At 40.6% G+C, this 72,089-nt stretch overlaps 3 protein-coding genes across 11 annotated transcripts in view; 1 reads left to right on the top strand and 2 right to left on the bottom strand.

Moving 5' to 3' along the window:
• Window positions 1-25,129: 25,129 nt before the first annotated feature.
• Window positions 25,130-57,634, top strand: tcof1 (Treacher Collins-Franceschetti syndrome 1). 9 transcript variants are annotated; one of them, XM_031898716.1, is made up of 26 exons: window positions 25,131-25,390; window positions 28,945-28,997; window positions 29,470-29,677; window positions 29,916-30,087; window positions 30,382-30,455; window positions 30,754-30,942; window positions 31,708-31,878; window positions 39,197-39,379; window positions 39,493-39,684; window positions 39,823-40,032; window positions 40,130-40,324; window positions 40,473-40,682; window positions 40,780-40,974; window positions 41,121-41,315; window positions 41,418-41,618; window positions 41,746-41,943; window positions 42,643-42,813; window positions 42,897-43,067; window positions 44,395-44,583; window positions 44,969-45,175; window positions 45,925-46,113; window positions 47,070-47,232; window positions 48,480-48,917; window positions 54,433-54,530; window positions 55,405-55,451; window positions 56,632-57,634. In XM_031898716.1, exons 1-25 carry the CDS (start codon window positions 25,289-25,291, stop codon window positions 55,432-55,434), a joined length of 4,404 nt encoding a protein of 1,467 aa, XP_031754576.1. In that variant the 5' UTR covers window positions 25,131-25,288; the 3' UTR covers window positions 55,435-55,451; window positions 56,632-57,634. The 9 variants fall into 9 exon arrangements, with proteins under 9 accessions (XP_031754583.1, XP_031754576.1, XP_012814128.2 ...); XM_012958674.3 differs by having other exon boundaries at window positions 42,894-43,067; XM_031898718.1 differs by lacking the exon at window positions 30,754-30,942 and having other exon boundaries at window positions 42,894-43,067.
• LOC116409702 (RING-H2 finger protein ATL72-like) lies at window positions 33,855-50,467 on the bottom strand. The gene is made up of 2 exons (XM_031898724.1): window positions 50,236-50,467; window positions 33,855-34,373 (listed from the first exon to the last, which is right to left on the bottom strand). Coding segments are annotated over exons 1-2 (471 nt in total). The 5' UTR covers window positions 50,238-50,467; the 3' UTR covers window positions 33,855-33,904.
• A 5,869-nt stretch (window positions 57,635-63,503) lies between the features above and the next one.
• Window positions 63,504-72,089, bottom strand: part of cd74 (CD74 molecule) — a 23,970-nt gene continuing 15,384 nt past the window's right edge. The window contains exons 5-9 of the mRNA NM_001197110.1: window positions 71,880-71,975; window positions 70,874-70,976; window positions 67,119-67,316; window positions 66,174-66,239; window positions 63,504-64,965 (exon numbers count right to left, since the gene is read on the bottom strand). Coding sequence (NP_001184039.1) covers window positions 64,961-64,965; window positions 66,174-66,239; window positions 67,119-67,316; window positions 70,874-70,976; window positions 71,880-71,975 — 468 coding nt within the window. The 3' untranslated portion in view covers window positions 63,504-64,960. The remainder of the gene's footprint in view (window positions 64,966-66,173; window positions 66,240-67,118; window positions 67,317-70,873; window positions 70,977-71,879; window positions 71,976-72,089) is intronic.

Here is a 72,089-nt window from a genome sequence, read left to right as displayed (position 1 = left end):
GTCATTTAATACATACCTGTTTTGAAAGGGATTTCCAAAAGAAATAAGAGGATTAAACCCTAAAACATTACCAGTTAACACCTTAATGAGCATTTTCTTGGAAAACATGTGCTGGTTATTAGGTGTGGTGGTGGCAGGCACACAGGGGTCCTTTGACCAATGCAGTTCTCTGGAGGGCAATGGTGGTCAAAACAGTTGCAGGGATAGACAGCACTATACATACTGTAGAACTGTCTGGAGAAACCTGAACAGTTCCAAATCTGCTCTGACCCATTGCAGCCTGTTATCAGCAGAACTGACTTAACCCTGTACGTATCATTTCTAAATATCATGTAGCCTGCAGGGGCAATGGGTAAGAGGATTACTGCTGGGACCAGAACTTATTAAGGCTCATTTACATTCACAAGTGCACTGAGCAAAGTACAATTTTGAACTCAATCATCATGGGTTTTTTTCCCACAATTCAGCATTTTTTCATTAGGATTCAGGCATAATGGCGGACGCAAACTGACAATTCTCTTGACACAGTTGCTCTGCTCCTACCTCCTACATCAAAATGTGTCAAAGTCAATGCAACTGTGCATGCACTTCATTGCTAATTTGATGCAGTTGCATGGAATGCTTTCTAAGTCTGCCTAACTTCATTTTAGGTGTTCAATGGCGTCAGTACTAGAGTTCAGCATGCGAGTGGCATGGCAAAACTGTGCTTTCACAATAGAAGCAGGTGCAAAGATTCGCGAAACGACGAAAATGTCGCGCGTCAAAAAAAATTGTCGCCCGGGCTATTCTTTCGTGGCGCAGCTATTCTTTTATCGTGCTGCTATTCTTTTGTCGCGGGCGACAATGGCGAAACACGGAAATTCCCCGCGAATCCATGCCTGGCGAAACATTTAATAATTAGTTCATGCCTGCCAAAGGTTCCAGTCCTGAATAGTAGACCCCAAAAGGGAGTAGTGATGTGTCTGAACATATCTGGGAGGGAACAGGTAACAACTGTACCCCATATTATATGCTATTTTGTTTTAATGCTTTCATGGTGCATATTACCCTGCCCAGGCCAGCAATATATAGTGCAGTCCACGGTGTGTGTATATTAATAATAGATACGCAAGTAATACAGAGTCCATATACAGTACATAAGCAGGGGCTTTCACCTCTCAGTTAGTTTGGATAATAACATGCAGAAGATCATTTACAAAGTCAGGATCAACATTAAAAATTGAAGTTAATAGCAGTATTGTGGCCAAAGAGGTTACTGCTTCCCTGTTAATATGAGAGACCACAAAGAAAAAAGACATAAGAAGAAACTAAATAGAAGCAAAATGTACTATCCATTAAAGCACTATATATATTTGCTGTACTTGATCCAGTGTAAGATCTATAAAGCATTACAATTTCCACAACCCCCCCCCCCCCCCACAATTTAAGGGCGCTTTTGTTATAAACAAATGTCTAATGTCCCTGTGACACAGATAGAAAAGAATCTCTAAAACTCACTCATTACTTTGGGCTTCTCACCCTCTGCAGATTTTCCCTCTAATCCCCAACACCAGAGACTTATACAAATGTTTGTACTGTTGAAATATGTAATGCCTCATAACTCACAGCTCGTGACAGCACAGTTGTATTACATGGCGGAGATTTTATACGCTGTGTTAAGTGATGAAGACGCCAACAGATTTTTTTTTTTTTTTTCAGTTTCTGTAACTCTAGGCATAATAGCTGGCGGCACATTTAGGCACCATGGGTGGCAGATATAGCAATAGGTTTTTAGGAGGACAATGTGCTCTATTTAAGAGTCAGTCAAATTCTACTTTAATGAACAAAGGAATAGCTTATTGTCTGCACAGAATAATCATTGTCTGTGTATTTACATATAAATAAACAGGGTGTATATGATTACTATGTACAGCGGCAGATTTATATATGGCACTACCCCAGGCACAGCTCCACAAGTCTTTTTTACCCTCAATTACTATTCATCTCTCTATGTAATATATTATTAGAGGGCATTGGTAAAGAGGCCACACAGAAAGCATGTTCTCCAATCACACCTTAGGAGGCAATATATGGGCAGATAATAGCTGGCGAGTTGGCAGGTTATCGGTCCATGTACGGGACCCTCAGATGGGCCTATCTGACTGATATGTGGCTGAAAAACAGGTAGATGTCTATTGGGCAGCTTTTAAAATCCCATCAGGGCGAGAAGCACATTGGCTCATTCATGCAGTCTGTGTCCTGCCAATGTGATCCATTCTTTTGTCAATGATTGGATCAATCCAATATTGATGGGAAGGCCATGATTTAGCCCCATGAACAGGCCAATATTCACTACTAAGTTGCAGCCAGCAATATTCACTACTACGTTGCAGCCAGCAATATTCACTACTAAGTTGCAGCCAGCAATATTCACTACTACGTTGCAGCCAGCAATATTCACTACTAAGTTGCAGCCAGCAATATTCACTACTACGTTGCAGCCAGCAATATTCACTACTAAGTTGCAGCCAGCAATATTCACTACTAAGTTGCAACACTGGGAGTAGGACAGCTGGAGAAAGCATTTTTTTTAAAAAATACCTATTTCTGCATCAGAAATTATTTGAGGGCATTTCCCAGCAGCCGTAACTTGGTTATGCCAGGGCCCCCCTGCAAAAATTTTTTTAAAAGGAGCCTGTCGCGAACAATCCCTCCTCCCCCACCCCCACTGTGCCTCTATTTTAAAGGTAGGAGAGGGGTTGGAGAGTGGCGACTACGGTAAAGTAGACCCTGCAGTTTGGACCCCTCAAAACCGTGGGGTCTGCTGTATAGATACGCCACGGGCATTTCCTCTTGCTGCCTACCCTCCTCAGATTCCAGCCACTGAAAAGCCTTAAGTAATGTAACTAGTGAATCCAGAATGCTGATAGTGGTGGTTTAACTAAACTAAACTAAAACCTCTCAAGGTATCAAGTCCAGCCCCTGCCACAGGGCACATTTATAGGTTTCTATAAAGCAGTGATCCCCAACCAGTGGCTCACCAACCCCATGGATGTTGCTCCCAGTGGACTTTTTGAATGCTTGTGTTGCTCCCCAACTCTTTTTACATTTAAATGTGGCTCACGGGTCAGAAAGGTTGGGGATCCCTACTATAAATTTACACTGACATAGGGAATCAGCTACCTGTCCCTTAATTACACATCAAACTGATTTCATTTGGCCTTGTCTGTTGAAAATTGCTGCCTATGTATAACATAGAGACAGTCCCAGAAATTGGGTTGAAAATGTGCAGCCTTGGGTTCATGTAAAGCCATGGGCTTCTGTAACTTCTGTAACTGTGGGGAAACTATGTATGTCGCTATAGCTATGGATGCAGAACCAGGGGGATGTCTGCATAAATAAATAAAGAGCCATGTATAGTATATCTAGCATGCAGCAGACCTTGTGACTGCAGGGGGGCCCAGGGGATTGGGGGACCTAGAGAGTTCCAGGGTGTGCTGTTCGCTACTGCTCGCTGTAGTAAGTAAGAAAATGAGCAAGCAGTTCACATGTGCAAACACATGGTAGTAGGGGGTAAAGCAAATGTTGGGCCTGGGGTTTCAAGCCGCTGCCGCCTCAATCTATGTGTGGGCTGGGAAAACTTTCTTGTAGGGGCCTGGGCCTCCAACATTATGACTAGGGTTGCCACATTTTTTTAGAAACTATACTGCCCAGACAGGGAGTGCGTTGTGATATAAATGGGCAGGGCAAAGACATCACAGGGGCGGAGTTTAATCATCTAGGGAACGGAACCATGTCCTGAGGCATGGAACTAAGTGGATTAGGTGAGTATGGAGGGGAGAAAGGGGAGGGCTGGGGTGGATCAGAGGCAGGCTAAGACTAGATAATACAAATCTTTACAAGTATATTGCTGGTAAGTTTGTAATATCGGCCCCAGACTTGGCTGGTATTTTACTGGCCAGGCCTGTGAAATTCTGGCCAGGTGGCAACCCTAATTATGCCACTAATAAAACCCAACATTACAACATACTGTTTCCATCTCGTTAGCTCTCAAGAACGTACTGTATATTGAACAATACTGAACTGGGATGCAAGGGGTCCACCACAAAACCTTAGTTCGGAAATTGGCCCTACTGTCTACGTTCCTTCTCTCTTTACTCACTCTTAATCACTTTTCCTTACATATTATCATCTGTTCTTTCCCGCATTTCTTACCTTTCTTCTCCTTAAGTTCAGTTTATTTACAAAAAAAAAATAAATTCTCACCTTGGGCACTTTCTGGTAAAAGTAATGTTTCAGATTGCCCAGTAAGAAAAGAAATCTAACACATTTTGGGTTTGTGCCTAAAGTCTCCAGTAAGTCTCTGTCTGACCTGCCCCACCCCATTCCTTATTTCCTGTAAATGTAATAAATGTGAGAGTAGGTCATTCCTTCAAACTTAATACTCCATCTCACTTCATTCTCACGCTCTGGTTCCTCTTACTCGCCTCTCAACACGATTCATAAGAAATCCGAGTTTAATCCAAGGATGCAATACACCGTAAGACAAACACCGCTGTTGCCCCAGAGTTGTAGGACTCCATAAATCTGCGCCTGCTGAAACCAGTGAACAATTTTACAAGCTTGTGCAACTGTTGCTGTTGGCCCAGTGTATCAAACAGCACAGCCAAGTGTTTTAGAAAGGAAAATGCTTACATAGCCAGCTCAGAATGAGCGGGCACACTGATTTTTCTCTAGAATCATATTAATATTTTGCCTGGCAAATTCATCTGCCAAAACGAAGGCAAGACCTGAAAAATAATTTTGTGAAAGAAATAATGTACCAAATGAAAGGGCAAGGTCATCTTAGAAGCAACTCATTTATTCCCAGCATTATAGATCTTCTTTCTGACCAGAAATGTACAATTGTATCTGGTTGCCAGGGTCAGTAATACCCAACAACCGGAAAGTCAATTCAATAGGCTGAACCTATGTTGTTATTATTTTTTATCATCTATTCATTCAGCCTGTCACCGAAACCAGTCCCTGGTTGATAAGGTAGGTGGGAGCCTTGCATCACAGCATCAGTTACATGGGTCTTCAGAATTTACAGCCTAAAATAATATAGTTATGTTTAGCTAACTAAATTAGTTTTGGAAATGCTTGAATTATATATATATATATATATATATATATATATATATATATATATATTTATTTATTTATTTTTTAAAAGCTTTAGACATATTTTTCTTGTTGCCTAATGGAATATATTTTATTCTTCTCATTTTTATGTGCCAATTGATTAGCAGAAGAGTAACCCACTCTGCCTAGGGTTGCCATCTGGGTGGTACTTCACAGGCATAGCTGGCAAAATAGCAGCCAAGGCCATGGCCAATATTACAAATTTACTGCCACCTCAATGGCTGGTAAAATCTTACCTTTTGCCTACCAGTTCCCTTTCAATGCACCTTGCAGTCTCCTCATTGATGTCATTGTTCAGCCCAAACTGTCATTTCCCAGCCCGTTGACATCACTACCCTGAACTTCTTGTATCATCAGCCTGTCCCCATCAAACCCCATCCAGTATTTTGTCATTAAAAAGGTGGCAACCCTAACTCCACTTCAGCTTTGCCGCTGGATTTTTCCCCTATTTTTTTAAACTTTGTGCCCTGCCCCGCACTTAGTACCCTGCCCTGCATATATAGGCAAAAGTGGGTGCTAACATTTTGGGGGTTTCCTGTGTTTAGACTTGAGAACAAGGTTTGGCACTTAAGAAAGGGGAAAAACCAAAAACATTCTGCACCCACCTTAACATGGCACTTCCAGTGTGCCTACTAGCTTTCTAGAGACACTATTATGGCATGCTATCTTTTCCATCTGTTTACTCATATGATATAGCATGTTTAATTAAATTGTTACACATAGAGCTTTCTTTTTCAATTATTTGTCTTGGCTTTCATATAACTAACATTTCATAAAAGAAGATAAAAATCATTACTGATGTACAAACAAATGGGTCATATCTCTTAAAGGGGAACTCCAGCCAAACACAGTTTAATAATAAACATAATTTCAAGGAACATTGCAATATACATCAATTGAAAAAATATGCAGCCTTTTTTATGATTTTTAATGCAATAATATGGTTTGGAACAGTTCCCTAAGCCCCACCCCCTGTTCCCCTGCTGATCTGGCTGACTACTTTGAGATTTAAATACATTAATCAGTAGTCGACTGTCCTCATTCTGCCTTCAGCCTTTATCCTCCCAATCCCATAATTCTCTGCACAGGTGATGTTAATACGGAAAGAAACATAATAAAAGTTAAAAAAGAAACAGAATTTCAGTAGTTACTCCCTTTACAAAGAAAAATTATACCGGATAAAACAAAATGAGATAAAGTGAAATGTCAAAAAGCCTTAACTTAATTTTCTACTACACACCAATAATAATTTGTAAGGTGAACATTTGATTATACACAGCACAAATCATGCAGATTCATTCCAGCAGGCATGTGTGCAATATTTTCCCAAAATAATATCAGAGAACTGTTTAAAGTCATTTTTTTCTGTTTTTGGTCAGTGTTGATTTCAGTGCATTCCTCCATCAGAGAGGCCTCCCACTTCAAAACATCAAGCGGCCGAAGACTGAGGAGTCGGACCTGTTATTTTAAGGTAACAGCTTTGAAGTTCTCTTTTTTTTTCTAAATAAACAAGTGCCCGATCTAAGAAAGTCTGACTTTCATCAATCGTTACAGGAAAACCCACACGGCTGTTTATACAGGCATCTTCTTGCCAGGTGGGTGTTGCAGGTTTGCATAGAAACCATTCAGGAGCTTTGATTTCTGTTTATTTAATTATTTAAACCCACATTGTGCCTATGAACTACCTACCAATTTACCCACTGGACACACTGGGTAGCATAGTACACAGTGGTAAGCAAAGAGCAGCAGTCTGCACCTTATTCAAAGGGCCTCTATGAAGGATTATTGCTTACTAAGCTGTTACACAAGGTACAGTGCTGCTGCTTGTAGTGGCTCTTTCCTGTCCTGTTTATGTACAGTAAAAGAAAATGTCATGTTAAGCAACTTTTAGTAGATATTTATTAAAAATGTCAATGGTTTTAAAGTTATTTGTTAATGTAATTTCTACTTCAAACAGTATCTCTCTGGCTGGTAACATTATGTGCACTCCTGGCTCTGAATACCAGGGCCAGAACTAAAGGTAGGCAGAATGTGCTTCATGCACTCAGTGATAATCCAAGCCCCCACTTGCCCCCTACAATGAGTTCTCTGCCTTATGCAGTTATCCTCTGATATTGTCCTGATGTGCTCATCCATCCCTCTTTGTAAGCGTAGCCATTCAGGATTGGTTGCCCTTTTGGATGTGCGGTACTGGTATTGGGTTCCAATGAGAATGCAAAGAGGACGGAGAGCTCCCCACTTTTCAGTGCAGAAGTGATGTCACCACACATCCAGAAGTGGATCTCACGAAGGGGCAGTGTACTTTGATAGTAATAGTCGGTAACACTGGCATGTAGGGATGCCACCTGCCTGGTATTTTACCAGCCTAACCATACCCACCAAGGCCAGGGCCCAAATGATACATTTACCATCAATGTAGTTGCCAGTAAATTTGTAATATCCTGGCCTAAGCCCTCGACTGTCCCAATCTTACTTTTCCCTTCCCCAATCTCCCCTCAATCCACTCTCTAGCTTCCTGGCATGATGTAGTTTTGCCGCTTTATGAAATCATCATCTATTGATGTTATCACCAGCCTCTTTTTGTCCCCCAGACTGCTGGTAAAAAATAATTCTAAAGGTGGCATCATAGGGCAGAGGAGCATATACGGAGAATGTATCAGGAAAAGGAGATATCGGCACATGAGGAACTAAGGAGAATGAGAGAATGACACAAGGGGAGCAGCCACATAATTAGAAAGGCCACAAAGTAAAGAACAGCAAGTAGGGATGGGGGAAAGAAGGAAACAAGGCAAAAAGGGAAATTCAGGAATGGTTAATGAGGAGAAAAGGGAATGGATGAACTGATCAAATGAGAAATGAGGATAATGCATACATGTAAAGATGAAGAGAAGGAACACTGGGAAATAAAAAAAAAATAGCGATAAGGGAAGCAAGGTGACAGACATAGGAAGTGAAGAGAGAGACAGAGGGAGACACTGAGAGGTTGAGAGATAAAAGAGTTGAGAAGAAGAAACAAAAATACAAATGAAGTAAAAAAAAATACAAGTGAATAGTGATGAGCAAATTTTTTTGCCAGGCATGGGTTCACAGCAAAATCCCCACTGGCAAATTTGTTCATGAATTGGATGCAAAATTTCACCTCAGTAAATTCATGGTTGCATCCAAAAATGTCATTGCTTTCAACTGCAAATACATTCACAAGTAACTTAACTAAACTACTAAAACATTTTTAATTCATGTACACAGTTACATTTTGTAGAACATTTTCTCTGAGAGTATCATAGAAAACTCTGTATATTTAATATATAAAAACACTAGGTCATGTTTAGTAGTGTACTCTTGGTGAAACATTATTAATTTATACATTTTTAAGGCTTCTGGTCATGTTTTGCTCATGTAGAGGATTGTAATCATTCATTTATCTCACACAAAGTACATACTGGCTGCCTCTTTATAATGGAACAGGCCTATCCCATTTTGGGGAATCTTATTTAAACGTGATTTTCAGTGCCAGAGCCAGTGCTTGTGTTGCCTGGCAATATCAGTGCAAGTTATACACTAAATGGTAGTGTGTTGGGGGGATCATTAATGGAGAAGAATTTGGGGATTTTTGTAGATAATAAGTTGTCTAATTCCAGGCAATGTCATTATTTGCTTTAGTAGCCACAGAAAGTGCTGTCTTGTATAAAAAGGGCTGAAAACATAATTTTGCCTCTTAATGGTAAGGCCTCACCGTGAGTATGCAGTGCAGTTTTGGGCTCCAGTCCTTAAGAAGGATATTAATGAGCTGGAGAGAGTGCAGAGACGTGCAACTAAACTGGTAAAGGAGATGGAAGATTTAAGCTATGAGGTGAGACTGTCGAGGTTGGGGTTGTTTTCTCTGGAACATGATTACGCTGTACAAGTACATTAGAGGGGATTATAGACAATAAGGTGAAGTTCTTTATTCCCATTAAAATGGTCAGAGCACCAGAGGCCACCGGGAACGGAACGTTTATTTGCAGCAGCGTAGGTGGTTTTTCATGGTGAGGGCAGTGAGTTTGGGGAATGCCCTTCCTAGAGATGTTGTGGTGGCAGATTCTGTTAATGCCTATAAGAGGGGTTTGGATGCAGGCACGGATTTGTGGCAAGGCCATAATGGCTTGGGCCTAGGGCAGCATGCCACCGAGCCGCACCTAAATTTGCTTGCATACGGACCACTGGCAGAAGGACACGCAGAAAACTTGCATAGTATCCAAGGCTATTGTGATACTAAAACCTACAATTAGAGGCACATTTTTGAACGTAAGAACGCTTCAAATGCGTCTTTTTCATACTGAGTGTGTTTTCTGTGACAATTACGTACCTTTTTTGAACCTTTGCGTGACTTTTTCGTACTTTGCGTCAAAATTTGTGCGACAAAATCGTTTTGTCGCACAGAGTACGAAAGTTTCGGATTAATTCAAGCTTCGGTATGGTGACTTTCCTTGGGCCAGGTTGGAGCTGCAGAGTGCCATTGAGCCCTATGGGAGACTTTCCTTGGGCCGGGTTGGAGCTGCAGAGTGCCATTGAGCCCTATGGGAGGCTTTCCTTGGGCCGGGTTGGAGCTGCAGAGTGCCATTGAGCCCTATGGGAGACTTTCCTTGGGCCGGGTTGGAGCTGCAGAGTGCCATTGAGCCCTATGGGAGACTTTCCTTGGGCCGGGTTGGAGCTGCAGAGTGCCATTGAGCCCTATGGGAGACTTTCCTTGGGCTGGGTTGGAGCTGCAGAGTGCCATTGAGCCCTATGGGAGGCTTTCCTTGGGCCGGGTTGGAGCTGCACAGTGGCCATTGAGTCCTATCAAAATCATGCACAGAAGGATCAAAGTTGGAAAGATTTTCCCGCCGTTTACGATCGGTCAATATGAAAATTTTGGATCGCCAATACGATATTAGCGTGACTAATACAATTTTTTCGTAAGCATTTTCGTGATATTTGCGATCTTCAGAAATTATTGTATTGTATCCAATCTGAATTTTTCCCAGTTCGGCATTCGAACTTGTGATTTGATGAATGTGCCCCTTAGTATACATATTGGTATATATAGTTTATATATGTGACTGTATAGATAGGTCAGTATAAGTCTATTATTGAACTTGATTGACTTTGGGTTTTTTCAACTCAACTTAACTATGTAACTATGTAACCTACTCTGCCTGAAGCCTAATTTAGTAAGATTATACTTTGACCCAGCCTGTAAAAATGAATTCCATAATTACACAGTAGTTAAGGGGAAGGTTCACTTTTAAGTTAACAAATGTGTTATAGAATAACCTGTTGCAACTTTTCAATTGTTTTTTTAATTATTGGCCTTTCTCTTCTTCCACCTTCCAACTATTAGTCTGACAGAGCAATAGTTATTTGGCTGCTGCAGTCACTGTAATTTATTTATATTGCTACTTTTTATTACCTATCCTTCTGTTCAGTTCTCTCTACTATTTATATTTCAGTATCTCAATGAACCCATTGCCTGGTTGCTGGGTTATATTGGACTATAGCAACCACATGGTTGCTAAAACTCCAAAATGGAGAGAAGCTAAAAAATATCTAAATAATTCAGAAACCACCAAAACAAATAAAGACTAAATGCAAATTGTCCAGTTTAACCTCAAATAAATCCAAACTGCAGGTGGGTATGGGATCTGTTATCTGGAAATCCATGATCCAGAAAGGTATTGTTTTTTTCCCATAGTGTTTTTTTAATTTTTCACTATAATAATAATCTTTTGATGCCAATAAGGAAAGGAACATCACAGTGCAGTCCATTGTGGGTTATGTAGTTCATCAATGTTGTCTCTAAGCTGTGGGGAATTTGTTACAATTAGTAACATCAATGTTTTAGTCCCTCCTCCCCTACCAGGATTTCAAATGATGCAGAAAGAGAACTGTTTTGCAGCTTGATTTCAGCATATAAAAATGGTATTTAAGAATCTTGGAAATAGGGACTTGTTTAAGAAAAGTGCTCAGTTTAAATAATTTAATAGCAAACATGCATTGAAGGTGTATTGCTTCCCCCCTCCAATATGGCCAGAAAGAGAGAGGGCAGTGTGAGCTCAGTCTCTTCCATAGGTGGTGTATAATAAAGATTAAGGGAAGGTTAGCCTCACCAAAAAAAGAGATCGACATATAAATATACCAACATATACTGTATAATTATAAGTTTACTAACGGTACAATTTGTGTAGTATCCTACATAAATAAAAAAAAATCACCAATCTTCCCTAGTCTCTGCTGTACCCATTTCCATGGTATAAATGATTTTGGCAGGCAATACAATTCGTGATAACAATTATGTGCAGTACTTGTGATGCCCTGGCTCTTCCTAGCTCTGCACCTTCTATTTCTGTGCATCCACTGCAGCAACCTGGGATGAACTACAGGTATGGGACCCGGAATGCTTGGGACCTGGGGTTTTCCGAATAAGGGGTCTTTCCGTAATTCGGATCTCCTAAGCCTACTAAAAAAAAATCTTTAAACAGTAATTAAACCCAATAGGATTGTTTTGGCTTAAATAAGGATTCATTATATATTAGTTATGATCAAGTACAAGGTACTGTTTTATTATTACAGAGAAAAGGAAATCATTTAACCATTAAATAAACCCAATAGGACTGTTCTGCCCCCAATAAGGGGTAATTATATCTTAGTTGGGATCAAGTACAGGTACTGTTTTATTATTACAGAGAAAAGGAAATCATTTAACCATTAAATAAACCCAATAGGACTGTTCTGCCCCCAATAAGGGGTAATTATATCTTAGTTGGGATCAAGTACAGGTACTGTTTTATTATTACAGAGAAAAGGGAATCATTTAACCATTAAATAAACCCAATAGGGCTGTTCTGCCCCAATAAGGGGTAATTATATCTTAGTTGGGATCAAGTACAGGTACTGTTTTATTATTACAGAGAAAAGGAAATCATTTAACCATTAAATAAACCCAATAGGACTGTTCTGCCCCCAATAAGGGGTAATTATATCTTAGTTGGGATCAAGTACAGGTACTGTTTTATTATTACAGAGAAAAGGAAATCATTTAACCATTAAATAAACCCAATAGGGCTGTTCTGCCCCAATAAGGGGTAATTATATCTTAGTTGGGATCAAGTACAGGTGCTGCTTTATTATTACAGAGAAAAGGAAATCATTTAACCATTAAATAAACCCAATAGGGCTGTTCTGCCCCAATAAGGGGTAATTATATCTTAGTTGGGATCAAGTACAGGTACTGTTTTATTATTACAGAGAAAAGGGAATCATTTAACCATTAAATAAACCCAATAGGGCTGTTCTGCCCCAATAAGGGGTAATTATATCTTAGTTGGGATCAAGTACAGGTGCTGCTTTATTATTACAGAGAAAAAGGAAATCATGATTTGCTTGCTTTAGCCAATTTCCTGTCTATTTTAGTGAATTTGATTGCCATTTTGCAATCTCTGTTGGTTTCCTTGTACTTATAAAAAAATATTGCTGTCCCTTCTGACTTGTAAAGCTTAAAATAATTTTTTGGAGCTTATAAATAAATAATAACAAACATGGTATTATTATTCTCTTTTTTTTCAATTCATGGCTTGTTAAACACTAATTGTGCCCTCTAGTGATCAAAACGTATATATTCTCTTTTAAAAGATGATATCTCACCGTAATGATAAATATACTTGCTTTATAGTTTTCGTCTGCCTTGGCTTTTTGTCAGCCCTGGTGAATTTTGGGATACTGCCGCCGCCTTATTGTAGCAGCACCCCGACACATGTGTGCTATTGTTCAGCCAATATGTGCAAAAGACCTCTACTTTGAAGCATGGCAGCTAGACTGAAATTCAGAGTAGCCCCTGGCATTTCAAGTACACAGAGGCCCAAACAGCCCCCCACCAACCCAATAAATAGTGACTGTCTATGGAATCTCACAGCAGCCCCCCTGGCATTTGCCAGAATCCACAGATTGCCAGTCCTGGCCTGTACAGCACCGATATTCCCTATATTTAATTGTAAATGCAGCTAGGCCCTATTAGAACCCAAGTCTGTGTACCAGAAACAAAAAAATGTAAAGAATCACCTGCATCCCAGATACATGACTCCTGACACAATGGGCAACTGAACTTACAATTTAGTGCATGGGCCTTGCAGCAACTCTGGTTTTATCTCTTTATTGATTTTACTTGTTTTGCAAGTAATCACACAGCACAACATGGGTCAAAGAGCGACCAGAACCCATAGCACCATAGTTAATAATGCTAGCGCTGTAGATTCTTCATCAGGGGCAGTAAAAGGATTAATACAAATACGACAAAGCCATAGGGGCTGATTTACTAACCCACGAATCCGACCCGAATTGGAAAAGTTCCGACTTGAAAACGAACATTTTGCGACTTTTTCGTATGTTTTGCGATTTTTTCGGATTCTTTACGAATTTTTCGGATCCAATACGATTTTTGCGTAAAAACGCGAGTTTTTCGTATCCATTACGAAAGTTGCGTAAAAAGTTGCGCATTTTTCGTAGCGTTAAAACTTAAGCGAAAAGTTGCGCATTTTTCGTAGCGTTAAAACTTAAAAAAACGCAATCGGACTCCATTCGACCCGTTCGTGGGTAAGTAAATTAGCCCCATAGAGTTTGACTGCGCGGCAGATAATTGCAGATGTACCTAAAAATGTTTATTTATAATAAACGCAGTAATAACCTAATTACTAATCCCCAGTACAGCATATGTATTTTACAGGTGCCCAGTTTAAAGAGATGAGATGACGACTAACAACGCTGAGAGAAACCATCTGCTCTGCATAGATTTCACTTAGAAAAAGCACAGAAGTGAAGAAAAGACACATTAATCTATTGCTTCTGCATGGCTAATGTGCACTTAATGTAGATGAATTCTGCATGGCTGCATATGATTTAGTACAGATTGTGGCTTGCATGTAAATTTATAACACTATACTAAACTACTAGATGGGAAAAAGGGCTCATTTACAAGCTCTGGGGCGCCACAACTCATTAAGTGTTCATTAAATGGAATTTACGCCCCTTGACTTTTTGCTCTCTACGTGTGTCAGGAGTGGTGTGTCAAAAAATGCAGCACAGCCTTGTCCTTAGGGTTGGACTGGGGTGTCTGGGTCCTACCAACCGTGCAACTTTAAGGGTCCTGAATGGCTCTCCTCCCAGTGCCCAAGCTTGCACCGCCCCCCCATGCATGCGTGTGTGCTGACAACGTCTCTCCTCCTTAATTTGGCAATGTGATTGGGTCTGGATGGGTAAGAGGGGGCAGTCCAGGTGGCAGACCTGGGTCTGCAGAGCCCACTGGGTTTTTTCCAGTCCAACACTGCCTATCCTTATTACCTGCCTTTGGGGCCCCAATGCAGGCTGTGCCTCCCTCCTATCCTCTCACACACACCAAGGCAACATTACCTGTGAAACAACTATATTGATAGATTTTTGCAATTTCAGCTGTGTCATAAAAAGAAAGTTGTTTATTCTAAAAATAATTTGCTGCTATTTAAAAATGCATAGCTTTGGGCTAGTAAGTCAAATAGTGAGGTCTATGTGGCTTCTAACTATAACCCTTAGACTGTTTATGTACCATACAAGTATCCACTCATGGTGAAGAAGGAGATGACTTATTTTGGCAAGTACTCTACATGCACATGCAGAAAATATTAAAGGCAAATGATTCCTAAAATATATATCAATGCGATTTGATTTATTTAAGTCTCATTATTCCAGATTTAATCACTGGCCCATTTAATGTCACAGCCTTGAATTAACCATGTTTTATCTGCTATGCTCATTTGCCCATATACACTTCATATGCTAAAATGCTTCCAACTTTCATGCAAACCATTCCCTTTTAGGTCCATAAGTCAAATAAAAGCTTCCAAAAAATAGAAGATATTGGGAACCATTGAGCATTGTATAATGCGTTTATAAATAGATGCAGCAAACAATTTTAATAGCAACAAGTTTGCCATTTTTTTAATGCTGCTTTTGAGGTTGTATTTTTGTTATTTAGAGCCAGACCCTGACAAAGGGGTAAGGCTTACCTCCCCCCCCCCCTTAAGCAGACAACAGTTGGTGGAGGATAAAGGAACCCCAGTTGGAGGTAAACATTTGGGGCCAGGAAGTGCTGTTTATTTACATACCACCCACCACCCAAGTAGCCAGACAATGGGTTTTAGCTCCTGACCACACAGTGCTACTCCATGCCCCGATATTTCTATTACCCTAACCAAACTAAAGGACACTTGTAACTGTTTATAAATATTCCCCCCTAATATAAAGGCAACTAAATGGCTTATAAAGCTTTTCAGCCTTCGCTCAGCTAGAAGCATCATCCTTGTCAGCCATCTGGAACCAGTGATAAGGAAATGTAAAGTTTATAATATATAAAATACACAGTAAAATATCAACAGGAAGGGTTTCTATATGGTTCTGTTAGACACAAAGCTAACTACATTATACTTGCACAGCATATGTCAGGTGTTGTTGTGCATCTCAGAAACAACAAATGGAAGTTTTTGTGCACTGGAAATACGACTAATTCTCAGTAATCCCTGTTGATGAATTTAATCGATGCCAGGATCCTGCCACATTTCTCCCATGCTGCAGCCAGAGATCAATGCTTCGCTCTTAACAATGTCTTAATCATGAAATCCAAATACATTTCCTCAAGAAAAGCTTTCCCCCTGGTGTCTCCCAGATGCTTCTAATCCATAAAATCCATACCCTAGCCCTGCTTTCTGCATTTGCCTTTGCCAACGCTTGGGGGAAATAACTCTTTTAATTCTTTTATGAGTTACAATTACTGATGAGCACCGGCATGGTTAAAAGGTTAGCTGGACCTCTCACTGCTTTTACTGCCTGCCTATAAATAAATACTGTCCAAAACAGGGTACAGCTTACAGGCTGCCAACCACGTAGTCTTCTAATCCTTCTCTGCGGCGCATTGGTATGGTGACTAAGCAGGTTTGTCGCTAACTATTCAGATTACACAAGTTCAGAGAAGCAGGGCCGTAGGCACCCAAGATACCCTGAGCGCAGGTCTTCAAGAATAAGGCAGTTTTGGGCATCAGTAGACAAATGCCCAAATCCACACTTGATTAAAAGACACTGCCAGACTCAGCAAGGTAGTATATCACCATGAACATACTCTTAATACACTTTTTGGACCAACATATTCTGCATTCTGCTTTTACAGAGATCATCTACTTTCCCAGTGGAGCTTACAATCAGCCCCAGGCCAAGCCAGCTAGGTGTCCTAGCGCAATCTTATTGGTTCATATACTACAGGCGATTACTACAGCAGACACGTACACACACGTTTTTGTGCATATGTGTGTGTTTGCTATGAGTATTATTAACAAGCTGGCAGTGAGGGGACAAGGGCATGGACTAGGGGTAGGCAACAGAAGAGGTATGTGCCCAGCGCCCAACACCATTGGGTCCATTCACGTGCCTCTTCTGCTCTGCTTACAATCTAAGGTTCCTATCACATTAACACCCTATGATCAGTTTTTATCAAAACACACCTATTAACACACCTGTTTCTAGAATGTAGGAGGAAACTAAAGCACATGAATGTATAGAGAGAAAAGACAAACCCCTTGCAGATAGTACCCTTGCTGGAATCGAGCGTAGCACCAATCGAACGTAGCCCAATGCTGCTCAACTTTAACACCCACTCTTCAATTTATATTGAAAATGAAATGCTGTCAGCTGGCACCTTACAGGGGATTTGTCATGGGATGATTATCCATAACTATTCTCCTATGAATATATTCCCATTCTGCAGTTATTTAATGCAAATGTATCACAGGCTGGAGTCCCCATGATACCTGGAGGAACTGGTTTAGTGTAAAGCTGGCCATAATCTTCAAACAAGCAGATTTCTGTCCAATTTGGCCACCCATGTGCTGGTCTATATCATGTAAGCCGATGGAGACCTGTATCATCGCCCAAATGCATTTTCAAACTTGCCAGATACTCGGAGGACATTCAAGTGCATGAATAATGCCATATGTAATAAGCATGCATTTGAAAAATACATTTTAATACATGTTAAAATACATTTAAATAGCTATAAACATTGATGTGGGAATAAACTCAGCACAGACTTGACTTCAGAGAATTCCTCCCCAATGTGCCAATACATACAGGCTATATTCATGTTTTGATGCATCCGGCTCTTAAAACCCAGTTTTCTCTTAGCTGAGCCTGAATGACGTCCTGAATCAACAAGAAAACATCTATTTAATTCACAGCTTGGATTTTAGAGTAAAGTGCTGCTTGTGCCCCTGGCAACAAATAAAATATGTGCTTTTTCTGAAATCCGTGAGGCTTGTTTATAGGTTGTATAAGTGTTGATCAACTGCAGCAGTTCTCCATGGAAAATATTTATGAAAATGTAAAAAAGAAAAAAAGAAAAACAAATGTTTTATATTCCAGTTCTCAGTTTACTTTGATACCTTTCCAATCAGATGGGCTGCAATAAAGAGCCTGCTAGCTATGGTAAGTAAGGATCCCAGTTTCAGATATAGGGTTTGCTTTAGTATTAGGAGGCAGTGTTATTGTGTGCAAAAAGAGGTCTTATCTGTTTACATTTAACATATTAACTAATTTAGACAGTACAAAGCTGCTGAAATTTAATTTAAAGGTAAACAACCTCTGTCAGGCCGAGGAATAGGTGTCAAGCCGAAGGACAGGTCGTAGCGAGCAAGCCCACAAGCGTCTCACACTAACCGGAGGCTTGCCTGAGGATGGGAACAGGAAGCACAGAAGTGGAGAGAGGCCGGAGAGCCCAAACGAAGTAACAACAGGATCAAGCAAGAGAATGGTCAATGGGTGATCAGCCCCACCCTCTTTGTTAGGGTTTAGCCACTGACAAAGTTTACTGAGGTCCATGGAGATTTCCTTAGTGATAACAAGCAGTATGCCAGCCCCCATTATTAGGTATAAACACATATATGTAGAGGAGGAAAGCTCTATGGCTTAACAGTAAGCTATATCATGACAGTACATTTTGCCTTTTTTGTTGTAGATTCTCTAGTGTCCCCAAAGAAAAGAGAATAAATGCTTATAGAGTCATGCTTTGAGCTGCATTGCTCCCATTAGTTGGTAGCTGTTGAATGAAGGTAGGCTCTGTATAATGAGAAATGGGTATGGGCATGTGGTCCTCTAGTCTATCACATAAGATTTTGGCATGATATGAAGCTACTAACAGTGTTAACAAAATGGTGCCTGCCTGCTTGCGGTGATTGTATAATTCCAAGACTAAAGGAAACAAGATTTATGTTATTTATACAGTGTAAATAAAGTTTATTTTGCTTAACTAACATAACTTGGAGTTATATCTTAGGGTGGCAGGTCCCCTTTAAGGGCTCTTTGCACATAAGTAACCTTTTTTTTCTTTTGTTACTGGGCTTTAGGTTGGGGGCTGGGCAGTGACATCACTTGGGTGCGGAGAAATAGGTGGGCTAGGGGGCTAGGCAGAGGAATGGGTAGGAGTGGGAATATGGCGCGGGGCAGAAGCTGACCTCTATATAAAAGCAAGTGATCTGCTGCAGAGAGAGTTAGGAAAGGGCAGGGTTATAGGTTGGGTTGCCGCCATTACAAATTTACCGGCAGCTATATTGCTATATTTTCAGTAAATTTGTAATACCGGCCCTAGCTGGCAATTTGCTGTACATGCCAGTCAAATACTAGTTGGGTGGCAACCCTACCTGTGGTGGCATTTTTATGATTAATGCCACAAGTGAACACATGGATTAACAGAGCCCATTTCTTTCTAAAGTGTGCCACATGGAACTGCTGAATATACTGTATAGGTTGGACTTTCCACCTGTATTCGCTGGTTTCATTTGGTTCAGTGAGTACAGACTCTACTGAGAAGTATGGGCTCTATTAACTGCATTCCCTTGCAAAGGAACGTGTAGAAAAAACCCCCACATGGTAACACATGAGCGAATGCGTGTAAGATCCATAAATGTTGAAAATGTAAATAGAAAATGTATATATTTCTACTTTATGATAATAAACCTTAGCAAAGCAGATGAAGTAATTCCACAGCAATTTTAGAATATGTAATTCTGTCTCTATTAAACATACCTCCCAACTGTCCCGCTTTCCGCGGGACAGTCCCGGTTTTTAGAGCGCATCCCGCTGTCCCGGATAGTTCCATGAATGTCCCGCATTTCCGTAATAAATTACGGAAATGCGGAACATTCATTGACTTACCCGGGACAGCGCGATGCGTTGGCGCTCCTTCTTCCCCAGTGGCTCCTCGGTGTATGCGGCTCCTTCTGCGGCGGTCCCAGGCCCTTTTATAAGGTTGCGCCCTTACGCACGGGGGGACGTCATTACGCACAGGCGCAACCTTATAAAAGGGCCTGGGACCGCCGGAGAAGGAGCCGCATACACTGAGGAGCCGCTGGGGACGAAGAAGCTGTGTATGGGGGGGGCTGTCTCTATTGGGTCTCTATTGGGGGCACTGTGTATGGGGGGGTACTGTCTCTATTGGGGGAACTGTGTATGGGGGGGTACTGTCTCTATTGGGGGCACTGTGTATTACACAGTGCCCCCATGTATGGGGGGGGGGCTGTCTCTATTGGGGGCACTATATATGGGGGGGTACTGTCTCTATTGGGGGCACTGTGTATGGGGGGTACTGTCTCTATTGGGGGCACTGTGTATGGGGGGTAGTGTCTCTATTGGGGGCACTATGTATGGGGGGTACTGTCTCTATTGGGGGCACTGTGTATGGGGGGGTACTGTCTCTATTGGGGGCACTGTGTATGGGGGGTACTGTCTCTATTGGGGGCACTGTGTATGGGGGGGTACTGTCTCTATTGGGGCACTGTGTATGGGGGGCTGTCTCTATTGGGGGCACTGTGTATGGGGGGTACTGTCTCTATTGGGGGCACTGTGTATGGGGGGGCTGTCTCTATTGGGGGCACTGTGTATGGGGGGTACTGTCTCTATTGGGGGCACTGTGTATGGGGTGGGACTGTCTCAATTGGGGGCACTGTGTATGGGGGGACTGTCTCAATTGGGGGCACTGTGTATGGGGGGACTGTCTCAATTGGGGCACTGTGTATGGGGGGACTGTCTCAATTGGGGGCACTGTGTATGGGGGGGACTGTCTCAATTGGGGGCACTGTGTATGGGGGGGGACTGTCTCAATTGGGGGCACTGTGTATGGGGGGGGACTGTCTCAATTGGGGGCACTGTGTATGGGGGGGACTGTCTCAATTGGGGGCACTGTGTATGGGGGGCATTGTGTATGGGTGCACTGTGTATGGATATTACTGTCTTTTAGGCTATTGGGAGCACTGTGTATGGGGGGGCAAAACTGGTACATAGTTATAACTCACTTATAACTCACTGCCTTCTCTCTATATTTGTATTTTATATGTAGGAGTTGCTATATTGTTTCCCTTAGGCAGTACAGTATGAGGGTATAGCACATTTGCGCCTGATCCTGCCATTTCTACTATATAAAAGGAGAATTTTTTGAAAAAAAAATGGAATGGGGTGTGGTAATTGGGGCGTGGCCACAAAAGTGGGCGTGGTCAAAAAAAATTGCCGCGCTGCACGCACCGAATCTTTTTGTCCCTCTTTTCATTTTTAAAATGTTGGGAGGTATGCTATTAACTATAGATCCCAGATACCGTGCATTAGCCTGGCACCCCACCCTCCCCCCAAAAAATTGCACTGTGCTTTGCCACACCCTTTAGTAATAAATTACCCAAGGTCAAAAAAATGCATTATAAGCACATTAACTGCTTCCAGACATGGCAGTAAGATTGCTGCAAAAAATTGGACAATAAACTCATTAGCCCCAAATATACCAGGGAGATCACTGCAGAAAATAGATAGACTGAAAGCATTACTAGTGCTCCCATGTTGCTTGCCTGGCTCGGCATCCTGCATAGCTTACACAGCGTAATGTACAGCCATCATTACATATGGGTAACATATCTGAACCTCTGGTGCCCTACACAGTTTAGCTGCTCAGAGTGTTGGACCCTCAGTGGGTGGTTGGGTGAGATTTATGCAAAAATAATCACACAGTACTTGTCAGAAATAATAAAACATTACTATTATTGATAGGAACTCATTATATAGGATGCAGTTGGGCTTTGAAAATACATGCATTGACTCCATTTGTGCCGATTGGAGCCAAATGTGCTAATATACATGCTTTTATTATGCTTTGGGAAACAGTAACCCTTGTGTTCCGTAAAGTTGATCTGCAAATTCATTTCTTCATATATTTATATAAGATGTTTTTTTTTATTGGCATCAATAAAATAAGAATTAGATACAGTCTGTCCTTTGAGATATAAAGTAAATGTAAAATGGAAGGAAAAAAAAAGAAAAAAAAAGAAAGTAGGGTCATGCAAATTAATTAATAACACGATGAATGTCACATAAGATGAATGCAGTATATACTTCAGCACATAGGATACACAGTATTTCCACCGTTTTATTGTAGGACCTAATGGATCTTACATAGAAAGCAGCAACCCAGGTATCCCATGATTCCCTGTTTAAAATACTGTTATGGCACAGCACCTGGTACAGTCATTTTGGGCATGCCTATAGTATCGCCAAAGATGGCCCATGTTGGTGTATATGGAAGTGATAATTGGAAGGAAGTAGTGCAGTAGAATGCAATCTGTCTCCAAAATGTTTGTATTGTGGATCAGGCCCAATGGCAATGGTATATATATTGGCCTTAGTTGTTGAGCATTATAGACACTTACCAGTGTTTGACCAATACATTTTGGATCTTAAATCTGGAGTATAATATGCTCTTTATAAAATTTTAAATGACATCTGAAATCATCTGCAATTAAGAATTGAGAAACTGTGTGCAAGGCAAGTATTTTTTACTTAGCTAGCGTTGGTATTTGGAGGAGCCATTTTCTTATTCTAGTCTTGAACTCTTTATTTAACAAAGGGGATTTTCAGCAATTGGTATAGGAGGGAGACAGAGATTTAGATGGTTTGGGAGCTAAAGAGTCTGTTAATGGTATGCTCCTGGTATTGTGGTGAGAGGTGAGAAAGGTTAATTCTGCTCTCATTTGTGAGTGTTCAAATGTACATGGTTCCCTCACTTGCTAAAAAGCCATTCAACCCCTTCTGAATCTAATGTATCTGCCAGTACGACCGATTCAGGGAAAGAATTTCACAACTTCACAGTTCTCACTGTATATATATATATATATATATACAGTGTCGGACTGGGGGGTGCAGGGCCCACCGCCGGCTGTGTCCCCCGCTGAGCCTCCCTAACTCCCTGGCAGGGTCCCCCACCCGACGTCCTCCCCTGAGCGCACAGAAATGTAACACATCAGGGGAGGAACGGTTGGCTGGGGAAGTTCCGGAAAGAGTCGGGTCTAGGCCACGGGGGCCCATCAGGTTTTTTCCCGGTGTCCCGGCGGCCCAGTTCCGACCCTGTATATATATATAATAAATGCACCCCATTCTTTCTTATGGGACTGTATTAATACAGGCTCATGTAATGCAGCATATTGCATTCAACCTACACTTACATGTACCTAAATTTCTTCCTGCGCTCCCCTGCGGTGGAATGCACAGGGATGCGCAGGAAAAAACGCTCGTCAGTACAAGAACACTACAAAGACATGATTTAGTTGCAAACAGAAACGTCTGTGGCATGAATAAGCCAACTTGTATTTGAGTTCTGGGTGCATCAAAGAAAAAAAATACTCTTAAAATTTTCAGTAAAATTGTCACACTGCCTAGTGATGCCTAAATGGAAGCGTTTGTGTGAGAGTGCCTAATGGCACGCAGTAAATAGAAGCTTTAACATAATGGGCACCTAATTATAGCTAATTGCAGCCACTATAGAATCTCTGAATAAAAGCAGAGTTGGCAATTAGAGCAGCATTATGGAGCCTTGCACTGCCTGGGAATAAATCACCAAGTGTACAATATTTCTTTATTCTCAAATATACTTTCATTTAGTGTATTAAATAACTAACAGATGCACAGATTTATATAATTGGCAGGTACATCATTAGATTTAGGCTGTGTGCTGTATAATATGCACACAGTTCACTTATCCAACACCTTTCCAGGCGTCATCTTATTACTTACAAGTTTTGTATCACCCCAAAATCTTAAGTATGTGCCAGAATGGGGGACCTAATACCATGACTGTGCTACATGCTGAATGGAAAGAAAATGAAAGTAATTGACTGCCCTGCCTCTATTCCTGAGGCAGGGCAGACAATATATGATTGACAGCTCAGATTTTTAAATGCATTCAGAACAGGTACTGAGGTTTTAATAAAGAAAAGAATTTAGGTCTCATGTTGAATTTGCAAAGGACTTTTTTATTCAACTTTTTATGTGTAGGTGATATTGATACATTACACATTGATGTATGTATATGATAACTTGTGTAACCTGGGGCACATTAAAGGAGAAAGAAGGGTTCAATCACTGGGGCTGCCAAATCTTAGACAGGTGAGGGTGATATCCCTACAGTGAGCACCAACCATTTGGGGTTTTGCTGCGCTATCACCATTAATGTGGGTATAGTCTTAAACGCTCTTGTGATAACATGGGTGTGGTTTTAAGTGGGTGTGGTTTTAAAAGGGGGAGTGGTCAAACTGGCTTCCATTATCGGCCGTCTACCGCATTGGCCAGAAAAATTTCGGCCCTCGGTACCACAGAAGTTGGACAGCGCTGCCGTAGACCCATTCGGCAGCTTATCGGCCTGTGTAGGGGCAGGAACGACAGGCATGCCCGACCAAAATCTGGCCTGAAATCGGGCAGATATCGATTGGGCAGGTTTAAAAATTTAATTTGATCGGGGCTGCATCGGCTCGTTGATTTGGTCCCCGAACCAACTGTGCCTATTACCTTCGTTCTAATTCGACTTTTTGCCTCGGGGCCAAACCCATAGGTGGGGGATATCGGGAAAAGATCAGCTCGCTTGGCAACCTCGCCAAGGGAGCGGATCTTAGCATGTATGGCCACCGTAAGACAGCTGGGGAGACTTCTTAGACCTTAAGAGGAAGCAGACCCTGCAGTCTGGACCCCCTGTCCCCCATGCCCCACTGCGACCAAGGGGCCTGCTTCCTTATAGTTACACACATTATTGTAGTTAATAGGCCAGAACTGAATGCAAGAGAACAGAGGATGATGGGAAATGGAGTCACTGTGTACCTAAACTTACATAATGGAATGTTAGAAAACAGAGGAAGATATGAAATTGAGACATATTGTAATTAAACTAACAGAATCAGAGAACAGGGGTTGATGGGAAATGTAGTCATTTTGTAGTTAATAGGCCACGACTGGAAGTCAGAGAACAGAGGATGATGGGAAATTGAGTCATTGTATGCTTGAACTAACAGAATTAGATAGAGAGGAAAGGATGATGGGAAATGTAATTATTTGTAGTTAATAGGCCACAACTGGAAGTCAGAGAACAGGGGATGATGGGAAATTGAGTCATTGTATGCTTGAACTAACAGAAACAGGAAATGTAGTCATTGGTAGTTAATAGGACAGAATCGAATGTCAAAGATTAGAGGATAATGGGAAATGTATTCATCTTGTAGTTAATAGGTCAAAATCAGATATCAAAGAACAGAGGATGGTGGGACATGAAGTGCAGAGTACAAGATGCTGAATACAGAGCTGCTATTACAGTGAGCGGAAAGACACTCGCAAGGCTTTACACAAACGCACACAATGCACTGACGGGCGCTATTCACACAGCGCAAGGGATGGAGTTAGAGAATCCCACAGAGGGACAACTTGCCCATAAGTCTCTCACTATACCCTAACAGTGGTTTATTCCATGAATTGCTTTCAGTGCAAGTCACAAAGTCATTACTCCCGGCAGTGCTCTCTGGGGCAGAATCAATACAAGGCGTTTGCTATCAATAAAGATATAAAATTCAACCAAATAACAAACAGGAAGTGACGCTATTTCCCACATGCTCAGTCCCAAGCAGATGCGGAAGTGCTGCTACAGGAAGCACATGTGGGGAATAGCAGTGATCAAGTTGCAGGGCAGGCACTGGTTTGACTGATCTGCCCGGTCCCAGGCTTGACTGGAAGGGAACAAGCCTGCAACATGAAGGAAGTGGAGGGATCGCTGCTGGCTCTGATTCACCAGCATCTCTTGCAGGCTGGATATAGTAAGGCAGCCAGAGAGCTGCAGATGCAGAGTGGCAAGGTAAGCTTCATGATCACACCTACATAAACTGTGTCACATATAGTCTAATAAATAAGTGCATCTAGCTGGGATACACAGCTTGCAAACTGGGCTCATTTAACAAATATATCATTCTAAGCAACTTTGTTTATTTATTAATTAAAATGATTCAGTCATATTTAAATGTAATTGTTTCAGAAAAAGCCCTATATGTCTTCCTTTGCCCTGCACTGCTGGTTCTTTCTTATAAAACCGTGTAGCAGAAACAGATGATTAATAGGTCTGTCCTGAGCAGAGGAGACCTGTCTTCTGCTACATTATTTCAGGAGTCAGAACTGGGAATACAGAAATGGACAGACAAATACTGTTTTCACTTGCAGTCACAAATTACTTTAAAGCCACTGAACTTTTGAAACTACTGCATATACTTTATATCATTAGACACATTTTGAAGATTATATTCAATTTTTCCAGTTTATTATAAGGCTTTGTAACCTTTGTTTTAAAATCATTATCATTTTACCTATACTGGCTAAAGCAGAAAGGCATCATTTGAGACTATGTATATGTTCCTGTGCTATCTTAAAGAGGTATGTTAGTGTATGCAGATTATTCTCATAGTTTTACATGCTTAAATGGCATTTTCTTACATAGAATACTTCCCATGTCTATGTTATATAAGATGTACCCTACTACTGGCATTGCCACCTCTAATAATGGTCACATATTGAATTCAGTAATTCAGATGCATTCTGCAGACTGAACTAAGTTATGTGCAGCCATGCAGCATGCATCTAAATAAATGGCTAATTAGCCATGCAGTATGTGGATTCAATATGTGGCCAGTATTAAAGGGGTGAGGTGGCACACTAACATGCTCCCCAGACTTTCCAGATAATAGGCACACAGCAAACCTGTTCTGAGATCTTTGCAGCCCCTCAGGTGTGTTTGTCAACATTCCTTTCAACATTTTGTCGGCACTAATTCTGTATGCCTCCTCCGGCGCTGCTTTCATACTTTCACTTTAGCAAAGCTATGCACAGTTTCGGGAAATGAAACTGTGTACAAATGTTACATAGTTAAATTGTTAAGTTGGGTTGAAAAAAAGACCAAAGTTGCAGCTGGAATTGCTGGTTGGTGGATACACCATGCAGAACCAACCACTTCTAGGACTTTTGCGTAATGACAGGAACAGCACTCGCATGCAATTATTCAATTTTATCAAGCCACAAACCCTTCCTTATTACATTATTCTCCCTAAACTTTGTATTTCATCACAAACCGGTGTGTGACATAATACAATTGCCTAATGTGAGTGCAGTTACTTTTGTTGCTCATAACAGCGTTACATGGTGATGTCTAGCTAGAAATCCAGGACCACTAACATTTTGGATAAACAAAGTGCACATGATTTTATACTATAGCCCATTCTGTGTGCACTATAGTGAGTATTCCTTGTGACTATAGAAGTGGCCTTTTTATTGAGGCATTTACATGAATACATAATGTGTGTTCTATAAGCAGCATGTTTCTTGTTCGGCAAAACGGAAATGAGCTGCCAGCACTGCAGTGATCAAAATAGCTATTGCCTTAAAAGTAAATGCTTAAATGCAGTAAAACAAAATAAAATAAATAAGTATAAACAATAGTGCATAATTATAATTTATTTTTTATGTAAGTCTAAAAATACTGCCTTATAAAGCTGATATTAACTACCGTTTAGGGTGCTTTCTCTGACTGTTTTGAAGTTGAATGTTTTGGGGTGCTTGCGAGGACATGATAACTCTGTACAAGTAAATTAGAGGGGATTTTAGGCACATTGGGGATGTTCATTTTACCCATAAAAATGATCAGCACATCAGAGATCCCCCTTTAGATTAGAGGAACGGAACTTCCATTTGAAGCAGCGTAGGTGGTTTTTCACGGTGAGGGCAGTGATGTTGGGGAATGCCCTTCCTAGTGATGTTGTAATGGCAGATTCTGTTAATGCCTATAAAAGGGGTTTGGATGAGTTCTTGAACAAGCATAGTATCCAAGGCTATTGTGGTACTAATATCTACAGTTAGTATTGATGTTGGTATATATAGTTTATGTATGTGAGTGTATAGATAGGTCAGTGTGGGTCTGCATGCGAGTGGATAGATAGGTCAGTGTGGGTCTGTATGTGAGTGGATAGATAGGTCAGTATGGGTCTGTATGTGAGTGTATAGATAGGTCAGTGTGGGTCTGCATGCGAGTGGATAGATAGGTCAGTGTGGGTCTGTATGTGAGTGGATAGATAGGTCAGTATGGGTCTGTGTGTGAGTGGATAGATTGGTCAGTATGGGTCTGTATGTGAGTGGATAGATTGGTCAGTATGGCTTTATGTATGTGAGGGGATAGATTGGTCAGTATGGCTTTATGTATGTGAGGGGATAGATTGGTCAGTATGGCTTTATGTATGTGAGGGGATAGATTGGTCAGTATGGCTTTATGTATGTGAGGGGATAGATTGGTCAGTATGGCTTTATGTATGTGAGGGGATAGATTGGTCAGTATGGCTTTATGTATGTGAGGGGATAGACAGGCCAGTATGGCTTTATGTATGTGAGTGGATAGACAGGCCAGTATGGCTTTATGTATGTGAGTGGATAGATAGGCCAGTATGGCTTTATGTATGTGAGTGGATAGATAGGCCAGTATGGCTTTATGTATGTGAGTGGATAGATAGGCCAGTATGGCTTTATGTATGTGGGTGGATAGATAGGCCAGTATGGCTTTATGTATGTGGGTGGATAGATAGGCCAGTATGGGTCTGTATGTGAGTGGATAGATAGGCCAGTATGGGTCTGTATGTGAGTGTATAGATAGGTCAGTATGGGTCTGTATGTGAGTGGATAGATAGGCCAGTATGGCTTTATGTATGTGAGTGGATAGATAGGCCAGTATTGCTTTATGTATGTGAGTATATAAGTCAGTATGGGTTTGTGGGTGCTGGGTTTACTTGGTAGGGTTGAACTTGATGGACTCTGATTTTTTTTCAACCCAATGTAACTATGTAAGTGTAAATGATAGAATGTGAATACCATTTTTTTACTGCCTTTATTGTCCCTTGGGATAAAAGATGGGTGTATTTACTATTTATAGGTGCAAAAAAGCACCTGCGTCAAAGGTGTAACATTGAATGGAAGAGTCTGCTGGAAAACAGCAAGCACATATTTAAATATCTTTGGTTCTGCCAAAGTATTTTTTTATTATGTGTATCTCATATTCTTTTATGAGATTTATAATAGTGCAACTCTTTTTGAAGCTGCTACAGGTTATACAATTTTAATGCTGCCCCATGCTATTGGCTTTGCCCTGAAGCACTGCAAATGCAGATCTGAAAAGAATACCCAATGCATTATGTTTTACTATATGTTTATAGAAACATAAAATTGATTAAAATTAGTTACATCTAATATATGCATTATTACTACTTACTGGCTCATTCTTTATCGGCTCTTAAATAAATATTTATTAAAAAGATATTCAGCCTGTGACATCAATAGGGTGCTACATAAATTTAAATAACATTGTTGCTTTTTCCCATGCAGAAATTCTCTACCCCGGAAGTGTCGCTCCAAGATATTTACAAAGACTGGATTAAGTAAGTGCATCTATAGGAAGCTGAAATGAAAGTGAAACCTGCAGAACTATACCTACCAGTGTTCAAGCCAGAAACATGCTCAGATGGATGAAAACCAGAAAAGTAGATGTTATCTTATTAAATGGCAGTGTTTATATTACTTGTTCCATTAGAATCAAGTTTCAGAATATTTAATAGATTCTGCAACAGCCCTGTAAAGGTTATAGAGGGATATAACTTGTGTGTAGATAATTAAGCCATGGAAGCAGCATGACTGCTCCCAGTGATTTTTATTGCAGAAGATTTGATTAGTTATTTGTTCTGAATTTGCTGTTGGTACCAAATTAAATAATACTGCGGTCATAGTGAGATCAGAGTCACTCCATCTGTAAAGGGATTGAAAAGTAAATCTGTTGCAGCTGACAAAAGAAGATAACTATTTCTCACTGTGTTAAAACCTTGCATTTACATTTCTTTGTACTTTTATGTCTAGACACCCAGAAAAAGACAAGACAAAGAAAACAGTCCAAGTAAATAATCAGGGGGTGAAGGTACGAGTGCCAGATCCAGAGAGCAGCACGGAGAGTTCTGAGGATGAATTGGTGTTCTATTCCCCAGCTGGTAGTAGAACTCTCTCAAATGCAACCCCTCAAGTGCAACAGACTAAAGAAAAAAACAATAAAAAGAAACCAACTGCTAAGGTGAGTGCTTCCTCGATTCCACAGGCATGTTTGTGTACACAGGCAAACTTTCAGGCTGGATTGGTTGAGGGGCATGAAGGGGCTGGTGTTTGTCAGGGAAGAGGCAGCAACCTTGAGATAGTTTAAAATAGTGGTAATTATAAGAATAGGGGAACTTGAACCTCAGTAATATTTTCTTCTGAGCCAAATATACTGGCAAATTTAAATTGTTTTCATGATTATATATTTTGTGTCACAGGAGAAGGCAGCCACCACTATTTCAAAGATGTCATCAGGAGTTAATGCCACCAGTGGGCAGAACAAAAAGGCTGTTTCAGCCATACCACAAGCACCAAAGGTCGTGATGGAGAGTAGCAGTTCTTCTGACAGTGAAGAGGATCAGGCACCTCAAAAAGCTGCTCCAGTGAAAAGTGAGAAAAATAGCTGAAAAAAGGCTAATTGTTGCTTTAATTTGGATGAAAGAAATATGTGATCATAATTAAGCAATAAAGGCGCCAGGGAGCTGCTATAGAGAGTGCTTTTTTTTTTTGTCCTTGTGTGGTAAAAGGTAGTTGGCTTGAAGAGAGCTGTTCCCCCATCTTGTAGTTGGCTTTGGAAGGGTTGAATTGTGACTTACTTATGAATAGACTTTTAGACATACTTTATTGTTGTATGCTTTAAAGTTATTGAATTTTGATATTATTTTTTTTGTCTGTTACTCATAGTATCCACAAAGCCAGTGGCTGAGAGCACTGAAAGCTCATCTGGTTCTGAATCGGACATGGAGACTACCGGACAGGTGAGTGATGGGTTTATGGAACAGGTTTTTTTTGGGGGGGGGGGGGGGGTTGAGAGAATAGCGCTAATTGTATGGGATTTAAAGATTAGTATTAAGACGGTATTAAGATTAGTATTAAGACAAATGGATGGACTGCTGAAGTCATGGGCTACATTAGTAGTACCTACTATTGAGGAGATAATTTTATTGTCCTTTCTGTATGAAAAGGGAAACCCAGTGAGACCATTTATCTAAATGTAGAAAGAATATTATTTTGAATAGGATTGTGATTTTCCTTAAAGATGGCTCTCCCCTTAAGAATGTTGTAGGGAAGAAGCTCACAGCAAATAATTTGCCAGCAACACCAGGCTCTGTCAAGAAACCTCTGCCTAATGCAGCACCTAATGGGAAAGTAGCAAGTCAAGCCAAGGCCATTGTTAAACCAGATTTAAAGAACATTTCTGAGAGCAGTGATTCTTCAGACTCAGAAGAAGAGAATGAAAGTCAGGTGAGACTATAGCACACTGTAGATGTCATTGTAGGATATTACAGCGCTAACACTAGGAAAAGCACTTGCTCCATGAAATGACTTTTCTTGGCATATAGCAATCAGTGCAGTGTGAAACCCCCTTCAACTCTTTCAATCCCACCTCCTGCTTTATAATAAGAGAGGGCACACCAGGAAATACACAGAATTGGAGCTATGTGTGTTAGTACTGGGGAGAGAGATTGGATTCAGTTTCCAAGGAGAGGGTCCTTGAGGGGGGCCTGGGGCTAATAAAAATTGATGTATGTATACATAACCTTTAAGTATACTGGTATACAAGCAGATTAGGTAGGCATCCATAATAAATCTTCGCTACCACAGGCAAATGCTTTCCCACTGGCAATAATGTAAAAATGCCCAGTGGGAAAATGTGAAGTGCTTAGTTTTTTCGAAGTTGCCCAAAGATTCCATGCAAGGCAACTTCAGGCATCTTCTGAAAAACAAAGCACTGCATACATTTTCCCACTGACAATTTACATGATTGCAGGTAGTAAAGCATTTGCAGGAGATTAGTTGCCCATGGTAGCAAGGATGTATCTAATCGCCTCTTGTGCCAGTACCCTTAATGTCATTGTTTGACCCTCTATACTTGTTATTTCATATCAGTAGTAACAGCACAAGGCAAACTATACACAAAGTACCAAACATGCATTCTCTTCTGTGTAAGCAGTTGTTTTGTTTTTTAATTTATCTTTATTATCATTCCTTTTTTTTTTTTTTTTTTAGACACATACAGTTTTGGCTCATGTTCATGCACCACCAAGGACACCTCTGCTATCTCCTTCCAAAACTGCAAGGGCTGCTGTGCCAGCAAAAGCTGCTGTTGTCACTAAACCAGTAGATATCGATGAGTCGGAGAGCAGTGATTCATCGGACAGTGAAATCATAGTTACCCAGGTATGTGTGAGCACAGAAGAAAGTAGCAAAACCCCAGTGCAAACAACACTTATTTTGTACTAATTTAATTGCAGATTATGAGGTGTTTGTTACTTTGTTTTAATTACTTCATTTCTGTTTTTATGATTTGGCTATAATAAACAGCTAAAAAGTGTAAGGTTTAAAAGCAAACTGAGACGTCACACAGTTTTGGGTTGAATAGGTGGCAAATGAGCTGAGAATGGAACAGGGAGATATTCCTGTGGTACTAAGATCTTTTACATTGCATTTTAGCATTATATAAATAAGTATCCTTGCTATGTCAGTTGTATTTTGTGTTATTGCCCCTAATGTTCTGTAAAATGTTTTCTAGTGACTCATCTTATTAGTAATGGATAAGCGTGTAGTTCCGTTGGAGAACAGTAGTGGATAAAACGCCACACTGTTCGTTTAATATGGCTCTTTTCATTCAGCACTATCAGAAGTATATGGCGGACGGGGGTTACTGTTATCCTCCAAAAGGCAGCAACAGTCAACACACCCAAGCGACATAGTTCTTATCTGTTTTCATTATATCCGGGTGGCCATCCACATTAGTTATACCCAATTATCCAACAAGGTGAATGGCAGTGATTTTCAGTTCTGCAGCTGATAACTGTTGCAAGATCATATTATTTGGAATGACTGTAAAAAGCCAAAATCTGCTTGAATAAGAACTGGGATGTTCTGAAAGCTTTCTTATCATCATAGTTACAGGAAGGCCATCTTCTTATAGACTCAAATATAGAATCAAATAATGCTGTTTTTTAAATTGATTTTATTTTTTTACTGTAATAATAAAACAGTACTTGATCCCGACTAAGATATGATTAATCCTTTAATGGAGGCAAAACAATCCTATTGGATTTAAATAATGTTTAAAGGAGGAGGGGGGGTGCCTAACATTTGGCACTGATGATTTAGCCTTTCCTACTCCTTTAAACAATTATTAAGTAGACTTAAGGTATGGAGATCCAAATTACAGATAGATCCCTTATCCAGAAAGCCCCAGATCCCAAGCATTTTAGGTAAGTAGGTAAGAGATCTTATACCTGTACTATGTTTTTAGCTGGTTTATATGCTAACTGGAGCAAGATAATGGATTTATTTATTGTCCTTTTGTAGCTTGCTGATTCTGAGAGTATTGTGTAGGAAGGGGCCTGAATGTGTTATCTACTTATGAAGGTCATTTCAGATTTATAAAACACAGTACCCTCCCAGCCACACTTTTATAAACAGTCCTTAAACCATATACATGAAACACAAGGTGATTTAAGCTGAATACGAGTCACAATGGCGCCTCCTTGTTGCTGTGCCACCTGATATATAGGAGAAAAGTGCCTATAAAGGGACAGATTTGTTTTTAAAAAATTGCTTATTTTGGGCGACAAAACCAAAGGAAAAGTCTGTTTCACGTAAACATGTTTGATGCTTTTAACTTCAAGCATCTTTACTAGAAAATATGTATTCTTAAAGAAAAGTGGCTATTCTACAGCTAGTGGTCCCAGGGGCACAAATGATCCAATGAGGCATCAGTAATTTGAATATGTTTAAGCTCAAAGAAGAAGATGGATAGTTAATACTTTCCTCATATTATTCCCTCTGTAGTTCTCCATGTATGTTATTTGCAGTGTTCTGTCGGGTACATTCCTGTGTTACATCCCTGAATATTTTCCCTTTACGACAATGTTTTTTGGATTTTAAGTTCCTTTTTATGTCCCCTTTTAGTAACAGCACAAAGTTTCAGATCTAGGAAAACATCAGAGTATCATTGAGCTCTAGTTCAAAGAATGTCTAGGCTACCTCTCCAGCGCCCTAACCAACTGCATTAAATAAAAGGGACCCTATCTAAACACTTGGCTCATCATGTCACTTAAGTAATGATTATTATTACCCTTTTCTTGCTTGGAATCAATGCTATGACCTGCTGTGCCGTTACACAAAGCTTCTACACAGTATTTGGTCTCAGTGATTGCATTTATTGGTCACCATTCGATGCTCCATTTAACTAGTTAGCAAAAAATGGCTCCCTACACAAAGGGCACACAGGCCGCTCTATTAGCCACTCCGTTAGACACCTGGCATGGAAATGATGGTTGCATGGCAAACTGTAGGCTTCCTCCCCACTCTTATAATCTGACAAGCAAATGATACAAAAGTCTTCGTCTTCCTCGCCTACTACGCGTAGTGGAAGGCTTGCAATCTTTTGCTTCAGCCTTAGGATCTGCCCCCGTGTTCGTGCCCTTGTGTTGGCTTCAGTGATCCTGTTGGCTTGGCTTGTCTGTGTATGACTGACATCTTCTAATGTTTCTGTGCATGTTCTCGCTGCTGCTTCTTCATGGACTCCATTGGATAGAGAGTCCTGTGCCAGGTTATTGTTTTCAGGAATCTCACAAAGATGACTATGTGGAGATTGGCTACGCCTTCCATTCATGTTATCCTGTCTTTTAGATTCAGTGATCATTCGCTGGCAAGGCCTTGAATAGACAAAGGGAGTAGTTTTATAGCAATGGGCACTGCAAAGCAATCTTTCCTCAAAGGTATCAACCAAAGTGTCAGTGCTGTCCAACTAGTGGGCCAATTATATCTCCTATAACAGGGTCAAGGGCCCAATTTAATTAAAGTAATTATGTCATATAGTGAAGTCTATGGAGCCTCTGAGCTGACCGAGGACCAGCTGGTTGTTTCATATTACTGTCTCACACTGGTATTTTGTTTTGAACCTGGCAAATCAATAACCAATATCATTTCTCCTAAACATTAAATAAACCCAATAGGAGTGTTTTGCTTCCAATAAGGGGCAATTATATCTTAGTTGGGATCAAGTACAAAGTACTGTTTTATTACTACAGAGAAAAAGTAAAATCATTTTTTAAAATGAGAATTATTTTCTTATAATGGAGTCTATGGGAGATGGACTTCCTGTAATTCAGAACTTTCTGGATAACGTGTTTTCAGATAATGTATCCCCCATGCCTGTACATCCAATGTACCCCCTACATAATAAAAAGTGTTAGACTAGAACAGCTCACTATTCAAACAATAAATATTGTATAGCAGTTTGTTAAAGGGTCGATTCACCTTTACATTAACTCATGTTATAGAATGCTCTTTTAGCAAATTTTCAGTTGGTCTTCATTTTTAATTTTTTATATACGTTTTTTTTTTTATACATTATTTGCCTTCCTCTTTTTCCAAATGCCAGCTTTCAAATAGGGGTACCTGACATCGGCAGCCAAAAACTATTCCAGGCTACCATTTCATTGTTATTGCTACCTTTTTTTACATATCCTTCTGTTCAGTCCCCTACTATTTAGATTTCAGTATTTCATTTAAGCCTTACCAGTTTCTAGGATATATTGGACCCTAGCAAGTAGATAGCTGCTGAAACTCCACTCTGGGGAGCTGTTGAACAAAAAACACACAAAATAAAAAATGCAAACTGTTTCAGAATATCACTGCTTAAGGTGAACTACCCCCTTATGTATTCAAAATTCAGTTTAATTATTAAAGCAAGTCAAGGCATGATAACATTGTGACAGATCTGTAATGTAGCGAGGTGTAAAATAGGGGTGTCTGTCCTATGGTTCTGATAAAAAGTGCCTTGCAAAGTGCTCAGACTCCTCAAATTCTATCGTTTTATTGGTATTTTAATTTCACAGCAATGAAATAGAAAATGGGTTAGAAAAATTATTATTAGTAAAAAAAAAAACATTATAATTATTCAACAGGCCCCTCACACAAAACTCTTTAGCATAATGAAGGAAAATCTAATTCTAATTAACTTTTCATTATAAATGACTTTACAGTTTTTAGTGGGTTTTAAAGTTAATTGTAACAGTAATTGCAATGGAAAGCCGTTTCTGTTTGCCGGTTCTGACTCTGGAAACAATGGAGCAAAAGTACGTTTTTGTTTTTTTTGTTTTTTTGTTTTTTTTTACAGCTAGCCTCTGCTACATTGTTTCAGGAGTCGGAACCAGAAGTGCAGAGAATATAAACAGCCAGACATATACTGCTTTCTATGGCAGTAATATTTTCAAATAACTTTAAACTCACTGCTAAGGTTCCATTAGTTTATATGAGAAAGCTGCTTAGAATATTGCTCAATAGCAACCTTTTTTGTTATGTTATTTGTTGGGTGCATCAAATCCATAATAGTTGAATTTAGACAAATGCCCGATGGTCCACAAAAGATTTGTCCGAATACAGGACCAAGAACAGAGCCTGCTTTATATATTATAAGGCCATTACATTCTACCTGTAAATATATTCCTCTGCGCAAGACAACCTGTGAGCCTTATGCCTGCCTGTTGGCATGTGTTAAATAATAAGTTCATTATTTTACAGTTTTGTGTGTTGCCTTTAATGACATTTTGGAGCAAGTTGACGACACAGTTTCTTTAAGATGGAGGAGATTTAAAAAGTTATTGTCAAACAATATGGCAGCTCCATATAGAGGTTTGGGACCTGTTATCCAGAATGATCTGGTTAAAAGGTCTTTCCGTAATATGGACTTTATAATATTTTCTGCTTAAAGCTACCAAAAAACTCCCTAACTTTTTGTCCACACAATACAATATATTTTTGTAACCTACATCAAAGCCATCCCAGGTCTGGCCATTCCTACACCTCTTTCTCTTGTGAGTCCAAAATGTATTTTAACATTTCTATAGGGCCATGTCAAACCAGGTGTAGTCTCCCCTGGCATATCTACCCTGATGGGAAAAAAAGGCTGCTAAGCTTTTTTCTTCCCCGGCATTATTGTGCACTAATAGCATTTGCCTGTCAATGCACAGATTGGAAAAATGCATACTTTGCCTGGGCAATAAGACAGGGGGGCCGTCATGTCGCAGTGCAATGATAACAGGACAGACCCTTAAACAAGCAGACATGTTTTGCTTCTTAAAGGAACAGTAACACCAAAAAATGAAAGAGCTTTAAAGTAATAAAAATATAATGCACTGTTGCCCTGCACTGGTAAAACTGGTGTGTTTGCTACAGTAACACTACTATAATTTATATAATAAGCTGCTGTGTAGCCACGGGGGCAGCCATTCAAGCTGGAAAAAAGGAGAAAAGGCACAGGTTACATAGCAGATAACAGACAAGTTCTGTAGAATACAATAGTGTTTTATCTGTTACCTGCTATGTGCCTGTGCCTTTTCTCCTTTGAATGGCTGCCTCCATGGCTACATAGCAGCTTATATATATAAATTATAGTAGACTTTCTGAAGTAAACACACAACTTTTACCAGTGCAGGGCAGCAGCACATTATATTTTAGTTACTTTTATATGCTTTCATTTTTTGGTGTTACTGTTCCTTTAAGAACCACTTACCTGATGAAGGTTCTTAGGAACCAAAACATGTTGTGCCAATAAAACATGATCAGCTTCATGCTAAGTACTCACTAACATGTCCATGGTGAGCAGTGCCCAGGAGTGAGGCCTGTAGGCTCATCTTGTTTGTGTAATCATAATTTCTTACATACCTAGCCATAACTGAAAGCCACAGTTCTTGCTATTAAGTAATATGTTCTTATAATGATATATAAATGTCCTGTGTGTCCAAGTGCTGAGCTTATTATCATTGGTTTAGGGATGTGAGATATTATTTACTACTGCTGGCTAAATATGTAGCTGTTGCTGGCTGGGTAGGCCAACATATCCGAGGGGAATTATAGCTTGCTGGGAGTCTAGGAACATCCGTGATGGAACTAAAAGAATGATTAAATCTGTGCTGGCATACTTACAGTAGCTAGTGACAGGGCAGAGTAAATTGTTTGGGGTACTTGGCACAATGGTGCTCTCAGCACTAGTAGAAAAGTCTGATTTTTATTTAAAAAAAAAAAAAAAGAAATTTGTCTCTTAAAGTTACCAGAGGCAGCTTTTTGCCCCCCCTGGTATAGTGCCACCTGAGACAACATTCTCACCTTGTATCATGGCTGAAGTGCCCCTGAGGGTCTCATTGCTGGACTGGCATTATAGCCCCTTTGGCTTATTGTAGGGGGGCATGTCATTGTCTCTGAAACTAACTACAGAAGAACATAGCTACAGGTATGAAGCTTGTTATCCAGAATGCTCAGGACCTAGGTTTCCCGGATTTATATATTGTGGATCTGACTCTTTTAATTCTTCTAAAAAATCCTGTAAACATTAAATAAACCCAATAGGATTGTTTTGCTTTCAATATGGGTTCATTATATCTTAGCTGAGATTTAGTACAAAGTACTGTTCTATTATTATTATTATAAAAACTAAAAATTTCAGTTAAAGGTATAGGACCCCTTATACAGAAACCTGTTATCCAGAAAGTTCTGAGGCCATCTCCCATAGACTCCATTATAAGCAAATAATTCTAATTTTTAAAAATGATTTCCTTTTTTCCCTGTACTAATAAAACAGTACCTGTACTTGATCCTAACTAAGATATAATTACCCCTTATTGGGGGCAGAACAGCCCTATTGGGTTTATTTAATGGTTAAATGATTCCCTTTTCTCTGTAATAATAAAACAAAACCTTGTACTTGATCCCAACTAAGATATAATTACCCCTTATTGGGGGCAGAACAGCCCTATTGGGTTTATTTAATGGTTAAATGATTCCCTTTTCTCTGTAATAATAAAACAGTACCTGTACTTGATCCCAACTAAGATATAATGAATCCTTATTGGAGGCAAAACAAGCCTATTGGGTTTATTCAATATTTAAATGTTTTTTTAGCAGACTTAAGTTATGGAGATCCAAATTACAGAGAGATCCCTTATCCGGAAAACCACAGGTCCCGAACATTCTGTATAACCGGTTCCATACCTGTATTTGCTTATAATAGAGTCTATGGGAGATGGTCTTTCTGTAATTCATAACTTTCTGGATATCTTGTCCTATACCTGTACTATGATCTTGGCAGTGAAAGCCTTTGCATGGTGGGGGTAATGTGCTTGGCATGCAAATAATTAAACACCCCCCTTTCCTAATCAAATTAACAGACTGGCCTAGCAGCACAGCCCAGATAGGTATTGTTTGTATGGGAGTACCAGAACTTAGGAAGCCAGTTATTCTACCAAGTGCAGTAAAAGCCTTCTTAGAACAGACTCCCGAAATGGCCAAGGTGGAAAAAAACTGCAAAGTTAGTTATATATCCAGCGAAAACAACAGTGCAGGTAGTCAGTCACTGAGAGCAATAGCTCAAACAGTAAGGAGGAGCCTGGCACCAAGGTAGCTGAATGTGCAGTCAAGGTAATCTCCTGGAAATATTTAGATTTATACTATTATATTGTTATTTTATGTACCACCCCAGGCATCCCAGAAAAAGCCCAGTGATCCTACAGCCGCTAAGCCACTAGTGACAAAAACACCCAACTTGGCCCAACCTGGAAAGGTGGCAACGCCAACAAAGACACCAGTGAGTGCAAAGCCCCTAACAGCTCAGAGCTCTGAGAGCAGCGACTCGTCAGACAGTGAGGAGGAGCTTAATGCTAAGGTAATATTGGGCAGTTCAATTTGTAGGAGTGCTATTGTCATTTTGGGCAAATAAATAAGTGGTGGTGTCATTCTGTATGTCTTTTTAATATTATTTATTGCATTTTTTATCAGAATACAGCAGCACCTCTCCAGGCATCCCAGAAAAAGACTATTGTTCCTCCCACATCAACAAGGCCACCAGGGACAAAAACACCCCTCTTGGCCAAACCCGGAACATTGACAACACCAGCCAAGGCATCTGTGGTTGCTCAGAGCTCTGAGAGCAGCGACTCGTCAGACAGTGAGTTGGAGCCTGATGCTAAGGTAATAATGGCAAGTTAAATGATCTGCCATGCTGATGCTAAGGTAATGGTTGGAAATTGAATGAGCTGACAGCTGTTCAATTTGGCAAGTCATTTTTCTTTTCCATTTGCTAATTTTTTTTTTTTGCATGTGTATCAGAAAACAGCAGCGCCTCTCCAAGGATCCCAAAAAAATATACCTGCCACACCTTCTACAGCCACTAGGCCACCAGGGACAAAAACACCCCTCTTGGCCAAACCTGGGAAACTGGCAACACCAACCAAGGCATCTGTGGTTGCTAAGCCACTGGCAGCTCAAAGCTCTGAGAGCAGTGACTCGTCCGACAGTGAGGAGGAGCCTGATACTAAGGTACCATTGGGAGGTTGAATGCCATGCTCATCTATCTATTTTGCAATTTTCTTTTCTGTTTGCTTTTTCGGTACAGTGTGTATTTTCTTTTTATCAGAAGACAGCCGTGCCTCTCCAGGGATCTCAGAAAAAAACACCTGTCACACCTTCCACAGCCGCTAGACCACCAGGGACAAAAACACCCCTCTTGGCCAAACCCGGAACATTGGCAACACCAGCCAAAGCATCTGTAGTTCCTCAGAGCTCTGAGAGCAGTGACTCGTCAGACAGTGAGTTGGAGCCTGATGCTAAGGTAATAATGGCAAGTTAAATGATCTGCCATGCTGATGCTAAGGTAATGGTTGGAAATTGAATGAGCTGACAGCTGTTCAATTTGGCAAGTCATTTTTCTTTTCCATTTGCTAATTTTTTTTTTTGCATGTGTATTTTTTTTACATTAGAAAACAGCAGCGCCTCTCCAAGGATCCCAAAAAAATATACCTGCCACACCTTCTACAGCCACTAGGCCACCAGGGACAAAAACACCCCTCTTGGCCAAACCTGGGAAACTGGCAACACCAACCAAGGCATCTGTGGTTGCTCAGCCACTGGCAGCTCAAAGCTCTGAGAGCAGCGACTCGTCCGACAGTGAGGAGGAGCCTGATACTAAGGTAACATTGGGAGGTTGAATGCCATGCTCATCTATCTATTTTGCAATTTTCTTTTCTGTTTGCTTTTTCGGTACAGTGTGTATTTTCTTTTTATCAGAAGACAGCCGTGCCTCTCCAGGGATCTCAGAAAAAAACACCTGTCACACCTTCCACAGCCGCTAGACCACCAGGGACAAAAACACCCCTCTTGGCCAAACCCGGAACATTGGCAACACCAGCCAAGGCATCTGTAGTTGCTCAGAGCTCTGAGAGCAGTGACTCGTCAGACAGTGAGTTGGAGCCTGATGCTAAGGTAAATAAAGGGGAAGTTAAATGATTTGCCATGCTGATGCATAATGGTTGGAAATTTAATGAGCTGTTTAATTTGGCAAGTCATTTTTCTTTCCTATTTGCTAACCTTTTTTGTTGCATGTGTATTTTTTTTTTTTTTTAAATCAGAAAACAGCAGCGTCTCTCCAAGGATCCCAGAAAAATACACCAGCCACTAGGCCACCAGGGACAAAAACACCCCTCTTGGCCAAACCTGGAAATTTGGCAACACCAGCCAAGGCATCTATGGTTGCTCAGCCACCGGCAGCTCAGAGCTCTGAGAGCAGCGACTTGTCAGACAGTGAGGAGGAACCTAATGCTAAGGTAATGATTGGAAGTTAAATGATCTGCCATGTTTATCAATTTGGCATTTTTTTTTTTTGTTTGCTAAGTTTTGTTTGTACCATGTGTATTTTTTTTAATCAGAAAACAGCAGCGCCTCTCCAGGGATCCCAGAAAAAGACACCTGCCACAGCCGCTAGGCCACCAGAGACAAAAGCACCCCTCTTGGCCAAACCTGGAAAACTGGCAACACCCACCAAGGCATCTGTGGTTGCACAGCCACTGGCAGCTCAGAGCTCTGAGAGCAGCGACTCGTCAGACAGTGAGGAGGAGCCTGATGCTAAGGTAATCATTGTTAATGATAATTAAATGAGCTGACAGCTGTTCAATTTGGCAGGCAATTTTTCTTTTCTGTTTGCTAAGCTTTTTGTTGCATGTGTATTATTATTATTATTATTATTTTTTTAATAAGAAAACAGCAGCGCCTCTCCAGGGATCCCAGAAAAAGACACCTGCCACACCTTCCACAGCCACTAGGCCACCAGGGACAAAAACACCCCTCTTGACTAAACCTGGAAAACTTGCAACACCAACCAAGACACCAGTGATTTCTTTGCCGTTAGCAGAAAGTAGTGACTCGTCAGAAAGTGAAGACGAGCCAGCAGTCAAGGTATTATGAGATTATGCATATGGTTTGTGTTCACTAATTTTGGGGAATGTCGGAATATATTCAACCGCTTTCATGCTTAAAATTTGTGTGCTATATAAAATGGCCACAAGGTGGGGCTGTGCATTTTGTAAATGTGTGTTTTCAGTGATTTTATGTTGCTGGTGTAGTACAGTACTCTGTTTTTCTGTTTCCTCATCCTTCCACCTTATTTGTTCTTGGTTTTCCACACTGAAATGTGCTCTGTTGTATCCCAGTGAGATTCGCTAGTGAAATTTCTCACAAGTTGCTGTGCCAAGAGGGAACTATTGCAAAAAGACTGTAATTGTGAGGCAGAGTTGATATAATTAAAGTGTACTTAGAACTAAAGTTTTGCTTAGCAAGTGTTGTATTATTATTTTTAAACACATTGGCATCCATATTTGTTTACTTTGTCTGCTCAGTCAGCATGTTATGTCTGTTTATATGTATTATTGTAACCCCAAATACATTTCTGGACTAGAAAGATCATGAAAGGGGTGGTTCACCTTTAAAATATTAGTACGTTATTGATAAAACTCTGATAAGCAACTTTTCATTTGGTTGGCATTGTTTATCTTGTATGTTTTTTTTAATTAACCTCTTTCCAGAATGTGTCTGAAAAGTTTATATTGTTGCTGGTTTGTCTCCATTTGTTGTGTTTTTTTGTTTTTTTTTTAACAGAATGCACAACTATCTGTCGTGGCGTCCAAGAACAATAGCAAAACGACTCTCTTGGCCAAGACAGGGAAGTTGGCTGCTCCAGCCAAGACGCCAGCGGTTACACAGCCGCCAGTAGCCGAGAGCTCTGAGAGCAGCAACTCATCTGATAGTGAGGAGGAGCTTAACAATAAGGTAATGATGGGCATTTTAGTAAGTAGACATGTTGGTCATATTAATTTTCCTTTATAGCTTTTTGGTACTGTTTGCTTTAGCAGAAGACTGCGGCACCTCCCCAGGCATCCCAGAAAAAGGGCAAATCGCCTCTCTTGGCCAGTACAGGGAATGCTGCAACACCAGCCAAGACACCAGTGGTTGCACAGCCCCTAACAGCTCAGAGCTCTGAGAGCAGCAACTCGTCAGACAGTGAGGAGGAGCCTGATGCTAAGGTAATATTGGGCAGTTCAATTTGTAGGAGCGCTATTGTCATTTTGGGCAATTAAATAAGTAGTGGTGTCAATCTGTATGTTTTTGTTTAGCATTACTCATCAGATAGTGAGGAGAAGCTTTAATGATATGTAATGATGGGCAGTTGAGTAAGTTGGCATGTTGGTCACTTTGATGGTTTTCATTTATAACTTTTGGTACTGTTTAATCAGAAGATTGCAGTGCCGTAGTCACAGATATGTTCTGCGACACTTTTGTTTTACATACACTGATCAAATGGATGCATAAGTAACTTGTAATTTGTACCCTCTCTGTTCTTAATTTTTGAAAATAAAAACAGTTTCATAGTAAAGAAGATACAGTGCAACAAGAGCCACAGGTCTCTGGGCTCAGAAATGGAGTGCAGGATGCAAAAAAATGGCCAACTGGGGACTTTTATTGCACACTGGGTCAAAGTTTGAAAATGAGCCCTCTTATCTACTAAACATTTAAACATAAAAAACCCAATAAAATTGCTTTGCTACAAATATTGATTTATGCCATATTAATTTGGATCGCGTACAAGGTACAGAGAAAAAATAATATGAAATTAGTTGATTAAAAAGCATTTATGGATTATCTATAATTAAGTTTTCTTGAAATCCGGTGCAGAGTAGCCAACACCTGTCCCCCTTCCCACCTTTGCCCGTTAATACCTGCTCTCCTACTAGAGAGCCGGCCGGTGAGCAGAGATGTAAATGCACCACTGGAGGACCAAGTCTATTCATATGGATATGCTATGCTTCTAACCACGCAAGATTAAGGAATTCTATGAAACCTACTGCACTGGCCAAGGCAGCACCAAACAAATCAAAAGAAGAAAGTGCTTAACTAGTTTTGACCATCACTTCTAAACCCACCAAAGTAAATAAGACAGAAATTGCTATGTCATCTGACAAAGAAGGAATAGGTCCCATAAATTCAGTGTGTAGAAATTGGCAGAGTCCTTTTAAACCCAAAATCATGCATTACAGTGTAGATATCGGATACCCACAGACAAGTTTTGTTTCCTGCTTCTCATCTGTAGAAAGATTACAAGTAAGAAATACTCTTCAGGACTTTCTTCTGCATCTGCTTGATAAGAAGCTGTCTGAATCAGCAGGCCTTAGCCAAAAGAAGAGATTACCTTTTCCCCTGCATGGCTCCACCCACAGTGTGTGGGCTAGTGGGCTTGCAGTTACTTACATGATGCATGTTCAGTTTCCCTTTTGCCCACCTGAGTGGTTATGTGCGTCTGTCATCCTTCCATCCAAAAATACTTTTGTTTGACCGTTTCCATTGGCCTTGTAGAAAATAAATGCATCCTTGAACCCTACAACATCAGCGAGCCAAGCTTTTGCCACTATGAAGCCAACTGCCAAACAGGACTGTGACAGTAGTGACACAAGTGAAGAAGCCGAGGGCAAATCCAGGAGTCTGGTGGGGCAACCATCGGTTACCATTATCTCGGAGACCAGTGATACCACTGATATTGATGAGGTAGAAGGAATTCTAGTTATGTGGGACAATTAAAGGATAACATTGTTTGTTTAGTTATTCTAAGAACTGTATGTTGCATATTCCTGGGATTGATAGTGTCGTTTGGCATTTAAAGGACTTTCTTTTGGTAGGCACAGCAGCAGAAATGGCAAATTAGTTTTGATCAGCTTGCTACGTTGGAAATGGAAATCGTATTCGTTTCCCTGTGCAGTTTAGCGCCCATGTCACTAAAGCCTCTCCAGTGTTCTTATTTTAGTTAATTTGTGTTCTGTAGACTGAGACTGGATGTGAACCATGCATGGTTCCTTCTCTTGATAGTATAAAGTTGTAACTGTAGTGTGTGCATGTCCTGTATTTTGACCTTTCCTTTTTTAATTGAATATAGGTAGTGTCTCCAACTCCTGCTCCAATCAAGGCAACCAAAGGAAAGGCTGTACCCATATTGGCAAAGACTGTCACACCATCCAGCCTAAAAGCTACCAAAAGCAAAGCCAGCAGTGCAGCTAAAACTGCCAAAGCAGTGCAGCAAATAGCTGTAGCCAACTCTGACAGCAGTGATTCTTTAGATAGCGATGAGGATCCTGGAGTAAAGGTATAAATAAATAAGGGATAATTGTCAGTTGCCAGTAAACAATGAATACCCCAGTATAAATGGGGGTGCTAGTGTCCTGCCAGCAAGGGGTAAGAACAGATTTCACACCTCGTATGCAAAGAGACAGTATACACCCCTTTTCAACGTGAGATTGATGAATAGGGCTTGTGCTGAACATATGTTTTGCCTATTCTTTTAATTAGGAAATATGTTTTTTGTTATTTTTGTCCGTAAACAAGAATGTGAAACCAGTTTTACTTCCCAATGAAATTCATCAGAGTTGATAAAACGAATAACCTGTCCACTGAGAAGCCCCTGATAATGAGTTTCTCATAGATTGCTTCTTATATGGAGGAGGGTTTGTTCCAAGGTAGATAGGGAGCTCTGAAATAATTGAATAATAATTTATTGTGTTAATTTCAAGCAAACTTGTTTTTAGGTGTATAAGGTCTCTAGAAAGAAGTAATTTGGGCCCTAGCAACCATATAGCTGCTAAAATTCCAAGCTGGAGAGTTTCTGAATATAAAGCTAAATAATTAAAAAAAAAAAACACAAATTTGAATAAGTAAAGACCAGTTGCAAATTGTTTCAGAATAGCACACTGTACAGCGTAGTAAAAGTTAATGTAAAGGTGAACAACCCCGTTAAATGGATATAGTATGCTATAACTGAAGTGTGGGCCATCCATCTCTAGGGTGAGCTGCTTTTATTGCACTAAAATAAATGGATTTTTCTGTGTGCTTTTTTAGCAGACACCATCTGTACCATTAAAGAAAGTAAAGTCAGGGAAAGGAGCTAAACTGACTGCCGTGTGTGTCAGTGGTGGAAATCAGAAACTGCCCAGTTCGTTACCTGTGCCCTCTTTACAAAAGCCCAGTGTATCTGACGTTTCTGAGCCCAGCGACTCGTCCGATAGTGACATCGATACAGGAGCCCAGGTATTTGCTTAAAGATTTTTCCCTGATTTTCAATGCTGAAGGCAAACAGAAATTTTTAATTGATTTGAAAATGGCAGATTTGTTATTTCCTGTAACTATATAGCATACAGATTGGAAACCCTTTAAACATAGCCAAATAATATTTGATTTGTAGAAGACCTCTAGTTTGTATTTGAGTATTTTTTTCCCAATTATTTTAATTTAAACTTGTTTAAACAGTGCCTCAAGGAAGCTGCCCTTCCCCCACTTCCATTATGGTGTTGGCTAAAGACTTTTATTGGCAGAGGGGGAAACTGGGGCAGTTGGTTCCTGTTGTTAGTGGGCCAGCATACCGACAGCCACCTTACTGCTCTTCTCAGTAGAATGCTGCCTGGCTCTCCATGGCATTGCCTCAAAGTTACAATGAGTTATTATATTTTTAGCTTTTAATCTTTTGCAAGAAAACACACTGTCTTGTTCTTCCCATGCCTCTCTGAGATACAATGATGCTGCTGGAGCCCGAGCTTTCCTTGTGTTCCTAGATTGCAAAGGCCAACTAAAGTCTCTTTCTGTCACACAAGGACAATTTAGTTGGCCTTAACTTAAGAGCTACAGCATCCTTTATAGCAGTGCTGTCCAATTTACATGTAGTGGGCCAATAATTTCTCATATAGCAAGGGCTGGATTTAATTAAAATAGTGATGTCGTACAGTGAAGTCTATGGAGCCTCTTAGCAGGATGGGGCCTAAAAATCCTTTTAAGAGCTACATCTGGCCTGCGGGCCTCCAGTTGGACAGCCCTGCTCTATAGAATCCAACCTGTGACTAATTTTAGGGAGTGGTGGTTATGTGGTCGCTAGGGTTCTCTCGGTGTCAGTGAGACTGTAGCAAGAACAGTATCATGCTGGCCAGATGGGGGGGGGGCTATCTTGCGGTACTCACTCACTCCACTGCTGTGTGTTTTTCTTTCTATTGCAGTCTCTTGTAGCACCAGTACATGCGGTGCCCACCCCACAGAAACGGAAGAGGAATCCAAAAGTCAAAGCTCAAGTGACGCAACCTCCAGCTGCTTCAGTGAAACACAAAAAAAAGTCTAAAGCAGAGCAACTGGCAGCATCTGCACAGCCAGCACCAGAGCCAGGTGAGTAAATAACTGATGCTCTTCAACTTGCTATTGTGTGTCCCCATGAACAATGGGAATGAAGCTGGTTTATTATGCTATACTTTGCAGCGCTCTAGAATCCACAACTGTTTGTGAGCTTAGCGCGTCTGCATAACAGGAAATAAATAAAAATTGCGTGGACAAAATGCATGGCTATTTTAAATACCTTGCTGTCACAATATATGCACATGTATGGAAACCCATTATCCAGAAAGCTCCAAATTATGGGAAGTTCATCTCCCATAGACTCCTTTTTAATCATACAATACAATATTTTAAAACATATATTTCTTTTTCTCTGTAATAATAAAACAGTCAACCTGGACTTGATCCCAACTAAGATATAATTAATTAATCCTTATTGGAAGCAAGAACAATCCTTTTCGGTTTATGTAATTTTTTTTTTTTTTTTTTTTAAAGATTTTATTTTGCATGTTTTATATTACAAACAGTTAAACAATAAAAAAAAACATACTAAAGAGGAAAAAAAAGAGGAGAAAGATAGAAAAGAAGGGGGGCGGGGTGAGGCTAAGTAGCAGTTCTGGTTATACAGGATTAAACTTTATCCATAATCACCAACTTTATAGATCTAGCCACGTGCCCCATATGGCGTTAGATTTTTCGGTTTATGTAATGTTTAAATGATTTTTTATTAGACGAAGTATGCAGTACTTTATGGAAAGACCTTTTATCTGGAAAACCTCTGTTTCTGAGCATTCTGGGTAACAGGTCCCATACCTGTAGTATGAAATGCTCATACAAGGAAATACTGGGGACATTCAAATGAAACCTCCCAGTCAGGGTCGGACTGGGGGGTGCAGGGCCCCCGCCTGACGTCCTCCCCGAGCACGTATAAATTGAACGCGTCGGGGAGGAACTGTTAGTAGGGGGAGCGCCGGCAAAGGGCCGGGGCCCACCGGGATTTTTCCCGGTGTCCCGGCGGCCCAGTCCGACATTACTCGAATGTAAAACTTCAGCATCTAAAAGCTTGTGAGTTTAAGTAGAAGTTGATGGGAGTTGTCCTAGGCAAAACCAAGCCATTTTTTCAATTTGAGATTTTCAAGGTTTTTTTTTTTTCACAAATTTGAGGTATTCAAGCTTTATTTGATCGAGTTTTTCATACTCAGATTTTGAATTAAAAAACTCTCAAATTCAAAAACTTGAAAACTGATAAGTCCATGAGTCCATTATTATATGTATTCTCTTAACTATGTTTCTGTTTGCAGTGATCGACTCTGAAGAGGAGACCATAATGGCTCTCCTTTCGGGTCAGAGCCCAAAGAAGGGGAAGCAGAAACTATCCAAACTGGGACTGAAAGCAGCTCCTTCAGCCACTCCCCTTCCTGTACAAAAGAATGGCAGTGTGTCGGACTCATCCGATGACAGCGATATCGGAACTGCAACATTAAATATAGTTACACCTCCAGCGTTGGAGCTCAGGCCGCCGACCGCTGACAAAGAAAAGAAAAGTGCAAAGAAGAGGAAGAGCTCCTCAGAAGATGGACCCAAAAAGAAAGCTAAGAAAGCAAAGAAGGAAGGAAAGAAAGAAAAGAAGAAATCAAAAGCAGAAGGAGGAGAGGCTGGAGCCAGCACCCCTAAAGCAAAGTCCTCCAAAAAAGATAAAAAGAAGCTAGAGAAATCAGAGAAAAAGAAATCAAGCAAAAGTATGTATTTAATTTGAGTACCATTTAAATGTAAATATTGTTTCTGTTTATTTTATTTAAAAAAAAGTTCCAGTTTTGAACAATGCAAAATTCTTTGTTGTATGTGATGGGGTTGTACCAGAAAGTACATTTGTGTTATTAAAATGAGTGTGGTACAGTTTGCCTTTTAGTTGTACCTTCTGTTTACTATGTGTCACGTACATTCCAAGCAGCACGACAACCCCCACATTGATTATTGGCCAATAGTAAACTGACCTGATAACCTTTGGGATCTTAGAAATAGCCCTCAAATATTGGTGCTGAATGGTGAAGCATTAGATTTTGAGGAGGCTGAAGGCTTATCCAAAAGTAGTTTAGGAAACCAGTTGTTGGTTGCTATAGGTTACTTTTTAAAAAGTCACGGCTACTAATCGCAGCGTGTGTCTTTGTCCTAAAAAAGGGCCCATGTAGGCCCAAAATTTAGCTTGTATGCTATTCGGCTAAATAAATATTTCACTTTTTTTTCACATGACTTTTAAGTGTGCCAATGGAGTTTTTTTATATGCAAAAAAAAAAAAAGAAGAGAGATAGGGTAGAGGGGGTCATAACTAAGAATACATATAGCAGATCTTATGGCTCTATCTCATGTGGTCATTTCTGGTCACAAATATTAATCCTTCCCCTATGCAAAGGTATTTTTTTTTATATAACAGGTAAAAAAATTAATTTTCATATCTCAAAAAAATGGGCAGGTGTTGAGGTGGTGTCACCTACACATCTACACACAGCTTTACCACTAATGTAGTGCAGCGAATGTGGGTAAGAAATGAAGTAATGGAATTTGTAAGAACTATAAAAAGAAGTGTGTGTTGGTTGCTCTCCGCTGGGCATAGAACTCTCATACCAGAGGCTCTTTTCTAACCCGCAAGCACTGCTGGGCTCCAGCTTTGATTTATTGTTCTAATTTGTTCCTTGGGCACTTTGATGGATTGACCCTGCCAAGCCATGTTTTTTACACTCTGCTAAAGTACCTGTTTATAGAAATATAGGCCATTTTAATGGCGTTGTCCCTAAAGGAGTATGGAGCTTTTATAGACAGAAATTCTGACATCCTTGCTGTCACAACTCTATATTAAAGTGCTCATATACCACAAGAATAAGCGTCCAATATTTGGCTTTTCGGCTGTAACTAAACTACAGCTCCCATCATCCCCTGACAGTCTTGCTGTCATTTGATGAGGCACAGCTCATTATTTTTTGTGGTTATCTCCTTACTGAGGCAACTTAAACATTATTATAAGAGTAATATTAGCAAGACACCCAAAATCCCAGCACTTACATTTCGAATGCCGTTTACGTGCGATCTGCAGGTGTTAGTGGGGGCTCTGCACTCAACTGTTTTTCAACAGGCTTCAACCGTTTGAAAGGTTACCCATAAAATTACAGTTCACTATTTTTTTTTTTATTCCTTCTGCAGAAAATAAGAACAAATTTGAAAGTGATATTTGTGTGATTTTGGTACAACCCATTGCTGTCAGTTAGACAGATTCAGGTGGAAAATAATTTCTTGTGAAATGTGTAAAATGATGAGTTCAAGGGGCGCACCACTTAACGGGGGGGAAACTGTTCTCTACCAATAGAAGGATTCCTACTGGATTCAGCAGGAACATTACTGCTGATATATAAAAGTTCTAGGCAATGCTGGACATAGGTGTAGGTATGAATGCTCGTAGCTTCCATGGTGGGGAAAAGGAAAGGGGGTTGTTTGCCTCATTGGATGTTTTTTTTTTTTTTCCCTCAAGCAGTCAAAAACAAGTGTCTAAATTTTAGCAGCTACCTGGTTGCTAGGGTCTTGTTTGCCTTAGCAACCAGGCAGTGGTTTCATTAAGAGACTGGAAGATGAACAGTATATGGCCTGAATAAAAAGTATTTAAAAATAGCAATGAAATTGTAGCCTCGCAGAGCAATTGTTTTTTGGCTGCTGGGACAGTGACCCCCATTTGAAAGCTGTAAATATGCAACAGAGAAGGGCAAATAATTCAAAAACTATAAAAAAAACAAATAATGAAGACCAATTGCAAAGTTGATAGGAACTGGACATTCTATAACATACAAAATGTAAAGTTGGACTACCCTTTTAAAGGGGTTGTTGATCTTTGAGGAAACTTTTAGTATGATATAGAAAGTGATATATTCTGTGACTATTTGCAATTGGTCTTCATTTCTTAATATTTGTCGTTTTTTAGCTATCTGGTTGGTGGTATCTAAATTACCTTAGCAACCAGGAAATGGTTTGAATGAGAGACTAGAAAATGAATAGAAGAGGACCTGAATAGAAGAATACATTATTAAAAGGAACAATAAAATTGTAGCCTCAAAGAGCAATAGGTTTTTGGCTGCCGGGGTCAGTGACCCCTTTTGAAAGCTGCAAAGAGTTAGGAGAAGAAGGCAAATAATTAAAAAAAATGATAAAACATAAATAATGAAGACTAATTGAAAAGTTGAACGGATCATTCTTTAACATTGTAAAAGTTATCTTATAACCCCTTTGAGGGGTGATTCAATCATCCGTCATATAATATAAAAGCACACAAATGTGCTGACCGTCAGAATTACCTGAGCTGAAATTATATGTATATCTATCTATATATATATATCTATATCTATATATATATATATCAGCCTGTGCCTTTATAAAAGTGCCCCCAATACCTGTTGCTTGTCGCTGTGTCCCATGGTGAATTATGGGAAATTCTCTAATGATAGCACAAGCGAGATTATACATCTTTCTCTGCCCCAGAAGTGCTTACAATCTAAGGTCCCTATGACATTCCCTAGGGGCCTAGGGCCAATTTTATCAGGAGCCTACCTTAACCTGCCTGTATGTTTTTGGATTGTGAGAGGAAACCCACACAGACACAGGGCCAACATATAAACTGCTTGCAGATAGTTCCCTGTGTGGGGTTGAACCCAGGACTCCAGTCTGCAAAGCAGCAGTGCCATTGTGCCACCATGCTGCGCTGCCCTACCCTTTCTTCTAATAAGTCACTGATACAGCAATCTGTCATACCAGAGGATATTTTAATGTAGACAGACTGCAAATAACCTAGGTGCAGTTACATTTATTTTGACAACTGTGTTTTTTGTACTTTATGAAAGGGCAGAATGTTGTTAAGTTTTGCCCAGCAAAAGTTAAAGAAGCTGTAAAATACAGCCCAAAGAAACCAATTCGCTTTTCATCAGGTGACCGGCAAATACTAGGTGCTAATGGATGTACTTTTTATTACATTATTTCCAAAATATTGCAGTGACTGCTATAGACATTGCCATGTAATGGGGCTCACTTGCCCCTACTGCCAGCAGCCCATGCTTGTGCCAAAGACGTCCTGCTCTGAAAAAAACACATTTTTCTTTAAAGGGACCTGTCACCCTAAGAAATCATTAAAAATGTTTTTCAGTTGGGTTAGTTAAGCAAAATAAACTTCACTTACACTATATAACTTATTTAAATCTTGTTTCCTTCAGTCTTGGAATACACAACTACAGCAAGCAGGCAGGCGCCATTTTGTTATTAAGACAAGCTTTGCATCACCCCAAATCTTGTTTATGTGCCTTGGGCATCAGCCCATGCACTGGCTACACAGTTAGATGGTGGGGAGGGGGAAAGTGGGTGCTGAATGTTAAGTAAAAGGCCCTAAAACAAACACCAAGCGATTTTATTAAAAAAGCATGAACAAAAAAAGCAGAAAAAAACATGAAAACTTTTTCTTTTTGTTGCATGAATGAAAGTATCAAAAACCCGAAAACCTCTAAAACCAAGAAGCAAAGAAAGCTTAGCGAACTGAAAAAGGACTGTCAGGCCACTGACTTCTACAGCTTTTAGATGGTGTTTTTTTACCTTTCATAATAAATGGCAAAAAATAACGTAAAAAAAAACCCACAACCTTTAGTAAATAGGCCCTTTAAAGTATAGAGATCAAAAGTATGGAAAAGACCCCTTATCCAGAAAACCCCAGGTCCTGAACATTCTGGATAACAGGTCCCATACCTGTACAAAGTTTCCTTTTGCGCATTTGAATGTGCCCAAGTATGTTCAATATGGGGAAATGGCGTTCTCTACCTATTTGTTTACAGTGGATCGGTAACCAGGATTGGCCAATACAGGTATGGGACCTATTATGCTGAATACTCTGGACCTGGGATTTTCCGGATAAGGGATCTTTCCATAATTTGGGTCTCCTTACCATAAGTCTTATATCAGGGGTCCTCAAACTACTACTTAACTGTTGGGGGGCTGGACCACCATCACCATTTGCCTTAAGAACATGAGTCAACCTGAAATATGTGTCTTTTTGTTTACTAGACAAGGAAAGGTAAAACTACTTGGTGGGGGGGGGGTTAATGACTGACTCCAGTCACTTACCTGTTACCATAGGCTGGTAATCTTCCTCTTCAAAAAATGCTTGAGCCCTAGGGTACTGCCGTTGGTACCCTCTGTTTGTTGTATGAGGGCGAGCCACCTCCTTTTTGGAGGGTGGGTTCACTCTTATCTATGCCATTATCAGCGCTTTTCTTGCATAATACAGTAGTGACCTCTACAGCTCTTGTTTAGCATTGGTCAGCACCAGGTCATCTGTTATGCCCAACAAGCGACCATTGGTCGCACGAAAGATCGTACAATCGGCCACAAACTGTTCAGGGCTGAAACAGCAGATAAGGAGGTAGAAACAATAGGATTTCTACCTCCTTCTGCCGATTCAGCCCTGACGGCAGATTTTGGTCAGAGGCCTTCTATGGTGCCCGATCAAAATCTTTTAACTGGCCTGATCGGCGAGTCGACCGATATCAGCAGCTTCCTGCGATATTAGTTGACTCGCCGACTTGCCATACACGCACCGAATACCGTACGAAACGAGGTTTTCGTACGATATTATCAGTGCTTGTATGGCCAGCTATAGAAGTGGGGGTTTGAGTTGAAACATTTGTTGCATGGCGTTCCACACTGTGTGCAGGGTTAGTATAACTGGGTGATTGGTGTACAGCTCAGCTTGTTCCCTCTACGGGATACATTTGTGTTTCTGCCAACCTGGGAAGTGTAGCTTTTTGGGGTCAGGTTAAACCACCAAGCAATATAGTACAATTGCGCTGCTAAAAAGTATAGGTAAGCGTCTGGTAACCCAAGCCCTCCTTCCATAACCGGTGCTTTTAATTTGGCCTTAGCAAAACTGGGGGCCTCTTTACCCCAGATAAAGGATGTCTGAATCCCTTCTCTCTCTGCGAGTGCTGCGGTCAGTATGAATATCGGGGAGTTGTGGAATATATAACTTGGGTAGGAAAATCATTTTTTGTAAATTGATCCTCCCCCAGATCGTTAGAGGGGGTGATGCCCAGTTATATAATGACTCATTTTGCCTGTAATTGGCTGCAGATTAAGACTATGTACTGATTTGTGTTTATTCTTCTTAGGTATTGAAAAGATTCCCCCCATGTTAGGAGTGCAGTGCTTATTTAATGTGATGTTTGTCGTTTATTTCAGAAAAAAAGGAAAAGAAAAAGAAGGATGGGGAAAAAAAGGAGGCAAAGAAGACCAAGAAGGGTTCAGCAACTGGCGTCTCCCCTAAACCAAAGAAAAAGGTAATTGCCAAAACTGCTTTTATACCAAATATTCTCTTCAGGCCCAGTTTAAAAAAAAAAAAAATCCTTATACTTTTTTCACATCAATTGGGGGGCAAACTATAATTTTTATAGCATCATTGTCCCCCACAGCACTTTATGGAGTACAAAGAATACAAAAATAAGACACATCCTCTTGTATTTGTATCCCTTTAAAGGACAAGGAAAGGCAAAGTCACTTGGGGGTGCCAAAATGTTAGGAACCCCCAAGTGACTTAAATCGCCTACCTTGTACCCCGGGCTGGTGCCCCTGTTAGGAGAGAACAGCACCAGCCCAGGGTACCTGCAGCGCTTCCTCCTTCCTGTTCACTTGCGCGCACAGTAGAGTGAATAGTGGAACTTTAACAGAGAAGTCGGCTTTTCACTCTACTGCGCATGCGCCGGTCGTGGGGTCCCAGCAAAACGAAGCCGGAAGCAGGAAGCGCTTCCTACAGGTGCCCCGGGCTGGTGCTGTTTTCTCCTAACAGGGGCACCAGCCCGGGGTACAAGGTAAGCGATTAAAGTCACTTGGGGGTGCCTAACATTTTGGCACCCCAAAGTGACTTAGCCTTTCCTTGTCCTTTAAAGAGAAAAGGCAAAGCAGCAATGAAAGTAAAGTGTAAGCTCTTGCAAGCGGGGCACTCCCCCTAATCCCTGATGCAATGACATCCCCCGTGGGTAAGCCACACCCAAAGTGGACAGAACCAGTCATCTTTATCAACATCCTGGCACTTGCTGCTTCCTGTGATTGGCCGTTAATTCAGTATTGCAGTGATCTGACAGAAATATTGCGTGCCTCAGGTTTATAATGTTTGAATGTGTTGCTGATATAACCCATTCCTTGCTTGCTTTATAGAAGAAAAGTAAAGCGGATAAAGTTGACTGAGGAACACAAGGAAGGAGGTATGGCTATACTTTGCCTTTGTCACTTTATATTAGCTTTGTACTTGTGGGACACTTCCCCTTGTGCTTGCATATGCTGTAATTTAAAGGATAGAGAAAGGCCAATTTATATACTGAGGGCTGTCCATTTGCCAGGCATTTTGAGTGAATGTAATTGCTAACCTCGTACCATGAGCTGGCTTTCCTTCTGTAAAAAAAATTTAAAAAGCCCCATCCAGGGGTAATTGTTATAGTAAGGCCAAAGCTGGGCCAAATACTTGCACCTCCCCAACCCACACACTGCCTGAAACAGAGAATAGAGCTTATAGGGCCCACACACTCCCCCAGAAACCATAGTATTGTATAAAGGGCTACACCATCTGGACTGAGAGGGAAATTCCAGTGCCGACTGCCATATTGGGACACACTCCTACGCACAATGAGCCTGTTATGCATGTGACGTAGGAGCAGGGGACATGCTGGCTGTTCCAACATTGGGGCACTTGCTTATTAGACACATGCGTATTAGGCACATGTGTGTGCCCCTACATGGCTACCAGCACTCACTTGGGGTGGGGTTACTGTATAAAATACTGTTTCCCCCAAATGGAGTGCAGGCTCAGTGGGGGAATAAGGTGTTTTGCTCCAAGCTGCCACCAGCTCTTACCATTTGTGACTCCCCATATTTTTCTTTCTCATTTGCTGCTCATTTTCCACTATTCAAAAAAAAACAAAAAAAAAAAAGAGGCGGGGGGGGGCAGAGTTTCACTAAAGGAGTTTCCTAGTCATTAATAAAGCTTTTCAATGGAGCAAACTTCAGCTGTTTATGAGCAGCCAGCATGGCGGCAGAATTGTGGTGTTATATGCACCCCCTTGGAAGGTTAATGGTTACCAGGGGCAGCAACTTGTAACTCAAAGAGCCAAAACCCTGTGTTTTAAACCAAAAATGCATCTCTTCTAGCAACAGGCACATCCTGTGGGGCTTGGGGAATACCATGGGGACCAGAATCACCTCTGGTCATTAAACAAAATGACATCCACTGTGATTCAATGTTCTTTGACACAAATCTATTTCTGTTGAGAAGAGTCAAAGTGAAAACAGATCCCTGCAAACTGATTTAGATGAATGACAATAAAAAAAAAAAGCACAAAACAACATTGTGACATTGTCTTTGTTCTAATATTGTGTTATCTTTACCAGGGCCTGATATCTACCCGCCAGGTACAGAATGACAGAAGGGAATAAGCCAGGCAGCAAGGTTTACAAGCCATGATCTTTTTATGTTTGTACATATGGAGAAAATCACGAGAACAAATGAAAACAAAGTGAATGTTTTAATTTTTGTCTCCGACCCCCCCCCCCCTCCTCCTTTTTTTTTTAATGCTGCCCTTAAGCAGAAGCCCATCTCCCCACCCTGGCAACTCTACGGAATATTGAAAGGAGTGGAGCCATGCTGAAATGACAGCCGTTTTAAACTGTGACTTGAATTATTTTATGGACATTTAACAAAATAAAACAAATCCTATATATTTATAAATGTACTTTTGGGACTGTGCGCAGGTTACTGTATCTGCTAATTATGACTGTTAGGATTTATTTTTTGTAATCTGTCATGTAAAAAATGTTTTTTTTTTACTGCTGTATATCTAACTGGCATTATTTGGGGTTGGAATGCAGCATTTTGACCCTTATTCTTGGCAAGCTTACTAAAATACGGATGTGGCATATCTAATCCAGAAAGAAGGCCGTCTCCCATAGAGTCTATTGTAGGCAAATCATTTTCTTTTTCTCTGTAATATTAAAACAGTACCTTGTACTTTATGGTAATTAAGCTGCATCAATTTATCTATTTGGTTTATTTAATGTTTAAATGATTTTTAGCAGACATAAGGTATGGTGATCCAAATTATAGAAAGATCCCTTATCTGGAAAATGCCAGGTTGCAAGCATTCTGGATAACGGATCCCATACCTGTAACAGCCACTGATTGTTTACGCCGTGGAGCTCCTTGACATGTGGTGGAGATGTTGCCGCACAATAGCCAGCATGGCAGCATTGAGACCTGTTGGACGAGGACCAATCAGGCGCTGCACTCATCAGTGCAATGCATTCCTCATCCAATGGGATTTTTTTTCTAATCCTTTTTTTGTTGCTTTTAATACAAACAATAACAAAAATAAAAGAAACAAAACGTGTATACAAAGAAAGAGTATGTTAATATGTACAATTCTCTTTTTGATTTTACATACAGTTATCAGTAGAATTGAGACCAATAGCATTGCAATAATACACAATAAAATATTCGTCTTAATGGGGGGGTGTCTTCTAAGTCTAAGGAGTCCAGCCAGCATTGCCAGACCTGGTCAGATTTATCTGGTACCCCCCTCTGAGTGTATACCAAACGTGCCAGGGTAAGGTGCTCCTGCCAAAGGGTTTTCCACACACCAATAGTAGGGGGATGTCCCTGAGAGCCATTTAAGAGCAATACATGTACAAGCTAAAAACAGTGATTCCCGTATTGATGTTAGTATGCTATGAGATTTGACAACACCCAGCAAACATTTTATGGAATGCCTGGACTGAAATTGTAGTAGCCACAGAAAGCAATCTGCGGACCTTTCCCCGGAATTGGGCAACTGCAGGAGAAGTCCAATAAGATGTAAGAAATCCTCACCTGGTAATTGACATTTGGGACAGCCGCTGTCAGGCTGTATATTGGCTATACAGACAGGGATGATATATGCCAGTGCTGTCCAACTTCTGTGGTACCGAGGGCCGGAATTTTTCCGACCTACGGGGTGGAGGGCCGATAATGGAAGCCAGTTTTGACCACTCCCCTTTTTGAAACCGCACCCACTTGAAACCACACACGGGTTATCACATGACCATACCCATATTAATGGTTGTAGTACAGCAAAAACCTGCCATACTCTGCCTTCCCTACCCTGCCTGTGTGTGCCATACTCTGCCTTCCCTACCCTGCCTGCGTGTGCCATACTTTGACTGTGTGTGCCATTCTTGGCTGGTTTGTGCCATACTTGGCCTGTGTGTGCCATACTCTGCCTGCCCTACCCTGCCTGCGTGTGCCATACTTTGACTGCGTGTGCCATACTTTGACTGTGTGTGCCATTCTTGGCTGGTTTGTGCCATACTCTGCCTGCCCTACCCTGCCTGTGTGTGCCATACTCTGCCTGCCCTACCCTGCCTGTGTGTGCCATACTCTGCCTGCCCTACCCTGCCTGTGTGTGCCATACTCTGCCTGCCCTACCCTGCCTGTGTGTGTATGGCACACACAGGCAGCATACAGTGACACAATGCTGGCACTGCTCCTACAGTCTTCACAATAACTATATATTAAAAAAAACTTTTTAATTGCAGTACCACCTCAGTATATGTTCTTTTTGTAGGGTGAAGGGATTATTTGTGGGTTTCTACTGCTCCTGAGGTGTGAACAGGGGAACAATGTGGGTGATTACAGCCTGAGGTGTGAACACTGCAGGGGGTGAACAATGCAGAGATTAAAAGGTGTGAAAAAAAAGGGATTACATTTTTAAACAATAAAGAAGGTTTACAGCCTGAATCTGAGGTGAGAACCATGCAGGGGGGCAGTTAATCTCAGTACTGATACCATTTAAAGCTTACACAGGAGTAAGCCATCAAAGCAGCCAGACAGGTGGGGGGCCACACAGAGGGGGGTCGCGGACCGCCAGTTGGACAGCACTGATATATGCAAAGTGTTTGGGCAAATCTACTCTTGGCGGGTATTAAAACATCAAGTAATATGGACCTTCTGACCAAGGACCACATCAACAAGCCAATGCAGTCCCTAATCCGATGGGAAAATTAAACCTGCCCAATTGAGATCTGGCCAATTTTAGGTCAGATATTGGTCCGGTAGGCCCATTGGGAAATGCTGCCGAATCGGTCATAAGGACCCGAATCGGCACCTGAAATCTGCCCGTGAATGGAACCTTAACAGGCCCCCTTTAAAACTCTTTATCTAACAAATTGGAACCAAGCAAAGTACCAACCAAGAGTTGGATGGCTTTTTAGAAAGGGGAATACAGGGTTATAAGAGATAGCTCTCAGTACAAGTGAGGGAATACAGGGGTAGGGGAGATAGCTCTCAGTACAAGTGAGGGAATACAGGGGTATGGGAGATAGCTCTCAGTACAAGTGAGGGGATACAGGGGTATGGGAGATAGCTCTCAGTACAAGTGAGGGAATACAGGGTTATGGGAGATAGCTCTCAGTACAAGTGAGGGAATACAGGGGTAGGGGAGATAGCTCTCAGTACAAGTGAGGGAATACAGGGGTAGGGGAGATAGCTCTCAGTACAAGTGAGGGAATACAGGGTTATGGGAGATAGCTCTCAGTACAAGTGAGGGAATACAGGGTTATGGGAGATAACTCTCAGTACAAGTTGATCCAGGGACTGGTCCGATTGCCATCTTGGAGTCAGGAAGGAATTTTTTCCCCTCTGCGGCAAATTAGAGAGGCTTCAGATGGGGTTTTTTTTTTTTTTGCATTCATCTGGATCAACTAGCATTTAGGCAGGTTATATATAGACGTACAAAGTTGAACTTGATGGATGGGTGTCTTTTTTTCAGCCTAAGTTACTATGCATGCGGCTACGTTTCCTGATGCTTGTATAATCTTCTGTTTGGCGCTTGAAACACAGAAGCTAAGAACAATAGTCAGGAAATAATAAGCCAAGATAAGCATTAAATGTTATATATCACTAACCAAGCACTTGATAAAGAAGCCAGTGATGGGTGAAGCACAGGTGGATGTGGGTCTGTGATACATAAGTCAGTGAGCCCGAACCTTCATTTTTGTATAGCAGGATGTTGATTTGCTTGTGTGTGTGTGTATAATGCGCAAGTGTAAATGTCAGTATGTCATATACAGTAGTTAACACATATGTTGTTGGTTTTCTGCACTAACTGGCTGAGAATTATTTAACCAGACCTATAACTAGGTATCCACTTAGATTTGCATAAATAAATTCATTTTTTGGCAAATGTATCTTTCATAAACCCAAATTTTCATGCAGGTCTTGCAATAAGTACAGGACAATGTATAGTGGTGGTACAGTACATGCCTGACGAAGGGGTTGCTGTCTTGAATAAACACGCAGGGGCTAAGCCCCGCTTGCACCATACTTGTTCTGCTGGCTAAAATTTCTTACAGTATGGACCTGGCCACTAAAGCAATTTTAAGTATTGGCTGGGGGGGGGGTCACAATGACTTGCAACGGGCGGTGCTCCGTATTGGAATGCTGTTGTGTAGTTTACAGTCATTTACATGAGATGGAATGGTTAAATATGGCATTATGCTGGTGCATTCCTTGATGCCATAGCAAAAAAACTGAGCCAACTGTACATTTAATATGGTGAGACAGAGCTAGTGACTCCTTCATTACAAGGTGATCTGACTTCACTTCAGTCAGGGAAATCCAGCCACGGAGCTGGGGGGTGAGGGGTACGGTGGTGGGTTGCTCGTGACATGACTAAATACAAACCTGACTATAGTCATGTTGTGCTGCAGTGAACAGTAACCAAGCCAAGTGTTGTACATGTTGACAAATGTTTTCTGAAACAATTTTGAATTTGAATCAGCAACACAATTCAAAAATGTTGAGACCGAGGCAACAAAAAGACCTGAAAAGTTGTGCATCCCAGAAAGGATGGGTTTCTCAGAAGGTGAGAGGTAATTAGTGCAAAGAATTCGGCGATTTGATCATCAACAGTACATAGAACGTTGTAATATCATTAAAAGATTCAGAGAATTATGGTGCAAGGCACGGGGCTGAAAGCTGTGAATGGATGCTCGTGATCACTGCATTGTAAACAGAGCTGATTCTGTGTATATATATATATATATATATATATATATACACAGGTATAGGATCCATTATCCAGAATGCTCTGGACCAAGGGTATTCCGGATAAGGGGTCTTTCCATAATTTGGATCTCCATACCTTAAGTCTACTAAAAAAATCAATAAAACACTAATTAAACCCAATAGGATTGTTCTGCATCCAATAAGGATTATTTATATCTTAGTTGGGATCAATTACAAGGTACTGTTTTATTTCTACATAGAAAAAGGAAATCAGTTTTAAAATTTTGAATTATTTGATTAAAATGGAGTCTATAGGAGACAGGCTTTCCGTAATTCGGAGCTTTCTGGATAACGGGTTTCCGGATAAGAAGTCCGATACCTGTATATATATTTGACTGACAATAACACCACAAGTAAATAATTGTAAAAGTTACACTAGATATATAACCTTTTCAAATGAAGTATACTGTGTAAAAATATGTGAATCCTCCACCAGTCATATGGTAAGCACATCTACTGACCAGAAACACACAGGTGAATGGCAATTAATGGCCAAAGTGGGAACGCAGAGGCTTTACAATGAAAGTCCTCATTGCGTATGGTACATTTATTAAAATAAATGCTACCTTGCTACTTACAAACTTCTGAAGAATCACAAAGTATATAATAATTCAAGTTGGTAACTCAGTCCAGATCTGCAGCTCTACACATTTTGTGTGATGTGTGTTACACTTGCTCAGGAACAAAAATGAATACAAAAAAATTAAAAGTGATCCCTTTTAAACCCAAAGTTTATATGGACTGCCTTTATGGGGGTGGAGCTAATTCGTGTAAGGCCTCGTGTGGGAGGAAGTGACACAAGTGAGGGTCAAAGCATAGGGCGGAAGTGATGCGTATGGGGGCCTGTGTGAGGGCGGAAGTGACACGTTCTCGCTTTGGCCATTAATTGCCATTTACCTGTGTGTGTCTGGTCAGTAGACATACTTACCATATGACTGGTGGAGGATTCAAATATTTTTACACAGTATACTTCATTTGGAAGGTTATATATCTAGTGTAACTTTTACAACATACTACACTATATATATATATATATTTTTTTTTTTTTTTTAATGCGCTTCCTCATAGTTGCTGTTTTGTATTAACAAGCCTAATCAGAGGGGTGATAGGAAGGGAGCTGCAAGCAATTTAACCACCTGTTTGGACACAAAAAGGCCACGTGCAGCGCTGATTGCCTTTCTATTTGGTATTCCCAAAACCACTGTCTGTGAAGACAGTTTGTTACTTGCACCCACAAATGCAAGCTCTGTCATGCAAAGGAGAAATCATATAAACATGATCCAGAAACACGGCCATCTTCCCTGGGCCCAAGCTCATTTAACAAAGTTATTCACCTTAACATTAACTTTTAGTATGATATTCTGAGACAATTTGTAATTAGTCTTTATTTCTTATTATGTGTGTGTTCCAATTGTTTAGCTTTTTGCTCTGTAGCCCTCCAGTTTGAAAATGTAAGCAGCTATCTGGTTGCTAGCATCCAGTTTACCCTAACAATCAGTGGAATGAATGACAGACTGCCATGTGAATAGAAGAGGGCTTGAATAGAAAGATAATAAAATGTAGTAATAACAATAAAATGATAGCTTTACAGAGCAATAGTATTGCTCATTCTATGGTTTACTGAAAGTTAACTATCCCTTCAAGATTGATTGACACAATATGGAAAACTGCCTTGTGATCTGACAAAGCAAAATGTGGCCAGTGGCCTCTGGGCTAAAGAGAAGGCGCATCCAGCGTATCACGGGGGTGCATCAGTGTACATGACAAGAGCAGCTAGGGAAGACATAAGCAGCCAGCTACACATTCTGTGTGTATTAGACTAAACCAGCACAGAGTCCAAGTGCTAATAAGCTGGCCTGTCTGCAGCCCACACCTAGCACCTATGAAAATCTTTGGTGCAAAATATGACTAAGGAGACCCCCAAACTGCCGAGGAGCTGAAATCCCATATCAGGCAAGAAAGGGACAACATTTCCCTTTAAAAACTAAAGCCATTGGTCTCCTCAGTTCCTTAGACATCGAGGTGGGGCAGACAATTACTTTCACTTTCCATTCAGCACTACTTACCCCCTCCCTCCCCACCATCTAATTGTGTAGCCAGTGCATGGGCATCAGGTCTCCCATTCTGAATTCCAGGACTGAAGGAAACAATATTTCTATTACTTCTATAGCGTAAGTGAAGTTTATTTTTCTTGACAAAAACAACAAAAAAGAATTTGGAATTATTTCTTAGGGTGACAGGGTCCCCTTTAAACCTGTTGCTGGCATCAAATTCAAAATGAGCGTATGTTTCTTAGAAAACAACCCTTCTCAGTTTCAACATTTGATGTGTTTAATCGAGTCCATTTTATTTCAAAATACACGGGGGGGGTGTCCAAACAGACATGGTCTGATCCACAGATCAGCTCCCAGTATCTGCTCGCAGTCTTCAAGACACAATTTTAGAATCTGAATAGCAAATATTTCCCATTCTCTGGAAGCAAAATCAGGTACCTTTATGACAGGTTGTGTATATTGTGGCTTGCTATTGCACACTGACTACTGTCTCCTATTTTTCCACTATCCACTTTAGGGAGGGCCATATGCCAATATAGGTATGGGACCTGTTATCCAAAATGCTCAGCCTTTTCGTAATTTGGTGATTTCCGGATAAGTGATACCTGTATTGCCTCAGATGCAAATAATACTTGTCCAGGCTCTAATGATTGTACTTGTGAGTCTGGGGCTAGTTCTTTGTCCAACTTTTTTTGAAATAACGAGACATAACTTATATTTTTTAGTAATTAATTTTTAAGGAATTACAATATATGAATGGGGCACAGAAGAATGAAGCAGACTGCTGTAAATAGGGATCATATAGCAATATATTTCTCAAACCACAAGGAATATTTAAAAGGAACCCCACCTTGTTGGCCTTTGGGGTACATGGGCAGCAGCACACAAGGTCATTTTCTCTGACATTAAGAATAGGCATGCAAAGATGTAACTGCTCATTTTATTAGGCATGGAATAAGGTATGTGCACGTTATACAGAACCTGTAAGTCTGACAGAAGCCGCAATTAACAGCAGAGAAAAAGTTAAAAAAAAAATAAAAATGGCAGCCATATTTCTATCAAAACACAATTAGCGATAAATGAATGAACAACGATTTTATCAGTGCCCATTTGAATTGTCAAATCATGTTAATGTTATCACATTCCCCAGACCGTACCTTACTGAGACCTCCTTAACCATACAGAAACTACTAGATTTGTTAGTAGTGGCAAGACGTGGAGGATTTGTCCATGGTATAGAGACATAGACAAGCCACTTTTCAGAAGTACTAGTTAGTCAGCCTCCTGGTAGATACTTCCTTTCAATCATGTGCAGCTACAATCACAGTGGGACTGATCTGTGTAACCATACCACTTATTATTCCTTTAACATGCTGCTGTAACACACACTGTAATTCATAAAAACAAACAAAGTACTAAACACTACCTTAAGCCTATTGAGAAACCTGAGGCCAGAATGCCATAGCAATTAGTAACAACATAAAGTCAGATTAATAGGAATCCTCTTGTGCTGCTTGTATGAATCAGGGTAGATACTGCAGAGGAGGTTACGTGCTGATCCGATGCTTTAATCTGCAAAGAAACGGGAGTGAGAAGTTAATACCGGGTGTCTCATTTGCTTTCTAATGTTTCATTGATTCTATTTAGGAAGCTTTGTGTTTCCATGAAATGCAGCTTACATTAATTGTTCTTTTTAATTTACTTTGGTTAAGCTGGCCATACACAAACTGATAAAATTGGAGTGGTTTTCAAATTATCGTCCCAGTAATTTTCGTAGCATGTCGATTGGTTGTTTGGTCGATGGGACAGTTAAAAAAACTGTGCATGTATTGTGTATCTGACAATATCCTTGGGGGACCTACAATGGAAGTCACTTTCATACGATTGGTGTCTACCAACTATTTCATATTCAGAACATCCTCCGATTTTTTTATTTTTAGGGCTTTATCCTACAATTTCAGTCTGAATGTTAGTTTCAGAACATTGCCGATATCATAACATTTGTCAGAAGAAGACTAAAATCAGAACTTTTATGGCCAGCTTTATCCCAGTTCTAGAACAAGAATTTAGTCCGGTGGTTCTACAAAGCCAAGGCTACTGGGAGTAGAATATGTATAATGTCTACTGTACAGGGTAACAAAGTCATGACCTAGTTTAAAGGAGACATATAGCATTACTGCCCCCCCCAATCTTGTGGGCAGTAATGAATAATATATGATGCTGGTTTCACGCTGGGCTAAAAATTATCATTATCTTTAATGTATTGATCTGCTATATCGGGGTTGGTGTGTTCTAATGGTCCCTGCCAGAAGCACAGTAGGGGGGGAGTAGCCAATCGCAGCACCTGCAGTCACACAAGCAAAGACAGGTTCAGTTCCCTATCAGGCGAGCCTAGTTGCTGATTGGCTCCTATCCTACAGTGCAGTGTGCCGCCAGCCCACCCCTGCACTCCCCAACTGTATAGCTCCGACTGTATAAAACCCCATGAGTCCCAGTATCCAATCTGTAAACACCTAACTGTGCATCGGGAGGCCACCATGTTTGGCTGTGTCTCAACCAGTGTCTGTCCAGCAGTCATTGCTGAGTAGAAGCCAATCTGGTCCTGGCTTCCAGTTAGTGAACACCAACAGGGAGTCAGAAACCAGATGTGCCTCAGCCACCAAACACGCTGTACAACTCTCATTTTCAGACAGGTAGGGAGCATGGGGTCGCAGAAGAGGAAGGGGGTCCTATAAAGGGAAGGGGGGCTTAGTTTTTATTCAGTATTATTTGATATTTACCAATGGGATTAAAGTCATCGCTGGGTGTTGATCCCAGAAAAATTGGTTCTTCTGGCTCCATGACATCTGTGAAGTAAAAATGATCATTGTTTTTATGGCATTGATAATCAGCAATAACATTATACACAAGGGATGTCTGTTCTGAGATGCCGTACAGTCTATTGTTAGCGTTATTCCAATAAACGTCTGTCTGTTACTGCACCAGACCCTACACTCACAGCATTTCCTTCATTGCTCATGGACCACCTTCTGAGTTACATGTCACAGGGCACTACATCATGGGAAACATAAAACTGCACCCCCCAACATAGAGTGAAAGTCACCACACCTTGCCCTGTGTTATCAAGTGATGGTTCTTATAACTCTAAAAGGCAGCAGGTATTCAAACTAGAAGAACCTGCCACTTGTCAGCACCGGGCCCTTGGCAGACTTTTTGTTCCACCTCCACTGAGCTATTATAAATATTATATATAATTTAATTTTGTTTTTTTTAATCTAACCATGCCCCTGTAAACATGCCACACTCTCACTAGCCCACAACCCAGTTGGCTACTTCTACAGGGATAATGCCACTGGAGGAGCCACTATTGGTGACAATAAGGAAGACCTTGACCCGAAGGGTTCAGTGGAAAGAAGTAGACAGATAGACAGAAAAGGCAAAGGTGGGGGAACTAAAGCGGGCCTGAAGAAAGAAGATAATCGTACTTGCTGAAAAGTACCCTGGGGTATCTAGTGATTAACCCCTTCCTTCTCCTTTACGTTTAAGGTACATAATCTTAGGGAAGGTTTCTTTCCCCTTTAACAATGAATTTTATTGTATTAGCACATGGATGGAGATTAAGCATTAGGTATTAAGTTTATTTTGTTTCCTTATTAATTGTTAACATGTAACCATCTTCCCCCCATACTCCCACCAGTGCAAAGATAAAGAAGAATTTCTCTTACCACTGCAGGCAGGTCTTGACCACCGGGTTCTGGAGTCAGGGACCTCAGTTCCATTACGGTAAACACACCAGCAGTAGCCAGTGCTTGGCCAGCATTGCCTCGGCTTAAAGTCACCATTTTGCTCACACTGAGGCTTATAAGCGCCAGTCAGGGTGGGGATCCTTGATAATGTCTGACACTCAGTCATCAGGGGGGCACCTGGAATATGTGATACCAGTCACACTGAATGAACGTCACTGCACCAAATCATTCAAAGGCTGGGGATTTAATGCAATCCAAAGTCATGTGGCTTTAACACTTTAAACAGCTTCTTGCAATTGTATTTTTTATATCTGTCAATATTTGTTAATTTTAATTAAATATTAAGCTAAATTGTTTGTGGATGATACAACCGAATGCAAAAATGATGGCTTTATTGCATCCATAGTATTGGAGGTATAAATATGTAACCCTTAAAAAGGCATATTTCAAACGACAGGTCACTGATAACATCCGCAAAATCATAAATCTTATACATATAGCAAAAATGAAAGATGTTCCCTCCATGCTTTTATCATTAGACCTAGAAAAAGCATTCAATTCGGTTTCCTGGCACTATCTGTACCAAGTGTTATCTGCCTATAATTTTCCCATCCCTTTTCTCTCCGTGGTTAAAGCCCTCTACAACTCCCCTACAGCTAAAGTCAGCCACATGGGGTTCCAATCAGACGCATTCCAAATAGGCAGAGGGACTAGACAGGGATGCCCCCTGTCCCCTCTATTATTTGCCTTAGCTCTCGAACCCCTAGCCCAGCAACTAAGGCTAAACAAAAAAATCTCAGGTATAATAATAGGGGACTCTGAATATAAATGTACAATGTATGCTGATGACATAATAATGACAATGTCTAATCCCATGACTTCTCTCCCATATCTATATGATATTCTCTCTGACTTTGCTAAGATTTCGGGGCTTAACATTAATCCCTCTAAGTCAGAAGCTTTAAGTATAAACCTCCAGCCCCATCTTAAAAAACTATTAGAAATTAATTTTGAATTCAAATGGCAAACCAAAACTATAAGATACTTAGGTGTCTTGATACCAACCGACTACAGATCTTTAGCCAAAGAAAATTATCCCAAAATAGAACAAAAAATCTTAAATATGGTGAAGTCATGGGAAAGACTTAAATTATCCTGGCTTGGGAGAGTAAGCGCACTGAAAATGTCTGCCCTTCCCCTACTATTATACTTGTTCCGCACGCTCCCAATCTCCCCCCCTAAAGACTACTTAGAAAAAATGCGAAAGACTTTCACAAAATTTGTCTGGAACGGGAAAAGGCCGTGAATCAATCGAGCCACAGCTTGCCGCAACCGACACAAGGGTGGCCTAGGCATCCCCAATTTGAAAGGATACTATATCGCAGCACAACTGTCCCAACTGATATCTTGGCACTTACCTGTAGATAAACCAATATGGGTAAAGATCGAACAAGACTCTCTGCCCAATATATCCTTACGGAACATACTATGGACAACCCACTCTACTCTTCAGACACAAACAAATCCCATAGTAACTCATCTTGTCGGACTCTGGGACAGATCAAAGGAACCCTACAAACTCTGTTCCCCACATAAACCAGTTGCAAGCCTTATTAACAACCCAGATTTCGATCCAGGCCAGTCATCAGGAGCTCTTCACTGGTGGAAACAATCCAACCTGGACACCATATACTCACTAACCAGCAGCAACATACTTTTGCCTTGGTCAAGACTCCAGGACAATTATAAAATTCCACAACATGAATGGCTTCACTACCACCAAGTAGTGAGCTACATCAGATCCCACCATAAAGGTAAACAATTCCCCCTACCCACAGCCTTCGAAAGACTATGTCTGCAACTCACTACGCTTAAAGGGGCATTATCCTACTTATATGATACAGTAACCCACCTAACTCCAATTAAGGAATTAAAATTTGTACAAACCTGGGAAAGTACGCTGTGTCTGTGCTTCGATGAAGATACCTGGCGAGACATCTTCAAAAACACAGTCACATGCTCCACAAATGTGCTGACTCAGGAAACTTCCCAAAAGGTCCTACATCAATGGTACCTGGTACCAACTAAAGTCTCTAAGTGGTACCCTTTAGCATCCCCATCATGCTTTCGAGCATGCAACCAACAAGGCACGTTTTTGCACACTTGGTGGGACTGCCCAGTTGTAGTACGGTACTGGATCAGAATCTATACTTTAATAACGGCAGTAACAGGCCTCTCATTACGAAAGAGCCCAGCAGAAGCTCTACTCAATAAAAACATTCCCAGTGGCAATAAATACTTGAAGAAACTAATCACCCACATCTTTTCAGCAGCGAAACAAACGATAGCCAAAGCCTGGAAATCAGCAACTCTGGACATAAACTCAGTCAAAACCAGACTGGACAATATGCTAATTATGGAAAGGCTAACAAGTATCTCAACAGGCCAACTAAAAGTTCACAACAAAATCTGGCCCCCTGGATGACTTACAGAAATATTTCACTACACCTATAAGATTAACCTGGAAAGGATACCTTCTGAAGACATACTGAAACATTAAAAGACAAGACCTGATTATTTACCTACAGGACAAAGCTCGACAAACATATACCCACAAGAACTCTTCCCCTAAGTTTACCGGTTACTCTCCCTTTTTAATCTATTTTACTTTATCACCCAAGCTTATTCTTTTACTCCGAACTGCTTTTTCCTCTTTTATTCCCTCCCTCTACCCCCCCCTCCCTCCTCTTCCCCTATGTTTATGACTATGTTATGAATCTGCTTGGCACCCTGGGATAACCCAAAAGGTGCTCCTCTGTATGCTTTACTTTCAACTACAAAATAAAAACATTTAAAAAAAAAAAAAAAAAAAAGGCATATTTCACTTTTAACAAAATTCCTTGCCTTTTATAACCCACAACTCTCCCACTTGGAACACTATTAATAAAGTTACATGGAGACAATGTCTACAGATATTAGTGTTGTGTAAATTTTTACACTTTTTTTTACCCACAATGTAATAACACCAAAGTTATCTGTATTAAGCAGAATACAGGGTCCAGGTGCCACAGCCCCAGACCTTCAGGTAGGGGAGAGAGTAATACAGGTGACTGAAAGAGTAGGCACTATCGGGATTCACACTCAAACCAATAGGATATGAAACATTCGTAATGCATGCCCCATTGTTCCTGAATTTTTGCTGACTCACCAATAAGTCATTCACAGGGGATAAGCAATAGAGTGTAGGATTGTACAAGCAGTCATAGAGCTTTTGTGTCCCCATGCAGTACTGAGCATAGAGTTTATCCACAATATTCATTGGTCTTAAAGGGATCCAGTAATGGGCAATGGAATAGGGCAACAGATTCAGATTAAAGAACACCTTACAGGTCAGTCAAGTTTTGTTGTACAGTATATGTGTATATGTACACAATATATCCAAAATTTTTTGGATATGCTCTCCCAACATAGGTCTGTTATTAAAGGCTGATCTAAACCCAGAAAATGAATGTAGGTACTCAGTATGAAGTTCACATTCAATTTATATTTTTAGTGGTTTCTGAAATTAAATATTAGCAGTTTTGAGCTGCTAATAACAGGCTGATATCTAGAGACTGTAGACTGCATTATGACTGATGAAGAGACACCAACCTGCTCCTTTTGTATGTCGAGTGCAGTGCACCAAACCATAAACCTTGGGCACTATGAGATTATGCCAGAGAGTTTTACAATACCTGTGACTGCAATATTCTTTTGCGGTGGGAGGGGTTCAGCTGCCTTTCCAGTGTTTTGCACCAAGAAGAAGAGATACCACTGATGCATCCATGCATCAAAGTTCTGTAAGAATAAATAAATATTGCATTCTGTAACATTTTTATATACAGGACTTGAGGAAAGGGGAAACCAGGGTAAGCAATCATATCAGCAGCTTCAAATAACTCAAGGACAACCTAACTGTAGCCACTGAGGTGTTGTTGTACTATAACTCCCAGCATCCTACTTTCCCCTAAGGATGTTCCCATCAGCACTATATATGCAGGCTGTTATCAGTCATAGGGAATTACTTTGGTTTGCTGTTATTACACCTATTAAACATCAGAAGAGCTAGTGTATTGCAGTTTGGGTGCATGTAAAACCCAGAAAGTCCAGTTAATTTGACTTATTACTACAAATATACCATGACCTGGACGAATGAGAACCTCCACAGACCTATGCTATGAGTCTACCAGCATCTAAATGACCACCAATAGTACGGAAGGTTGGAATCCCTTTTAAAGGGGCAATTTGCAAGAAGAGTTCATTCAAACCACTGCCTAGGTAAGTGGACCCTGGCAACCACAAAACAATATATGTTCTGGACTGGATATCGGCAAAAATGTTAATTATAAAATAACAAAGTATAAAAAGAGAATTCCACTGTCTATGCCACATATTATATTATTCATTTCAAGACCAAAAACTGAGAAAACTAATTGTTTATTCTCCTATTTGGCTAATGAACTGTGGCACTATCACAGCAATTTGCAAATAGTTAAATCTCTGCAATAATACTTGGAAATTGACGTGGTTCCTGTGAAAGAATTCCATCTAAATCAGCCAGCAAGTCATGAGATGAAAACCATGTCGAGATGTAAGGTTCAGAAAAGAGGAAAGCCAAAGAAGGGAAAACAAGAAGGCTCACAAACTAGACTGAGTGTATATGCAATCCAAATCACTGAGAATGACTCCAACGCTACCCACCATCCATTCCTGGTCAGTCAAGGACTTCTTCAGCTCTCTCAGGTTTTCCAGGATAGTGCCATTTGGTAAAGTGTACTTCCTTAGAGGGTTTCCTCTCTGGAAAGAACAATACTGTGTTTATCAAGATTTTACAAATAAATATTTTTTCCAAACATCAAATAATATCACTTGCCCTGGATTTTCCTAATAGCAATCAATGCTGGACTGGAA

This window comes from Xenopus tropicalis, chromosome 3 (genome assembly GCF_000004195.4).
Source record: "Xenopus tropicalis strain Nigerian chromosome 3, UCB_Xtro_10.0, whole genome shotgun sequence".
Classification (NCBI taxonomy): Eukaryota; Metazoa; Chordata; class Amphibia; order Anura; family Pipidae; genus Xenopus; species Xenopus tropicalis.
Note: the sequence above shows the minus strand (reverse complement) of the source record. Positions and strands in the feature narration are given on the sequence as shown.

Excerpts from the sequence above, each read along its gene's own strand:
- tcof1 (XM_012958674.3), top strand. The coding sequence starts at position 25,289 with ATGAAGGAAGTGGAGGGATCGCTGCTGGCTCTGATTCACCAGCATCTC. Across the intron at positions 29,678-29,915 it reads AAAAGAAACCAACTGCTAAG|GAGAAGGCAGCCACCACTAT; the intron begins GTGAGTGCTTCC and ends TTTGTGTCACAG. Across the intron at positions 42,814-42,893 it reads AGGAGGAGCTTAACAATAAG|CAGAAGACTGCGGCACCTCC; the intron begins GTAATGATGGGC and ends TGTTTGCTTTAG.